The sequence below is a fragment of the Tachypleus tridentatus genome, chromosome 6 (assembly GCF_004210375.1).
Source record: "Tachypleus tridentatus isolate NWPU-2018 chromosome 6, ASM421037v1, whole genome shotgun sequence".
NCBI lineage: Eukaryota > Metazoa > Arthropoda > Merostomata > Xiphosura > Limulidae > Tachypleus > Tachypleus tridentatus.
The window spans coordinates 38,816,051-38,888,139 of NC_134830.1; the positions used below are offsets into that span (position 1 = coordinate 38,816,051).

Here is a 72,089-nt window from a genome sequence, read left to right on the forward strand (position 1 = left end):
GAAATCCGCCAAAGGGAAAATCGCACTTCACTTAAAACCGCGTAGCTTATACACAAAGGAAGATATCTGCAATCGGAAAATGGCGTCGTAATCAGCTGATCTGTGCGAACCTAGTGACACCAAGCGGATTTCCTGAACCAACTGAGCCGCGCACTAAACAGTCCGCGTATTTTTTTTGAACAGCCTTCGTGTATATCAATGTTTCACTCCCTACTTAAAAAATTATCTCATACCATATCTCAAAGTTTCATACCATCTTTAACATTGAGAGCATTTAGTTCTTCCATTCTAAATATGCAGCACAAGTCTATTGACAGCTTTCCGAATGTCTTAATTAACTATTCTTTACCTTGTCAGCGTCAGTTCTTTGTTACTAGAAGTAATTTGATCATATGACAACTTACTTTGTATGTTTAGTTGTCAATATTGTAAAACATTGCTTGTAAACATATTTTGTTATAGTTCATTACTTCCTGTTTATTTTAATAATTATTTGAGAAATCTAGATATCTAGTGATACATCAGTTCTCCCCCTCCTTAAAAGAAAAAATTCTTAATAAACATTTCATCGCCAGAGCTCTTTGTTTTCCATCCTTTCATTTAAACATCGGTCATCGTTTCCTGTTCTTCCATTAATATTATGTCTCTAACATCTGTTAAAATATCTACTCCTTAATATTGATTTATAGTAACGTAAATTTACATCTCTTAAATGAAACATTTAACTATATACTATTCCCCAATAAAGAAAGAAAATTCATAAAATTAAAAAATATCACAGTAGCTTAGTTTCAACATATAATGATTCTCGACTTTTTTCTTTTATTAATATATACTCTTGTGCCTTCCTTGAAATTCTTGTCAGAAATGTTGAAATATTGTCTCGTTGCTATTAACAACAAAATCAATATAAGGCTATTTTGCACAATGTTCACGTGGATACGCATGGTAAATACACATAGCCGGTTCATCTATTCTCATCATCTTACATGGTTTTCCAATTTATACACGTTACCCCATTACTTTAATAATTAATTTCTTTTCTAAATCCTTCGTGCACTTAATCAAAAAATTTGACACACGTCCTTATATGGAGCTATTATTTCAAAACATTATGCTCACAGTCTTTCCAAGTCAGTTCATGAAGATAGTGGCCCACCAACTACATGTCTTTCATCTTCATGGTTTTTTCCTTTGAAACTGGAGCTTTAGCAATAATTACACTGGTCAACAAAGTTTTTGTTGCATTTATATCAAAACTTGGTACATATTTCTTGCCCTGATTGCATCTGTTAGTTTTCTCTCAGTGCTCTACTTTTTTTTGCAATCAAGGTATTTAATCTAAAATTTCGTTATCATCACATTGACGTCGTAGTCTATCATGAAAATATGTGATAAAATATGTTATAAAACTTTAATATAGCTGGGTAATAAAAGGAAATGCAAGATAGTATAAATGTATTAAAGTTATTTATATAAATTCAATTTTATATCAAGTTATAATTCAATTTATTTATATAAAACTGATTAATAGATAAGACATTTGCTACTATGAGGAGGCAAAGCTCAGTTGGTCTCTACTCAGGCATGAATTTCCGCTTGTAGCTCTTGCGTTTGTGGACTGTCTCAGGGCATTCTTGTTTAATGCCCAGAGTAATCTGCCATCATGTTTGTCCCATCTCTCCTTGGTGACGCTCTTCCATGGTCTTGAGTCCCAATGGAACCGCTTGACTTGCTCGTCACTTACAGCTCCTGGGTTCTCAGGGAATCTATCAAGATGACTGTACAGGTAATGGAGTTTGACACTATGTTACATCTAAGATCGCGAAAAGCTGACAACATATTCGCTACAAGGGTTTCATAGTTTCCGCTTTTTATTACCGAGAAGGTTTGCCATCACCGCCACAAATGAAAAGCCATGCAGTCCTTTCCTTGTCGTTCATCTTTCTAGCAATTTCCTGATCACGCACAAGTGCACGAATCTGTGGTCCATCAAAAAACACTCCGCCTTGATCTTCTCGGAAGGACAAACCAGGAGCACAGAAAATATGTGTTGGAAGCATTCACCGTCAGTATTCAACGCCTTCATAATCTGTTTCATCAAGCCCAGCTTGATATGGAGAGGAGGAAATATGATCTTTTCTCGACTGACAATTGATCGTTGACAATATTTGGCATACCTGCCTTCAGAGTCTCAATGTAATGGGCCACTCCTTCTGGTTCCAGTGTTTTCGAGCTCGGCTGTCCCACATGCAAAGATAGTAGGTACTTTGTAAATCCTCTTGTTGACCTAGGAGGAAATTAACCATTTTGAGGTCCACACAAATTGTCCAGTTGTGTTTTGTTTTAGTAGGTCAATCACAGTCTTAATGTCATTATATATATTCCTCCTTGCAACAACAGTGTCCAATTGGAACATCTGCATAGACATTGCATACATGGTAGAACAACTCAAACTTTCACTTTGCTTAGAACAATCTAGAAATAATTGCCAGTCATTTGATGGTATATTGGCATCCCTAATTCCTGGAAAGAAGCACCTGAGATATTATGACAATAAACAAACATATTCTCCTCTGTAAAATGGCACACAAAGCTGCTCCCGATTTAGAAGTATGACACTTCAGTTGTATGGCTCAGCTGATTCTTTTTCTTGCATCCTGGAAGCTAACACTTCAGCTGCATTTTGGAGAGACCCAAATCACGCACAAGGTCATTCAACCTGGCTGGCTAAACTGTTGAGGAGTTAATGACTGTGGGGTCTCATAAGAAGGATCGCCAGATTCTGAAAGTAGTTCTTGAGTTTCATCAGCAGCTTGGTCACTACCCACATCTTCAGATGGAAGAAAACCTTTAAAACTGGATTGGGAGCTCACAGTGCAGAGCAGGTCGGATTGCTGAGGGAACACTAGGATATGAGATTTTGTGCTGTTTCTTCTTGCCAATGCTCTTTGTATTGACCAGAAAAAATAGCAGTCAGTTGTGTGGTCCATCGGCCTTGCCAGGTATGGGAATTCCGAAAGGTAAAACCTTACCTTTCCCTTTTGTCCAGTCACGCAGCATTTCCTCGCAGTTATGACACACAATATGAAGCCCATTTCATGTCTTGGTCACCAAGAGCAAGTCCAAAGTACGCTTTATAGCACGCCTCACAAACGATGTTATATTACGCCTTTGACGAATAAGCTGAAGCATCCACAAATACAACAGAAAGCGTCCGGCTTGTTCTCTCACATTGACGTCTCTTGTAGTTCATCAGATTCAAAACAAAATCAAAAAAACTTAATATTCTCTGTTAATAACATAAACGTGTAAGTAATTAATTTGACCACAAAATCTAAACAATATTATATATTCCTGTTGATAACATAAACGTAAGTAATTAACACGTTTCCTGCGATGATACCCACCGGTGTCCCACTATTGTCTTTACCTTTAACTAAGTTGCAGGTTGTATTGGTGTAACGACAACCCTCACGTTATCATAGCTCATGCAGCACTGAAGCTGCAGATGTACATAGCAAAAGCAGTTGCTGGTTTTGCCAATATAGGCATCGGGGAAACGTGTTAATTTGACCACAAACGGCTGTGAATGAAAACTTTAAAATTGCATTAAAACTAGAGCATGTAGAGCTGAACTGTTTCATATTTGAATATAGCAGGTCACAAGGGTAAGAATGAGTAAAATCTTATGCAACTGAGATTTTGAAAATTTGTTGACCTGTGTTATCGGTCTAAGTGGTAGAACAGTCCAAGATAGTTTTCAGGAAATATTTACCTTCTATCTCTACTATTATTGTGTTAGTTCTCCTGTAATAATTTTACTTGATTTAAGGGATATAACAGCTTTAACTATGCTACATTATAGTATATCGGGTCACTAACAATTTTGAACCATTTGGACTTCGTCCTGGACTTATGACAGTCACACACTTCAATATTTATATACATACCATACTTCTGTTTATAACCCCACGCTAGTACAGGGTAAGTCTACGGATTTGTAACGCTAAAATTAGGGCCTCGATTCCTCTCCGGCTCAACAGATAGCCCCAAAGTGGTTTTGCTGTAAGCAAACCAACACACTTTCTTTTTCACTCACTTCTGTTCACATTGTTTTTCTTGAACACCGTACTGTCGTAATGTTGGTTTCCTTTTATCTGTTACTGATTTACTTCTGTGGTGATATTTCATCACTTCTCTTGTAGATAATAATCTTCTATTCTCGAACATTGGTTCTCAAACTTTCATTTGAGTTCTCTAACATTCTCTATCACATAAATCTTATTAATTTTCCAATTTGATCTATATATTTATTTTATAATCAGCTTACCTCACCAATTGGTTAAACTAATTAAATGTTGATATCAGCTATTAAAAAATCACTACATCCTCATTAGATGGGTTTTCATTACATAAACAAGACAAAACTGATTGTTGCCTGGCTCTGTACTAATTTTATTTTTAAATATACACAGCCCATCTAACTTCCAAAATGTCATTAAAACAAATCTTTCACGTACTGTATATGACACCAAACTCACCAGTTTAAAAAACCAAGCATGATGTTATAACTGAATTAATCAACTTCTGTTTATCTAACCTACTTCTCTTCTGCTGTAGTTCTCTGGCATGTTGAAATTTTGGTATTTAACACTACTCTCCAACAGTGTAAGTTTCTGTACTTCATCCAATATATTTGACAGTCCTTTAATATCTGAATCTACGTTTATGTTCTGAATTAATTGTGACTCATGATTAGTAGCTCTTGCCAATCAGGTACTCTTATATTAAAGGAAATTCCTGTATATTTAATTTTACTTCTAAAACTAGAGTGTAATGTAATTCCTTAACGATGCAGAACAATTTCTCCCTTTGATTTAGAGCTTACTGTTAATAAGATAAGTTCATCTTGTACATGAAATAACGAAGTTCCTGGGTCTTTGTCTTTCGAACTAAAATGGTTTAGAATAATTATCTTTTAGATAATTCAGCTATCTTTAATTCCCTGCAAATATTGCATAACCCAAGCCATAATGGGAACTGAATAAGCTAAACTAGGGTCACATACTTTAATGGGTCCCTATACAATTTAGTATATTGTATGTCATTTCGACGTAAATACGTTGATTTTGATCATACATGTATATTATATTTACAGTTATAATTAATAATACCGTATCCATTAGCATTAAACATTTATTAACTCTAACTGTAGAACATAACCCATACGTAGCAACGGTATCTATAAACATTCTTAGTATATCCCTTACAGCTGGCTGGCTTTCACATCAGCTCATGTACATATAATTCTCTAATATGGCGTCAATTTTCTATCAATTTCATCTAATAGTCCTCTAATTTACTTGGTGGTATAAAGTATGAACAAATTTCTACCTGCAGTTGCGTGCAATGCTTGTACTATCTCAGTCGTACTATTTAAGAGCTGTAAATAATAATTGTTATAAGTTATTAATACTGCCATTAAGATGTTTCGAGCATGATATTTCATAAATACATAGACAGAATAAAAAATAGAATTTAATGTAGTCCTTTGGTATTTCAGTTTGTTGGCGAAATTTGTCAGATTTTATATCAGTAGTTTCCGCCACTGCATAATTTTTTGATTAAAATGTCCAATAGCAGTTTCTCCACACGCCATGACTCGTTCTAGGCGTGTTACATGATCTATAGGAGCAGAACTCAATCTGCAGAGACGTATAGCAACCCTACGTTGTGCTACCATGAAAACCAAACTCTTTGTAATGTAGAATCAGATCTCTCTTCTTCAACTCGAGTGATGAAGATGACAACAACATGCAAATCTATCTACACAACTAAGAAATTGACCCAAAAGTCACCCCTACCAAATAATCTGCAGCAGACATAATGACACCACATCCTGTCCAGTCTCCATCCACCTACCCAATAGTCCTCCAGAGATGTCGTGCAGGTGGTTTCCACAGAGTAGAACGTTTTAAACGGTTCCAGGAATGTTCGACTTCGAACGAAAACGCCTAGCTAAGGAGATATTGGATGGCCGGATGCTGTCAAATGTCCGTTAGTAAAGATCAGGCAAAAGACCATTACGATCAGGTCTACGATGTAACGTCAATTTTGACGACTGTCCATTTCACCCAGGGCAGACAAACCTATCCCAACCGATAACATCCTGACGAAGTGAAGGAATCACAACTAGCATGAAGAGGTAACCCAGGTCCCGATAAGATCACTCTTCCGTTCTTGCTCTACCCGTCTAAGTTGGGTATCGACGCCTCCTTGGCAAGTCTGTTCGATATATGGTTATTCACAGGCGGTTCCCAATGCATGAAGGTCAACAAGTCGGTGCTCCTTCCGAAAGGATCGAGTAGTCTGCACGGGGTCAAACTGGAGGCCTATCACGATATCCCCTTATCGTGCCAGGCTATACCCAGGATTATGACGCACCGCCTCGAGCAGCCGTGCAGATAAATCTCAAACAGCGGTTTTATTCCTCAAGCGAGTTCCAGAGACTTCTTTCTGCCCGTACCGTGATGAGAGAAAGTCAAGGACATGGGACTCTGGCTATGGCCTTCCTAGACATGTAAAGTCTTTGACACGGTTGGCTACCAACATCTTCTTGCCAGCCTTGCCAGATTTCATGTCCACCCACATTTCGTCCGACTTGTGGAGGACATGTATGCACAGGTTTAAGGCATGTCCATTCTTCGACAAAATTATAGCTCATATAGCTAAAATGGATAACATATTTGAAACCATCAAAGGCATTGCCTCAAGAGCGGGACCCGATCCCTAAGCCCGAACAGACGTCTGGAACGTATCATTCTAATTGGATAGGGAAGGAAGCGCTGGGAAGGTCTTGCCCTGCAAGGGTGGTGTAAGTCTCTTCAAAGGCTCAAAATCTGCCAACCATTATTGTACTAACCCAGTGGGATGAAGGCCCACCACTGGGTGAAGTGTCTTGCTCTAAGGGGCAAATGTATATCCGACGAGACAGAATCACTCACTGAGTTAATTTAAGTAAGAGCAAAGAAGCTGCCATTCCTCTGGGATGCTCGGCCCCAAGAGGGACCCCAGCCATCTTAGCGGTCAATGTCCCAAACTAAAATCAATGAGGACACGATGTCACAATAAGATATGTGACCATTTAGTAGCCGAAGCCGCATTTAAAGGTGGAAAGTGATTAAAGAGCCAACCTTTGAGAGAGGCAATGGTGAACGTCGAAGACCGATCTGATCTTCCACCGCATGATAAAGCGGTGGTAGTTGACGAGACAGTCCCTAGAATAATGTATAGCTCCCTAGAGGAAGCATAAAATTTATGGTCTCCCGCTACAAAGACCTCGCACCACAAATTAAACATCAAACTGGTGCCACTTCCGTTATTTTTCATGGCTCACCAACCGGTGCCCGTGGCGCCTGGTATACCGCACGGAAGTCCTGGCGGACCTAGGTATAAAGTCTGTACTTTGAAGAGTTCTTGTGCCGATGCACTATGCTCTCCACCATAATGTGTTGTGAAGGTGCACAATGAAGCACACATCGCCTGGTAACATTAAGTTCCGCACACAACTTTAACGTTCATATTTACGTCATCCATGCGTTCACCTGAATCTGTCGGTATTGTCGACCCTGACGTAAAAATTGTAATTTTATAATATCCATAGCGAAATGCCTCGTCATCTAATTAGTGACGCGCATGAATGGATTAACGAGATTCCCACTGTACCTATCTACCATCTAGCGAAACCACAGACAAGGAATGGGCTTGGAGAAATCAGCGAGGAAAGAAGACCCTGTTGAGCTTGACTCTAGTGTGACTCTGTGAAGAGACATGAGGTGTAGCATAAGTGGGAGGACTCTTTGCGGCCGCCGTTGAAATACCACTACTTTCTTCTTTACTAATCTCGGTGAAGCTCCACGTTTCTAGTCCCATACCGGGCCGTCGCGTCTGGCGCGATCTGCTCCAAGGATGCAGTCGTGGAGTTTGACTGGGGCGGTACATCTGTCAAAAGGTAACGTAGGTGTCTAGGCGAGCTCAGCGAGGACAGAAACCTCGCGTAGAGCAAAAAGGGCAAATGCTTACTTGATCTTGATTTTCAGTACGAATACTGCACCGCGAAAGCGATGCCTATCGATCCTTTGACATTAATGAGTTTTAAGCAAGAAGTGTCAGAAAAGTTACCACAGGGATAACTGGCTTGTGGCGGCCATGCATTCATAGCGACGTCGCTTTTGATCCTTCGATGTCGGTCTTCCTATTATTGCGAAGCAGATTCGCCAAGCGTTGGATTGTGCACCCACCAATAGGGAACGAGTCTGGGTTTAGACAGTCTTGAGACAGGTTAGTTTTATCCTACTGATGACTTTGTCGTTGCGATAGTAATCCTACTCAATACGAGAGGAACCCGCAGGTTTGGACACTTATATGTGTGCTTGGTCAAGCGACCAATGGTGCAAAGCTACCATCCGTGGATTATGACTGAATGCCTAAGTCAAATTCCGTCTAGACACTGCAATGATACCATTCGTGCCCACTACGTTCGAGAGGCGACCCCAGACGGCGGTCGAAGTCTCCTCCCAATCGACCTCGTCGAAGAAGCCCTTTGAAAGAAAGCATCCGACGGGAACGTAGATGGTACACGTTGCTTCTCGATACCGAACCCACACAGTGAAATGTAGACGCACAAAATCGTCCGCAGACGACCAAGGTATCGGTCGGGTGTGTTGCACTTAGTAGAGCAGCCACCATACTGTGATCTATTGAGACTCAGCTTCTTGACTGGAGATTTATCTGCAAGCAGTCGGACACTCTCCGAGAGCTTTCCTTCCCACTCGAAAACGTTGGGGGCTCCGTAGTCGCACACGAAGTCGGACTTTGTCAGTTTTGTCTCTGTGCCATTTGTTGGTGGGTTTACTAAAGCCCGGCGATATACTGCCAAAACACCTAAACTATATGAATGGAGCTAAGACTGATGATGATTTTTTTTAGAGTAAAAAAGATACAGACGTGTTCTCTCAATACAATGAACATATCCCTAAAGAAATAACTTTATGAAAAGAACCCATCAACTTCAATGCAAAAGGATGTTTTCAGCAGTAGGTATAAGAGTAGATAAATAAGTCTCCAAGACTTACAATACAATATATACTCTTCAAAAAAAAAAAGCAAAAGGCAAAATTTGAGACAAATTGTTAACAAGTATATTCGGGTAGTTCTGCATGACATGTGTGAAACTTTGCACATTCACTGCTGAACATGCAAAGTCTGCAAAGGCGAAGTCCACGCTCACTAGTTGAAGTTTAACGTCACTCAACGTCAATAACGAGTATGCCCCCAGTGAGCATCAATAACTGCTTGGCATCTCCTGCCCATGGAAGCAATGAGATGATGAATCACATCCTGTGGAATGGCTGTCCACTCAGCCTGCAAAGCTGCTGCAAGCTGAGGTAGAGTCTGTGGTTGAGGTTGTCGCCGTCGCAGGCGTCGGTCCAACTTGTCCCAAAGATGTTCGATGGGGTTTAAATCTGGTGATCTGGAGGGCCAGGGAAGAACGTTGATGTTGTGGTGTTTCAAGAAGACAGTGATGAGTCGGGCTGTGTGAGGACGGGCATTGTCATGTTGAAAAAAGTCGTTGACGTTCACCATGATGGGTTGCACATGGGGCCTAAGAATCTCATCGACGGTTGCGTACGGTCTGATCGAAAATCCTACGCAGCCCTGGTATGGTTGAGGCAGTAGACGTCGCAGTGGTGGTCCTATCCCGAAGGTAACGTAACAGGATGTAGCGATCTTGTGCAGGCGTGGTCAACGAGGTCTGCCAGATCGTGGACGGTCACAAATTGATCCATGTTGTTGGTGATGATTCCATAGCCTTGTGATGGTGCTTGGGTGGACATTCACAGCTCTGGCAACATCTGATCGAGATTCGCCTGCTTCCAAATGACCAATGGCGTTGTTGCATTGTGCTTCAGTCAGTCTTGGCATAACTGTATTGCGTGTCGGTGGCTTAACACTGAGCTATGGAAACCAAGAACTCGTCACTTTTATAGGGATTTTGCACATGTTGCACTTGCAGAACATGCAGATCTCTCAAACAAATTTATTGGACACGAATGCGTTTTGGCGAAAAATCCATTGTTTTCCTCCGTTTTCAAAGTGCACAACTTTTATTGTCATTTTGGTCTGACAATCAGTGCCTTAACACATGTAACATCATGTACTCTGAACTTGTAATGTTATTACATATATTTCTCTTTAAAATAAAAAAAATATCCCTTTTGTGTTTCTTTTTTTGAAGAGTATATATATCTTGAACTGTTTTGACCACAAACTCCAGATGTACCAAATATCATGTTAATAATAAATAAAACTTTGAGTTGTAAGTAATATACTCAAGAAATATAGCAGCTGGGTAAACAACTAAGTGTGATTAAGAGACTAAGTGAAAAAAAAAGATAAAAATAAGCCATCATTCACATAAAAGCAAAAGTTGATGCTGAGTGAAAAGAAGAGTGAAAGAAGAAATTCAGATAAACTTTGACTGCTCAACAGAAAACATACTGAGCCAAAGCCTGGCTGAAGGGAGGGGCAGTGATCTGGTAAAAATATAAAGTTCTACACATACAGATATTTTCATCCAGAATTTTTAATTACAAATAATTTAAAGACATACTTATACTCCTGAAATGTTTAATCATTTATAGTTTCATTTTGAGTTTACTTAGCAATTAAATATTATTTTATTACAAGTTACAAATTTTACAGTAAGGGAGATATGATGTTTCAGTCACTGGTGTAATAATTCTCATGTACACAGGGTTTAGCAGTAAAGGTTTTAGTATATAAATCAACATTCAACAATCTGATAATGTATTTAGGTTTTAGTAATTGACAGTAGTTACTTCTCTAGGTGCATATCAATTTGTGTGATTTAACAGATTATTTATATTTTGATAAAGAGAAAAAAACAAATGTAAAAAAAATGTGGAATAAGCAAATATTTTGCATAAAATATTTAACTTGATGAAAGTTCAATGAGAGATAAAAGTAGTGCAGAAAATATTCCCCTGTTGTCTACATTTATCTAATTGATAGCTTGGTAATAGTAGGATACTACAGAAAAGGAGTTAATGAAGATTATTTTTCAAGTATCCAATATACCTTATAATATGAGAAAAGTAACATGTTATCAAATATAAGTAAACTAAATATGAATTAATTAACAAGTAATGTCTTGATAACAGTGAATAAAATCCATTAACTTTCAACACAGTTATAGGAATGCTGAGAAAATATTAACCTTATAAAGAATACAACCAGATAGCAATGTGATCCAAGAAAATAACTGTTTATCAGAAGTTTAAACTTTCTGTTAAAATTACTGTAACTAGGCATAACAGTTATTACACTTCAGCAATTAGATAATATTTAATCCAGTATGCTGCCAGAATATTTACAAGAGAAACAGGAAGTCAAAAGAGTATCTGATAAGGAGTATCACATATCCTGAAAGGGTTGGTTAGAAAATAAAATCCAGTAGACACTTGAAAGAAATTAAAGCTCCTGAGGCATAATTATGATCCCAGCAAAGCATGTGCAACTATAACTGTGTAATTCCCATAGCTATTGCTACATGCCTGGGAATGAATAGAAAATTCTTAAAATTAACTGCCCCTAAATTGATGAATACTCTGTCTAAACAATTTATCAAAGAATGCCCCTAAACTGTTTTGTTCTGAATATTTCTGTAGCTTCAGCTACCATCATCAGAAGTAAAAAAATCTGTGCAAACAGTGGGTTTATATACAAAAATGGTCAGACTCACTAATTAACTAGGGTGACATGAGTACTACACAAATGAAGTCAATATATTACTGTGTAAACATTGTTTTGTCTATATTTTTAAATAAAGCCTGTAAAAAAGCTGGCTTGAAATGATCACAAGTTAATCAGTCTTCTTCCAGTCTTTCTCTAACAAGTTTCACCAAGAATTTGTTCTCAGAAAACTGCAGTCCAGCCTTACAGTCACACAAAAGTTTTTCACATGCAACTTTCATGCAAGTAAATTTGCATTATCAACTAATATCCAGAAAAACAGGTTTGTAAATGTAGAAATGTAAATTAAAACCATCTACAAAAACATACTTGTTATTCTGTTTAGCACACTGAAGTGTTTTGCTAAAAGCAATTTATTCTGTTTGTAATTATCTAATGACACACTGTTACTTTACATTATTAAGATAGTAATAAAACTGTGCATATTGTCCTATTTGAAATTTCTGCCTGAGTGCTTCATCTTTATCCAAGTTCCTTGAGTTAGTGATCTGTATGCTCACAATTGCATATTTTGGTATTTACACTAATATTATTTATAGCATGTATTGTCTTTCACCAATCAAGCCCATTATAGTATCTAAAAATTATACCAAAATAATTATTGTTGTATGCAATCCATATCAAACCAGTCTCAGTTAATTTTCAAATTATCTGTAAATTATATTTTTAAAGCTTCCTGGAAGAAATATAATGTTACTTCTCTAAATGTAAATTTGCATAGGCAGGTAACCCACATACATTTGTTTGTTGTTAGCTGCCAATACATACAATCCTGTTTCACTAAAAGCTATTGTATTAAAGTTTGTTTGTTTTTATCTCTAAAAACTCTTTAAATATGGACTTATACAGAAGGAAAATATACAGTGCTTAAAGTTTAAATATGTTGTTTTCTTAGAGTTGCATTCTAGGTAAAAATATGTTACACTATGAAAACAAACCTGTAACATATTTTGTATACAACTTAATACATATCGTGACCTTTAGGCATAACATAAATGACTACAAAACCTTTCACTATCTGGATATTATCCACCATTTTATTACCATTCTCATCTGTTGATTTAGCAGAGACTTCATTTGATCAGTAATATGAATATTAGTGAGCAACCTTCTGCCATCCACATCTGGAGAAGTACCAGTGTCTGATGGTGTTGAAGCAAGAGCTGAGCTAGGTAGTGGAAGTCTAAGAAAATAATGTCAAAAAGCTATCAAAGTGAACTGCAAAATAAGCATCTTGTTTTCTTTTACTTCTCTTATACAAAACCACAAAAAACAGACAAAAAAATTCAATTTAAACCAACAGAAAAACTTGCACAAAATATCAAATCAAACAATAAAAGAATACATACATAAATTACATATGTATCTCATACATAATACCTTTAATGAGACTTTCAACAAAATTACACAAAGATATGTGTCATCCCAAATAAATATATACAGTTTGTCCCTGAAAGAGAAAGGCCCACCTTTCAAAAGACTCAGGTTATATGGTTTTCATAATTTTATATCAAGACTTCTTAAATCTACATATTTTTCTGACATCATGAATATATATTATGCATACAAACACATGCTTTAGTTGGCAGTTTCAAGTTTTATTAGAGAAAACCATCATACACAAGAAAAAACAAGAATAAAAAGTTCTAAAATGAATGAATTACTCAGTTGTTTTAATTTAAAAATATGTACAGTAGCCTGTCAGAAACCTGAGGGTAGGTGGAGGTATTATTTCTATAAATTGAAAAGGATCTCTGTGGCTAACAGAATGAGAAAACATAAAAATAGTTAAAATCACTCTGCAGAGACATAAAAAAAGTTACCTTCAAGCCAAATTATCTTACTGAATGGTTTAGCTGAAACATTGTACATTAATGAATTTTTATTTTTTAAATTGCAGCAACTTTCATTTATTATTTGAGATAAAACTGGAAGTAAAGGTCTTTTCAGGAGACTTGCATTAAAAGGTGTGGTTATATCCATGATAAAAAGAAAAACCAAAGAAGCAAAAATACTTCCACTGTTAAAACTTACCAATACTAATTCATTTAGATCTTTTATCATTAATATTAGCAAAGTGTAAATGATTTAAAATTTTACCACCTAAAAAACAAAACACCAAATTTTATGAACCTGCTAAAAGATCATATTAAGCAATTCAAAAACAGTAACAAACAAAAAACTGTTAAGAAAATTCCTCTATGGAACTACCCAAAAATATTTCAAATTTACCAAATCAATACATTTCCAATGCATCCATATTTATGAATGCAGTAAGGCAGAAGGTTTTATTCAATCAGCAACATGTTCAACTACCATAATTTCTAGATTTGTAAATTTGAATCTTAAATCTCGGCCTTCTTGTGAAACAATCCAATAAAACATGATTTCTACCAAAGGAATGTGTACATTCTTTATAAATATTAATTCCATGAAAGTACCTGTAAAACTCACAAATGTATTGATTCTAAAGCACAACTATTTTACTTTTATACTCAGTTTCAAGTGTTTTTACTATGTTATTATACTGTGCATTATGATGAAAAACATGACCAAATTTGATGTCACAATAAACCAACTAACATTTACTGTAGATTAGAAAACAATTCTGGATATGTAAGTATAATTTGTTAGAATGTGCCAGATTTAATGATGTATTCATGATACTAACATGTGTCTGAGATAAACAGTTTAACAGAAAGATGAACAAGTTTCATCTAATTTCCTAAGTCTTTGTACTAATTTTCTACAAAAAAATTCATCATCATAACTTATTTTAGCCACAATATTTACAAAAAATTAGCCCAACCTTCTGTTTCTCTTATATTATGTAGTGCATGTCAATACACTACTATAATGCTATAAGTACTACATTTCTTGTTTTTTGTGCATATTATCATTATAAAAGTAACTAAATATGTAAAAATAAAACCTTACTGTATTAGATATAGTTTGATTAGGTAAGATATTAAAAAAAATTCTTCATAGTTTAAATAGTGATAAAACAGCATAATTAAGTACACACAGATGTATAACATTAAAAGCTTTAGGCTATTTAAAATAAACAATTGTAATTTCCTATAACAATTTGTAATCATTCTAGATACAAAAACAACAGTACTTCAGATTTCTTAATTGTTATGGTGATTATGAGGTTAGTGAAATTAACCAAATAGGTACAGGGTTAGTGTAGAGAAAATAACAGATAAAAAAGTTATACTGACATAAAATGTTCTATATTTATTAGGTCTTAGAAATTAAATAAATGAAATTTGACAATTTTAAAATGAAGAAAAACATTTTTAATATTAACATGAAAATCGCTCTGCCTCCCCGTATTCAAAGACTTCATTAAAAATCATAATTTTTATCTAAAAAAAATAGACTTGAGAGGTTTATCAAAAACATGAACATTTTTGATAAGATACACAACACACATTAAATGTTATAGCATGGAAAATATGATGGTCATTTTTGGATCACATGGTTGGTATAATCCACCAAGTCAGTGAAGAGCGAGTTAAAGAGAAAAAAATGACTTTGCAAATGTTAACTTGTAACAAAGAGGAATATATTAGTAATTATGATTTCATATAAGTCATTATTTATGTAAGTGAGATAGAAATGTGACTTTTTTTAGAGTTGTAAATGTACCAAGTTGCTATAATAGGCAAAATTCAATAGTTTCACAAGTAGCACATTTTTTTGTAAAATAAAAAATGATACACCTGTACTTTCCAAAAAGAATTTCACATGGTTTAATTCAATATTTTGCAAAAAATAAAAACAGCACACCTTAAATTGATGTAAACTCATATTTAATGTATTTATAATAAACTAATTATTAAAAACTAAATTTCCCAACTGTTTTAATAACTTACTGAAAATAATTTTATATCTTAACTAACAACACAGTTTTTGCACCTTTATCTTTATATTGATTGAAGAATACAAAATGCATTTAGTACTTTTATGAAACATAAATATATTTATGCAGATACTTATTAGTGGTCTGGAAGAAGTCCCAAAACAAAACTGTAACAAATTCACTGAACATTTTTAAAACTATCTTGGAATTCTGATTATGTTATGCAAGTAAAGAAAGCTCTTTTCAAGAAAAGAAGTAAATATTGGGATAACTAATATCAATCAAAACAAGATATGAAAGATGTCACTTACATCATCCTTACATAGAAGAACAGACACAGAATGTTAGTAAGCAAATATAGTTTAAACTCAATTGTGATCGAATAGTTATATATTAATTCCTGGCTATTATATCATGCACGAGTGATACAAATACCATCCTCACTATCTTGTTTCCATTTCACTGAAGGATTGATATTAGTTCTTAAATTAACTTTCTTTTTTGAAAAGCTTTTCTTTACTTGTTTCCTTGTTTTTATTCAGGCAATGTTTCAATAAACATGGGAAAATAGTTTTTGTAATCAAGTTCTAAATACAGTGAGGTTCCAACTGTTTATCTGTTATTGGTTGGTAATTAAGGTTTCAACCTGTATCTCTCTTTTTGAAGGAACACCAAATTTCTGTAAAAAGAGTAACTTAAACATATAATGATAACATCACTTACACTAGTTATTATTTTTTTCAAAATTACTCCTAGTTAATAATATTTATAAAAGTGGATACTCCACTTGAAACAATATCACCTCAGTGAATTTGGCTGACACCACTGATTTGATTTTTGAGTTACCAAGTAATAAGAAAAAAGGAAAAAATTCAAAAATTACTTCCCTCTACTGAAAATATATTTCCAACAGTATTTACCTCCTCTTATGTGTATAGCTATTTTCATTTGGTGCTGCTCTCTATCTACAATCATTTTCTCTCAAGCCACAAGCCTTAAATTTCCATATATTCCACAAACAACACAATTCAATTGCATCTTACATGTAAATCATTATGTAACAACCTTCCACCAACAGGAGAGTAACACACCCTCCCAATACTCGTGACTCTCTCTATTTGGTTCTACCAAACTATCATTTTGAAATTAAGTGGAAAAGAAAGGCAACAAATGTCACTGTGGAGGAAGGATGGGAAGTGTGAGAAAAGGTAAGTACCATTTGGAAATACATTTTCAGTATTGGAAAATAATTTCCAATACTGTACATCATCTCCTCTCACATCACGTTAGGATCATGCATCAAATAGGAGCAAGGGATAGAAAACAAGTATCCTTTGAAAGTGTCTGAAGACCACCCATGAAATGTGATCCACACTGAGCAAGGAACATGTAGCAAACAACATTATCTCTGTATAGCAGGTATACTATACACCAACCATATCAGAACAAAATTGGAAAAACAAGATTCCACAATAACCCCTAGTATAGCAAAGACAAAACTTACATTGAGAAACATGACAAATAGTTGAACCCCTGGTGGTAAGAACAGATAAAAAATGGGGAAAAGGAACAGGAATTTATAATTGCTCAAAACAGAAAGAGACAAATGGGCAACCAAAGATGAAAAGGTCAAGTATTGTTTCACTACTTAGACACTTGATTTCAAAAGCTCAGGAATATCCCCACAAACAGACCGATGGAGATAAGCAGTTACCCATAAGTCCCAAAGACAAATGGATGGTAAACAAATCTTGGCTTCCCATAAAGGAAAATCCCAGCAACAAAGAAAACAAGTGTGAAGAGATAAAACTGAAGAGGAGAAATCCACCAATGTGGACAAATACTGTAAGGCAACAGTGAAGGTAAGAAAAAAGGTGAGAAAACAATGCTTAAAATAAACAGAGTATTTTCCAGGTCAGCTCCAAAACAGGTAAAAGTGAATCTAACTGCTAAGAATTAATAAAAGGTTGACCAGCCTAATGATAAACAAAGGAAAAATTATTTAATGCCCATGAAAGGTGAGGTACACATTCTTAATTGAGAAATGAAATGCTCAGCATGAATCTTGATGTTAGAAGGAGGGGAGAAACAATACCATGAGAAAGGGCTATCATGTAAAAAAGGAAGGAACATGATCATAAGAAATTGGAGAAATGGATAAAATGGAACACAGCTGAAATATTATATCTAAAAAGGCTAAGCTAGGCCTAGCAGATTCCACAGGAGAGGCTTGGGAAGGCACAATATAGTTAGATGGAGAAAAAAGGCTGTCAAAATTCTCTTTGTCTTGAACATGTTCAGCAGCATCACAAAGCAGTTTAATATTAGGAAAGAAGGTCAACTCATATAAAGATCAATCTTCTGATTAACTCAAACAAAAAATTCCTCATTCAAGGTCCACTGACCTGAAACATCAATAATTGTGCTGGAAGTAGGTAGAAGAGCATCTTAAGTGATAACATGAACTTCAAAATTCATCATAAATGGTGAAGAATTACAAAAATAAACAAAGGTATGTTATTGCATCAAACTGCAGAAATAAATTGTATTAAAATACTGAAATGGTACTTCTGTTTTGCAAAAATATTAAAAAAAAACATATGAAGACAGCACAATTAAAATCATCCACATTAAATCACTGCTTAATGAGAAGTGATATTTTGGCAGAACCAAAGAGAGAGAGTCACATGCATCTGGAGGATGTGTCACACTCCAACTGGTAGAAAGTTTTCTGATGATTTACAAGATGTAGTGAACCACATTAATCATTGGTTATGCAGGAGTTCAAAGTTTGTGGCATGGAAAATGTTTAAACCTATAGAGGGCAGCACTGAACAATAGCTATAAATATGAGAAAAGGTAATAAATGTACCATATTGGAATTTTTTATTATGATATTTACAAACATTCCCAAAACATTTAATTCAGTCATTACGTAGATACTGTTATAAAAAGAAACACTGTATAGTATTGTAAAGTTCTAATGATCTATTGAGGATATATCTAAAATATCACTTCAATAAACAATCCAAGCCATCTCTACATAGGCAATGCTATTACCTGCCTGATAAGTATTAGAAGTGTTTCCACTTTAAAACTAGACTGCTGAAAAATTTTAGAACTAAGTTAATTAAGACAACCTAAAAATTTAACACATTATCTCATGGCATAACTAAAAATATATACTTACCAGGGTCAAAATTCACAAAAATCTAATCGCTATGCATATCTCTTAAATAGCTTATACTAGCCTTGGTATGTTATTTGTATTCCTATCCTCTTCCTCTTCCCCATCAGCTAAATCTTGCTGAGTCGTCTGTAAAATCTCTGCCATCAGTTCCTGAACTTCTCTTTCTGTAAAGAATTTTCTTAGATATAACAGTTTTTGAATAATTATAATATATAACTTTTGGTTCATGTTTGTGTGACTATTTTACTTGTTTACTTGCAACTTTTAACTGTAAATTGGTTTGTACAGTAATTACACTCAATACTTTTCTGCTTAACTCTCTCACTACAAGGTCAGTCAAATCAACCAACCTCGTAATTACGTTATACTCATGATTTCTATACTATAATTTTTAATATACTGTGTACCTTCATAATATTATGCAGACCTTTTAAAAGCATAAATCTTTTGGAAAAAAAAAATCAGATTTCTCAAATGAGTTTTTTTACTAAAGATTTGTTCATGAATGTATATAGTGTTTCTAAATACTAGTCCAAACACAAAGTGAATTCCTTAATGAGATTAAAGTATTTTTCTTGAGATCAAAAATCTCAAACTTGCACAATCTTTGAAATCTCCTGAAGAAATTAACCTTTCTGTTCACTAAAGCTTTATAATTTATCTTTTATATTTGCTAACCTACAAGACTAAGCAATTTAACTATATTAGTAACCACCAGAAAAAAAAAATGTAAATAACCCTTTTTACTTTCTAGGATGACTTCAAATTGTAATATGATATTACAATTGTTTATCCTAGATAACTTTAAAATCATAATAATATACATTTATTTATACTTCAATTTTATTGTTCACTTACCCTTTGAACAACGTTTAACTATTTTTGCAACTAAGTCATAAACAAGCAGCTCACATTATGCTATCGCATCACATCACACACGAACTACTCACAAGTTGCTTCTGAGCATACCTAGTGAAAACTTTTATTAAATTATTACTATTTGACTATTTATTTATAAGAATTTTAGTAGCTTATAAAGGTAACTACCTTCCCACAGCTGGTTGCAAATCAGAAGCATAAATAAATGCAATATTTTTCAACAATAACAGTTGATCAAAATATAAAAAAAAATAATTTGCTTATGACACTAGTTAAGGAGCTTCTAAACACAAAAAAATAGAAAAAGAGGGAAAAAATCATACTTGGTATTTTCACTGCTCTATCAAATCGAAGATCCCATTTGTCCAAAATGTCATCATCTTCCAAAAAGTTGTATTCTGGATCCTCTCCTTCATCTTCACGTCCATCAGTATTCACACAGGTTTCTAAAAATCACAAACCTTATTCTTAAAGTAATGACTTATAAGTGAAACTGATAACAATTACACTTACATAACATAGCTCACATAAAAACAAGTGTTGTTCGATTAATTGATGAAACACGGACACAAATATAAAATATTGACATCTACTATGTATGTCATATCCCAGCAGGCCTGATAAGCCTTGGTATTGGATAAAATGACTTATAAGCACCAGATATAGTGTAAATGACATTATTATACTATTCCTTACTCCTTTTGCTCACAAGTTCTTATAATTACATGTAAAGAAAATTTTTAAATTAAATAGATGATTTTTTTAATCTTTCTTTAACACTGAGTTTGTTTAAATATAATTTGCCAAAAATTATTCTTTTCACCTATTAATCAAAAAAATTAATTATCATATCAATTGTTTCATTAACCTTATGCATAAAAATGGACCACTGTGAATTTTATAACGTTTTTTACAGTTACTTTCAAAATTTAATCCAATGACTTTGTTTTCAATGTATGGCATCAAAATGTAGTTTATACTTTAAATTTTTACATGTATTAAATTTTTAATTTATTAATTTCAAAAGAAAATATTTAAATAAATTATCTATCTTCACTACTCTGTCAAATGATGCATTTGGTGCTCTGATTTTTGTTTTAGGTTTTTAATCTCTTTTAACAGCCTTTAAACCATACATCCAATTAAAAAAACAAAATACTAATAATGAAAGGCCAATCTACAAACCATGTTCCTTCCATCTTTTCATAGTTTAGGCATATTTTGTAACCCACGAAACATATTAAATAATTATGTTTACAATGAGTAAAAACAGCAAAATTCAGTGTCCCACTCTCTTATTTTCATTTGTTTATATTTTTGCAGTCAGAGACAATAAGTTTTAAAATAAAAATTGTTGTGTTGAATAAAGTGAATGTTGTAAGCAGTGATGGAATTTTTATATTTTCTACCCTATTCATAGTTTAGTTAGAAAGCCCAATATATTATACTATTGCTAGGTATATTCTGTTTTAGTGCATGAAATATTTAGTGTTGTAAAATAAATATTCAAATATTTACTTTTTGTGCATAAGTATCTCATAATTTTTACTATAAGCATGCCACATTTTGTGAAGATGTATTTAGTACATTTAGAATTACAATACATAGTTCTACAGTTATGGTTTTCAAACAAGACCCAAAACTTGAGCACTTTCAAATAGTCAACTATTTATGAGCACACAAGTTTTGGGTCTCAATTCAAAATCATTACAACTGTGTATGTGATCTTGTGTGCTAATTTCTTTATCAGACAAGACTGACCAAACTGATCAGCTCACATGCCAAAGGTCAATATGTGCTGTTAGAAAACCATAATATCTGGAATTCAACATTATTTAATTTTATAATTTAAAACCTGCAAGTACAAAAATCACTATTAAGACTAAGTGATCTATGAAAAATAATTTTTTCTTTTCTATTTTAAAAAAACACTGAAAATTTCCCACTCCAAAAATTTTACGTGGTTTAAAGTTGACACCAAATACCTAAAGGCTTTCTAAAATCATTCAAGAAATTTCTCCATTCCTCATCATCACAATCAGAGTCATACATATCAGGAGTAATGTCTGGAGCAACAAAAGCAGCTTCAATAGCCTCCAAAGGTGTATCAATGAGGGGCAACTTGGACCTTGTACGCAAAGCTATTCTGTCCTCCTACAATTAAAAATTATAATGTTTCCAAAAATCAGACTTAAAATTGAATTTTACTGTCAGTTTAGTGAATAACTAATAACATTTAGTAAAACTTATAACACAGAAAACATTTTATAAGATGCCTTACAAAAGACTTGTTACAAAAATGAAAGCTGTGGGTATGGGGAATACTTCATTAAATTGGATAGAAAAGAAAACTGGTTAGAAAGTACAAAAAAAGACATTAGTAATATACTGAGTCAGATCTTACTGGATCACAGTTACAAGTGGAGTGTCTCAAAGCTCTGTGCTGGTCCTCTGTTGTTTGACTCTGGAATGACTAAAGTATTGATGTTTGCAGATGACATTAAGACTTTCAGGATGGCTAACTGTACCAAAGATGCTGCAAACTTACAGGGCAATTTAGATCATTTGATACATTGGGTCAATGTGTGGAAGATGATATTTAACTATCCAAAATGTTAAGTGATGCATGTTGGTTTTCACATCTCACATTAGCATGATTTAAATAGTAACACATTAAATACTATAACTGAAAAAAAAAATCATGACTTTGTGATTGAAAAATCACTTAAGTCATCTAAACAGTGTAATAGAGCTAGAAGCATTTTAAGTAGCATCTATAGAAATATCAAATACTAGATAAGGGATATTATTGTTTCACTGTACAGATCACTTGTAAAGCCTTGTTTAGAGAACTATGTACAGTTTTGGACTCCCTTACTCAAGAAAGACATTGAACTGTAGCAGAATCTTTAGAGAAGAGCCACTAAGAAGATACCTGGGATGATAGGATTGTCCAAAGGAAAGACTAAAATCTCTAAATTTATGTTATCTAAAGAGAAGAATGGTCAGAGTTGATTTGATTGAGGTGTGTACAGTTATTAAAGGTATTTCTAGTATAGATTTTTTTTTTTTTTATTTTGCAGTGAAAGCAACAAAACCAGAGGTCATAAATTCAAACTTTGGTAATATAGGGGTCGTCTGCAATTTAGACAGTATTACTCTTCAAACATGATAGTTGGATTTTGGAATTAACTGCATTCAAGGGTAGTGGAGGCAGAAAACTTAACCAAGTTCAAGAAAAGACTGGATGAATAAATCACTAATAAGGGATGGTTATAGTTGGAAGCTGTGACATCCTTGATGAACTAATAAGCTCCTTTTGCCCCTTTATAATTTTATGAATTTAGATTCAAGCAAGTTTCACATACAAGTAATTACAATCAAATTTACTATCCTTTTTTTTTCCCAAAATGTAACCCGTTTTTATCAGTGTCATAAAACCACCACTAAATTTTCTGTGACATGTACATATATTCGATAAAGTTCTAGTTGCTAAAGTCTTAAAAATAATCATGGTATAATAGGGAAAAAAAAGGTTCTCCTAAAACATGCTATATTCAAACTAAAAAGATATTCTATGTGTTAAAACAATAAAATAATTAATTACAAACCATATATTGGTAATTAAGGCTAAAAATCAGTAGTGTTTCTATTGCATAAAAGTTTGTTCAATTTTTGAAATATTTTCAGAAATTGGTATTGCTCGCTACTCCTGTTTCTATTATTTTGCTTTTGATTTTATCATAACTAAGACTTACTGCTTTAATAATAGATATATTACAAGAATTTAGAGAATTTGTAAAACAAAAACTGTATATGCAGTATGCTCTTTAAAATGATCTTTTTTTCAAAGTTTCTGTAAAAAAAAACCTTACTGATCCATAAAAATGTGAAGTTTTCTTTTCATAGTTCTGAGATTTTGTGTGATGAAAGAAACTTAGTACTAAATGAGGAAAAAAAAACAGACAATTTTGAAATCATCATACTTTCTAACTATTCATTCAATAAAAAACTACAAGACAGATAAAACCATACACTGCATGGTGTTCTTCACAAAAATTCTGAAAACCTTAAAGAAAGTAGACTTCTCTAAAAATTACTATCTCTTACAGTCAACAATGTCACTATCACTTGAGTCATAGGAACTTTACAGTTTTACAATAACCAAATTTGAATACACACTTGTAGTAAACAAAAGGCATTACTAGGACACTGTAAAGGTCAATTGACATGAGGTACTACTGAAATATAGTAATTATTTTTTAAGTTTTTAAATGTATTTCATGTATTAACAGCATAAGTCAACTATATGACTATCAAAATATTAAATATGTTTTTGTTACTTTTAATTTTACTTGTAATAAGAATAGAAATTGTGGAAAATAGTTTGGTCTTTAACTTTATTCATAAAATGAGCATGTTATAACATTTCACTGGATTATATTCAAAATTTAATAACATAACTTTAATATCAATGCACATCAATAAATTTGACATCAAAACTTATTATACATAATATTTAAATAAATTCTCATCTCCACTTTTCTTTATCACACAACAGTTCTTTGGTTAAAATCTTAGATTTTTTTTCCATACCTATAAGATTTTTTTATCAGTTTCTGTAAAATTACATACTTATAGGTCATACATCCCCTAGTTATATTGTTAATTTAAATCATCTAAAATGTTTGGTTTATCGAGATATCAGCAACAAATTGAAAGCCACATTATACCCTTCACAGAACACACTGCTTTCATAAAATGTCAAGTATTCTCTCTGAAACTTCCTGTTGGATTATTTGTATCTCAAAATGGCTGGTATGGGTGCTAACACTTTTAATGATAAACAGAGAACAACATTTCGACCTTCCTAGGTCATCTTAAGGTTAACAAAGAAAGAGTTTGCAACTGACTGCTGGTGGGCAAATCTTGGGGGGATAAGAGTATAAATGGGTATGGGAGTGTAGGGGCCATGGTCTGGATTATTTATTATCAAATTAAAGTGAAGACTTTAATCCACTGATATTTACATGAGATCAAACCACCAAAATAATCATAATTAAACATTTTGGCAACATTTTCATTTTTTGCCACTGTTGCTTTATTTTGTTTTACCTTCTCTTGTTCCTTTGTTGTTTTCTACAGATACCTGCTCTAACCACAGAGATATTGCTGTAATGTTGCATACTGTGGAAGGTCAACGGCAACCACGTCCTTCACTCGCAAAGCTGATTATATCTAGACACTACAATCTTCCTCACATATTATGAGCATGACCATGGATATCAACAGACACTCTTGATTAAAATTAATGTTCCCTGTTAATTAAGGATTATTGGATTCACACAGTTCTGTCCAGTACTTCAAGTAATAAAAAATAAAAGATATCTTGAGGGAGGTACAGTCACTGTCCAACACAAGTTCATACATAAAATTGTCAAGTTTTCATTCCATATAATGATCAGTCTATTGTTCAGCTGAAAACTCAATCACTTTAATTAAATTTAAAATTACTTCATGATTTATCCTTCCAATCTTCCCATTATAAAGATAATCTACCAGTTACATTTTGTAGAAACCAATTAGCATGGAAAATATGACTTAAATGTAACTAGTCACACAAAATACATTTTGACCAATACAGCAAACCACTACTCTACTCTGTGTACTGTAAATCAAATTCCTGAATAATACTCAACCCTTTACAAACTAATGCAATTTTTAAATACCCTTCTGGCATGTCACAAATGTTACCAAGTTGCAATCAAAATTTAATTCAACCAATGTAGTAAAAATGTAGTTTAATAAAATTAGCATTACAAATACTTTATAATTCAAAATTTCATATTATACAAGTTTTGATTCCTTTATTATAAAATAAACATCTGATCCAACAATGAAAAAACTGAAGTTTTTACACTCGACATTAAGAGTTGATAGAAAAGTAATAATTTATGTATGAACACTGCAGATGCTTCCTTCAGATGTCCAAAGTTCATTATATGTGTTTTACATTACTGTCTCAAGCTCATTCTAAGAATATCTCCCTCACCAAGGAAACTACTGTAAATATTTCCTTAATTTAAGATTAGCTATACCCACTTGCAAAGTCAAAGCCATAATAATGTGCAACAATTCTTAAGTTGAACAGCACACTTATATAGTCAATAGAAAGAGCAAATTTTGCTCTTGAAGATTAATACTTTAATAAGAAACAATAAAGTCCACTGTTCTCTCGAAATGTCTGTACAGTTTTTTCTCATCTTATACAAATTAGTTTCATAGACAGTGTTTTAAAATGCATACTTCAAACATCTAATAATTTTTATAAATTTAGCTTGTTGTCCCCTGGATTGCAAAAGCTTATAAACACAGTTTGTGTACAAGAGCCATCTTGCTTTGTCAACAAATCTCTGTGCAGACTCTGCTGAGATAACTTCATAAAGCCCAGTGACCATCAGTTGACGTATCAGCATTAATAACAAAAGATAAGGAATTGGAAATTAAAATTAAACTGTAAATGAAAAGATGGCATGAAATAATGCACATTAAAAAATAAGTTTCAAAAGACTTATAATAAAAGCTAAAAGGTATGTATATATTTCCATTTCGTAATTTTAAACATTTCCTAGCACTGGACATTGATGATAACAAATATTGTTATTGATATAGTAGAGAAAATGGAAAATAAAATATGACCATTTGCCTTATAAAAAACTTCTGATATTCATTTGGAACATTTAGAGATTACACAAATGAAACATGAAAAATGTAATATAAAAATAGTCTTTTAAATACTTCATATAAAAATCATCTTGCAGGTGAACTGTTCAGAGTCCAAGTGCAAATAACTACATTAATTAAATAACAAATTCTTTATTTGAAATAGTAAAAACAAACCAAAATAAAAACATTTTATTTTTCTGAAACTATATACTTTTAGGAACATTCTTGTCAAATTCCAAACAATTTAATCCATTAGTTTAATTTTGGAAGAAAATATAACAATAGCAATGTTGGGTGCTACAAGCCTGAGCACATAATTGCCAAAGGGATAAAAGGAGGAGAAAAAGTAATAACACAATTACCAGAAGTATCAGTATCAATTTGTTCCAATGCATGAATTAGAAAAAAAAAAACATTTGCATAAGGTCCAGACAACCCTCATCTAACCAACTTCTCTAACATCTACCACTGTTTGGTTTAATGGCAAAAACAATTAACTCTCTCAACACAGACTCAGTCAACATGACCTACCACATGACCTCTGAACTCCTTTAATGAATTTATAATTTAGTACTTCTAACTTTCAATATAGTGTGTATATTTTCTTAACATTCGGCAGTCTTTCAGTTAACATTATAAGTCTTTCACATAGCAGAAGTCATTTTTTGTGCAGTATTTTAATCAACTAAAATAAAGATTTGTCTGTGAATATAAAGTATTTGTTTTGAATAGTCCGTGTGCAAAATAATTTTCATGTTAATATTAAAAATACTTTTCCTTATCTTAAAAATCCCAAATTCCATCTGTGTATTCCAAAGAAACCTCCAAATACATTTAAAACATTTTTTTTCAGTAAACCTTTATATTTTATCTGTTATTTTTCTATCCTACCTCAAAATTGGATCAGTCAATTTGACCAATCTTGTAACCACCAAAAGCAAAATTCAAAATAAATTTAAATTACCCATTTTTCTTTTTTAGAATGACTTTAAATTACAACACATAACTACAATCATCTATCATCAAGTAGCTTTAACTCATAACAGTATAAATCTATTTATGATTAAATGTTATTGTTCTATTGCCCTTTGAATTCTGTTCTACTACTATCTGTGTCATCATAAGAACTAACTCACTCAGGTTACATGCAGTTCATGTTACACTACCAAACAACATTACTCACTCGCTACTACTAGCTGCTCCAGCATGCATACCTCAAGTACATTATTATGTACTTTACCTAATCTAAATTAATCCTAAAAGATCTTTACTTTTACATTTAAGTCACTTTTATACTAATAAATAAAGAATAAACATGATAAATAAAGTATTTACTCAATCTTCATTTTTCTTGATGTTAGTTATTTAAACCTACATTTTTATTCTAAGGATAGTAGTGCATTAAATAATTTTTATGTATTTAAATAATTCACAAGTAACATAGACTAATAAACATACAAAAAGAAGACAATTTCCTTAAACAATCACAATTTTTCTGGCTCTCTAACTACAAAACAAAAATATTACAAATACATCCAAGCTAGCTGTTGTGATTCCCTTGGGAACCAAAGCTGTATTATAAGTGAATTTGATATTTATCTGTTCAAACATTTTATGCAATATGTCATTTGATAGATAAAAACCTTAAGTTCCTATGGTTATATGTAATGTATAATCAAACATATGAGAGAAATATTAATAAAGCCTGAAAAACATGTGACAAGTCGGTGTGGCAAGAGAGATCTGATTTTCTATTTGATAGCTCTGTTACCAAACAAATTTGAAAACTATAAAAATTTATGGGTTTTATGAGGAATGACAATTTTACAGTGAATATTTTACACTTACTTTCATACTTTTTGAAGGGGTGGTGGATAAACTAGAGAAGATGCCTAGAGAAAATGTGTCACACAAGGGGAAATTAAGGTATCTTTTTTTAAATTTTGTCTTTCATAATTAATAACTTAAATCTTATATACTATTAAAATATGGATTATGAGTTAAGATTTTATGCTATACTAATTAGTATAACATAAACAAAAAACAGTACAACAAAATTCTGACTATAAAACACAAACTTTGTGTTGTGCAGTAAAGGATGCCCTGGAGTGTTAATTATATATTTATATGTATGACAAAATTTTAAAAAATACCTCTGTTTTTAAATCTGTTGTACTATCTGGTAGTTGCACTCTAGTTGAATCTTCATCCACATTTTCCTGTGAATGTACAGCTGATGCATTATGAACAGGTAAAGGGGAACCAAGTTCACTTGCTTGAGAAGACAATACACTTTCAGTGTCATCATCATCGTCACTATTGTGCTTAAAATAAAAAAAAATGCATGATGGTTTTTAGTTAAGTAAGTACAAACAGCATTAACTATTAATATACCTTAATGATTCAATAACCAATAAACGTTTTAATGAAATTGCAGAAATAGATATAACATTAGATTTCATTCTGTCAAATGGCCATGTAACTAAAGCACAATTTAATGTTTACCCACAGATAATATACAGAAGTAGACGATAAAATAAATTATCATTAATAAATATGGCTGAATAAAATTTCTTAATCCTATTAACACAGGTAACCCTTCATACACTTTTCTGTGCAACTCACTATATTACATTCAAAATTTAAATAAACACTTTCACAATCAATCCATGTGATTTAAATTACCATTATAATGTATGTTGTGATTCAAAACTTTACTTTGTCTAAGTTTTAAGTCCTTTATATAAAAAAAAATTAAAAAATCTACTTAAAACTTCAGATATATTGTCACATGATTAACAAGCTATGAAAATTCTCTACTTTGGTACTATCTTCCATAATACTAATGGTACTTTTGTAAATGTACATCAATACTCTAAGTTGCTCACACAAACTTTTGACTCATACCTTTCAAAGTTCTTTAAATGAATGCACTTGAAACAAATGACAGAGATGCCAACTATTTCAAATAACTGAGCGTAATGATTGTAGACAGAGCCCTTTATCATTTGTGGCTACTAGGCCTGACCAATGTCTCTAAGCTGTTTATTATTATATTATTATTATAACTATTATTATTTTTCACTGCTATACAATGCTCACTTATGACTTGTTTTGTGTATTTAATAAATAAATTTTAAAAAATTCTTTTGAAATTATGTCTTTTATTTAGTTCAGAGTAACAAACATACTGGTAAAACAACATTGAGCATGTACAAACAGTAAGCAGAAAAAGCCTTTGTGTAAGGACTAGTTTACATGTTTATGACACTTATTGTAATAGTTTTGCAGCTGTTGTGCCCTTTGCTTTCATGAGAATGTCTCTGGATGGTTGGGAGTTATAACAACATTGTCCATTTGACTACATACACATCTTGTGTGTTATAATGCTGCTCAAAACTGAGGTGCTCAAGTTTGGTCTGAACTTGCTTTTGTTTTCAGTCACTAAACTAAATATCCTTTCACTGTCAGCATTAGAATGGGAGATTGTAAGAATTCCAAGCATAACCCTAGACAGAATGTCATACTTCTGGTTGCCATTTCCATTCTTGACTGTAAATAGCTGAACCCAAAACTTGTCAACATTCAACCGAAGGAAAGTTTCTGAGAAAGTATCAATTTGATAGTTCAAATATTGCCCTTCCAACTTGTCAATAGTGTCATGCTCATGTGTACTGACAAGGACAGGATACCTGTCTGTGAAGAAGTGTGAAAAAGAGAAATCTTTGCTGACTTTCAGTTTTGGATCAGCAACCTCTGCATGAATCAGAAGTTCATCATTTAGAAGGAAATGTTTCATCATGTAATTTGTAGCTGCAACATAGTGTTTCTTGGCACTGGTGTAGAAGCTGATCAGGTCCAGGTCCTTTTCATATTTAACAATGTATTCCTTGGCAGCATTTCCAATAGAAACTACCTCATCAGGTTTGTGTAAGGATTCAGTGTTGTAGTCAAGTTCAGTGATGTTGTCTTCAATATATTCTGGCTTGATGTATCTGACAAGTATATTTTTAACTTGTGTAATCAGAGTTCTATGCATAATGTGTATACAAGGTTCTTCTCTTTGCAATATCAAATTGGTTTGCTCAAATAGAGGAATTGCAGACTGAAGAAAAAGACAAAATAACAAGTTCATTTTGTTGCCCAAGAAAACTGTGAACTTATCTAACTTGCTCTGTGCATAACTTTTCCTGGTTACTTCCTTGCTAGCTTTCATTTTCTTCTCTTTTTTCATTGATTGTCTCTTCTTTAGTTCAAGATCAGACTGCCTAAACATATATTGAGTTATATCAAATGTTTCTTTGTCTGCTTTTGGAGACTGTTGTCTTGTGTCCCTGTGTGGCTGAGAGGATGTTTTGACTGTGTCCCTGTGTGGCTGGGAGGATATCCTGACTGTAAAGTCTTTTTGCCTGAATGAGCTGCAAGTTTAGATCCTTTTGAATCTATTTTTTCCTTTTCACAGTGAAAATACTTCTTCAATGGCTTCCACATGTCCAATATTCTGTTGAGGCACACCCTCAAGTGATAGCCATCTTGTGTTAACAAGTTGTAGAATTTTTCTTGTTTCTTTGTCATACAATCCTTGAAACTCTTTGAAATGTTGTTTTCTGCAAGCACTTTTGTCCGGAAAGTAGTAGATATATCTATCAATATATCAGAAACTGTGCAGGACATTCTCTGGAAGCTGTCTGGGCAGTAATATTCATGAGGTGACAGGCACAGCCCATGAAGTAAATGCTAGGCTGTAGTCTTGAGATTTCTCCCATCACACCTTTACCTATACTAGACATAACTGAGGCATTGTCTGAAGAAAAAGTAAGACAGTTTTCCCATGGAATTTTCCTCTTTGTCAGTTCATGGTCCAAAAGCTTGAAATTATTCTCTCCCATTGAAGCTTCTTTCCATTCCACCATTGTCAAAAGAGAACAAACAATTTTTCCAAGTAAAGGGTCAAGATATCGTACAACCACTGGATTCAGTTTTGAGTCATCCATGTCTGTGGATCATCTGTGGATAAACTGTAAACACTGTTAGTAAATATGCTTGAAATCATTTTGTCATCTTCACAACCAACATTTGTACAATGGCTGTAGTTTTGGTTCTAGGACAGCCATATTTTTTTGCTATATCAGAGTCTGGGAACATTTTTCTGAATAAATGTCCTGCATGATCGGCTACAGCTAGGGGTAAATTATAAGCAATGACAAATTGTGTGAACATCACTTCTGCATTTATGGTTTCATATTCTGAATTCTCACTCATAAATGTCCTTATCTGCATTGTTTTTGTCTTCGTCTCAGCCTTCTGTTGGTGAGATGCCGATTTTGTATGTCTGGAACAATTGTTTATCCTGCCATGAACCACAGAAAAATCGATGTGACAAACTGTACAAAATGCATGATTGTCACCAACTTTTGATGCAATGACTGGATATTTTGCACTGTACTCTTTCCTAAATTTTTGATTCACAGTTTTAGTCCTTTTAGATTTGCCAAAAACAAGACAATCTGGTGAACGAGGCCTCTTTTTTTCCATCTTGTGAACAATCACATTGGTGTTTCTATGCTGCTTAGAAAATGATAAATACCCATCGACACGTGAGCTGATTGGCTGACAAGTACTGATGACATAACTATGGACTCCCCCACGTACCCAGTAGGAGAAGCACCGCACTCAAACTATTGGTAGACGTCGAAGATACAAATATTTTATATTATTTCAAGCACAAACATGATTATCGCAAGTAGCCATTTGGACTATGTCTTGTATTTATTATCAAAATTTATTTGTATCTCACTAGAAATTTTCTTTTCACCCCTTTCAAGCCCTGGGGGAACAATTTATCACTTTATTGTATAGGCCTATATAATATATAATAATTTGGTAGTTGCAACAAGTTGTAATATTTGTCTGTATGAGGGTACAGTCATAATGTATACACCAAAATTGTAATGGTTTGCATCTCTGACATGATACACATTTTTTAAATCCCCAGTCAAGGTGATAAAAACTGTGTCAGCCCATATTGAAAGTTTAACTTTCTCACTACAGACTTGTCTAAATCAATTGAGTTTTATGACCCAAAAGTGACTATCATAATTTTCATAATATAGCATTTAATATCTTTGGTGTATCTTTAGAAAATCTATCAAGCTTTCAGTAAACATTACACATCTTTATGATATGAAAAATCTGTTTTAATCCAGTATTTTCAATAAAAATTTGTCTGTACATATGCAGAATAGAAGAGTTGGCTGCTCTGAGTGCAAATAGAATTTAATGTTAGTGTTAAAAATTCTTTTCTTCTAAAAATAGTCAAAGTTCAGTTATATAATCTCTAAAATTTGTTAATTAAATATCAAACATACTTCTTCTTCAGTGCAACTTTATATTTTATCTATTATTTTCTCTACCCTAAATCTGCATATATTTCATCAATTTGACCAACCTAGTAATCACCATAAAAAAAAGAAATAAATCTAACTGATCCTTTTTATCCTTTTATAATGATTGCAAATTGTAATAGAATACAAGTTTCTACTTAAGTTTTATTTGATTGCCCTTTGAACCATGTCTAACTAAAAATCTTCCTACACAAACTGTACATTATTTTACAAATGTGTAGCTCAGCTTAAATAATGCAAGAGATGACAATGTAGTCATTTTAATATTATACAAGTTTCAATTTCTTAATTTTAATAAGAAATATTCAAATAAATCCTCAATTTCCCCTTGTGTGAGAAACATTACATACATAACATATAGGTCTTCCCATCCCCTAGTTTATTTACTACTCTTCTCTGAGGTACAGAGTTTAATGTAACTTACTCATAGATATCACTGTAGTGAAGTCCAATTTTTATACCCTTTTCTCCTCTTTGGTTAAGGATACAAACTAAAAAGTGACACACACACTTGCCATCTCCACCTGTTACATCCTCTTCCCTTCTTCCAATATTCCTTTCTGATGTTTTTTTAAATTATATTATTTATAACCCACACAAAAAACAAAGTTTGAATCTATCAAATGATGTATTATATTATGTTACTTTAAGTACAGAGTACTGTTTACGTCTACTTCAGTTTGAAAGCTTCGAGAATTATTTTATGGTACTAATTTATGATTAAAAAGCCAATTAAATTATAATAGCTTTGGGACATTACCTGCTTTGGGCTTGCTGTTATTTTATGTTCTTAGATGAATTATTTAAATAAACATGTTTAGTGTGGTAGTATCACCAATATTCAAAAAGTAAATTTAAATTTCATCATCAACTGATAGCAAACAATAAAAAAATGGAAGATCAAAGTTAATTAATACATTTGTTGTTTTTCATATACATTTTTTATTTATTGTGACACAAATAACTGATACAAAAAATCAGAAACTTGTTGGATGAGAAGTTTAGATTAGGTAGGATAGAGAAAAAATAATAATTGTAATAAAAATTCTTATGAGGTGTGCTCATGACCAACTTGTACATTACATTATTCAATATGGTACTATGAAATATGCATTTATTAAGTGGTTTACCATTAGGTAGACATGGTTCAAAGGGCAATAAAACAATAAACAGTGATACTCTTTTATGAGTTTTGAGTCATTTAAGATAAAGACTTGTAATTTCCTGTTACAATCTGCAGTCATTCTAGAAAATAATAATTTAGGTTTATTTCACACTTTTCTTTGAGGTAGCTATAAGGTCAATTAACTTGATTCAGTCCATATAGAGTTATGGAAGATAAAACAATAGTTCTGCTGAGAAAACTAAAACATTTGACATTTATTTAGGAAGTTTTAGAGGTTATGCAAATGAAATTTGAAAATTTTCAGATAAAAAAAACTGTTCTGAATATGAAACATGAAAATCACTTTTCTCTCGGAGTAAGTTAAGTCAACAATCTAACTCCACATATTCACAAATAAATCTTTAGTAAAAATTCTTAATTATAAAAACTTATTATGTTTCCAAAAAAACTGTAATGTTTACTGAAAGTTTGCCATATTTTGTGATGATACACAAAACATATTAAAAGTTATAGTATGAAAACTCTGAAGGTTACTTTGTGGTTACAATTTCAATCACATCAATGAACACCATATGGAAAGAGTTAAAAAAATAAAATTCAACTAAATGTGAGGTTTATTTTGTAGAATTTCTTTAGATATTCAATACCAAATATGAGTTAATATTAACATTGTTCTACATCCCTCAGTTTGTCATATGTCAAGAACTATTTTCAGTGAAGTCAGAAAAGTGTGAAATAAAATATTCTAGTTCAAGCAAGTATATGTCTGTAAATTATATTTCATTTCTATGATGGATTTATTAGTAATGGTAACTTTACACATTCCCATACTACAATAGAAAAGTTTAATAATAAAAAAGAAAAATTAAATAAAATGAAATTTTACAGCAACTTGGCAGCAATAGAAAAAATACGAGCATTTTATTGGAATATCTGTGGTACTTTGGGCTACTATACAAGTATTTCAACAATGCAAGAAAAGTAACTCACGATTTCCATTCCAGGGTTATATTCATCATCTAATGATGAATCATCATCAGAAAAATCATCTTCCAGAAGTTTCTTGGACATTGAAGAGGTTTTCATTGGAGAGAAAGCCCATGAAAGCTAAAATACATTTGTAATATAAGTTTCTTAATGTAAAATCAAAAATTTGTGAAATATATGCCCCATCTGAAACTCACAAGAACAAATGTTCAGATAATATTAACATGTGATTAAACATCCTCATAAAAAAAAATAAACTAATACATATAAACAATAGCAGCTGAGCAATTAACTTGATGAAGAGATTCCCTATTTCTCATAAAAAAATAAGCAATTAGTTAAACGTAATCAGTTAATGAGTCCAACAATCACAATCAATCAATTAGCAAATACCAATAATTGACCAGTTCTACATTAAACACAGCCATCATACTTAACATAATGAAGTACAAATATCTGTTATTACTCACTTTTCACTTTTTGTCATTTTAACCTTTTCTTTTCATTTTACAATAAATGAAAATTACAGTATAATGCAGAATCAGGAAAACTTAAGGTTCACAAAATAATAGATAACCTAAAATCTTAGAAAGATGGAACACTGCTTTCCACAGACAAATTTAGAAGTTTTCCACTTTGTTATAGTGTTTTTGTATAACTTATACCTAATAATCATCTAAAATAATACTTAATTCAAAAGTTTTATGGCACTATCATTTAGCATTTTAAAATAAATACACAGTCAAGAATAAGTACTCACATTTCCTTGTTTCTCTCTCAATTCCTTAACTTTTGAGCGTGTCAATTTTGGTTCATACACAGCCTCTTCTATTTCACTGTCAACTCCTTCTTCAGATCGCATGGTATTTCTAACCATACTCAAAACATGTTCATTTGTAATCACATGCTGCAAATAAAATGAAAATGCAATATTGTTTAAAACTGCTAAGTATTTAATGCAAAGAAGCATAAATGTTTAAGTTTTTAATGTAATAACTATTAAGAAAAGCTTATGCAGATAAAGCTTGCATGAATATTTTTAATAACATCTTAATTTCATAACACGTTACAAAGTTCTAAAATATTAATAGAAAAATAATTCAAGTGTTTATAATAGTACTATCTTTTTTGGAAAATATATAAACCTCTTTTTACCTTGTCACTATGCACATTTAGTAGAACACCACTTCAATACATACTTCAAAAAACTGTGTGTAAATATACATACTAGAGAATGTAAAATTTTTACATATATCAAGTAAACAAAAAAATATTAAAACAATTCACTTTTTAGTCCTAAACTTTTACCTAATCCATACCACAATACATAGTTATTTTGTCCAAAGTATTTCAAATAATATTTTATGCAGTTTCCTCCACAGTAGTCAAAATTTTAACCATGAATGCTTCTTCGAAACAACTTAAATGTTCAAACATAACGACAACTTTAAGTAATATGTATGGTTCTGAAATCCTTTTTTAGGTATAGAATCAGGATGCATATTATAACCAAAACACTAGGTATTGTCAAACTTCAGAATCAGACTTTCAAACCTTTACACCATCCTTGAATGTAAGGTAAGTGCACATTTAATTTCTTTTCTTTGTTAATAATGTTTGTAAAAATATACTGAATGTATTCACATGGCAATTATTTTTATAAAAAAATTTCTCTAAACATAAAGCCATAGGTATTATGGGTAGCTACAGTAAGTTTGAAATTTATACGCATGTATTTGTTTGGTTATTAGTTTTTAAAAAGAGATTATTTTACAACTGAAGTACAGTTTGAACACTAGTAGTAATTATATATTATTGAAAATGGATGTGACCTGAATAATAGTTATGTTAATAAAACTGTTTCTCGTCTATTGCTGAATTATGCATTTGAAAATGTGTGAAATTAAATAGTTTGGAAAAGAAATTTTTTATTTCAAACTAAAAGATTATGACTGTGTTTATTAAGATTAAACATCTTAGCTTCAGTTTAAATTCATTTAAAAATTAGGTATTGTGATGGCATTATATTCATCAATAAGGGCCCCATTTCTTTCAGCATTGTCAATTACCACATTCAAGTGTTGAACTGTTAATACATTCCTCTTATGGTACTCTTGAGTTCCTGTGAAAGTCATTCTCGTGGTCAGGCACAGAGAGAATGTGCTTCTGATTTAGGAACAGGGAGATGTGACAAGAAATACAAAGAATCTCTAACTGTCACAGAAAAGGCAGTAGCAGTGTTAGCAACATTACCAGACCTTAAAGAGGAGGTAGTTGTTGCTGTCACTTGAAAATTCACGATTATTCTTACATATTTTCTATATTATTTCTTTACATAATTTCATAAAATAAACTGAAAGAAAACAACCAAAGTTAATATCAGAGAAAAGGGCTAACAAATCTCACATAACTGAATCACAAGACAACTACCATGGTCACTGAAAATTCCAACCCAAAGATGAAGACTTGAAATAACAGAAAAATAATTAGAAATCATAATAAAAATATTTCCGATTACTTAGATAAGTAAAACAACTTAAAACAGTAACACTTTGTAATGCTGATTTGATTTAGATCAGTCAATTAGTTTGTTTGCATCAAACAATTTAATTGTAATTTTAATTAATCAATAAGGTTATCTGAAACTAAATAAGGGTAATAGGTAAATAAGTTTGTCAATTAATCAATAAGATCTACTAAATATCAGGTTTGTTTTAAAATATTTTCATTTACAAAGTATGCAAGACTGTACAGCATATACAACCATTTATAAGTTATATTTGAGTTGGAGTTCAGTTCTCTTTGAAGCACAATAGCTTGTTACTTAACTATTTAACACAGTATCCTAATATTGTGAAATAGTATTTACCTTTGTAAAATTTATACTTTGATTATAGAGACCTTAAAGAAACTAGATAAAGCCTGAGTATCTATATTTTGCAACATCACCTCTACAAACTACTAGTACTCCACTAAATACAAGCAAACTGAAAAACTTACCTTCAGTATATTTTTAACATTTGCAGCTGTGAGTCTGTTCCTTTTAGCTCTTTCTTCTAGCACTCTATCTATTTCTCCATCAATACCTTCAAGAAGTTCTTCATATTCTTTAGTGTCTATAGTTTGTCGTTTCCTTTTCTTCTTTTTTTGCACCTTTTCGCATGTTTCATTTTTCTCTTCTCTATCTTTTCTTTTTAAACTTATCTTTGGTTCTTTTTGATTAACTTCTTTTTCTGGTGTTCCAAAACAAACAGAAGAATATTCTGGCCTCAATTTTCCTGCTTCATTTAGAATATCAATTTCTTTTCTAAGGTTACTCAAGTGCCGTTGACCTTCCGGCGAAGATAAGTTCAGTACCCCTGTAACTTTTGACAATTCATTATTTCCTTCTAACTTTTCCTCTATTTTATCTTTTTTGGAATCTGCTTCTTCAAGTATTTCTTCATTAATTTTATTTTTACTGCTAAGCCCTTCTGAACACAATACATCAGACACTTCACAATAATAGCCTTTTTTTTCTAGCATACAAGTATCAGTGACACATTTAACATAAGAATCATGCTCTTTCTGCTTTAATACATTAGAACTATCACATTTATCATGCTCCAAATTTTCTTCACATTCTCTTTTACTTTTAATAGTTATATCAAGATCTTGAGAGCTTACTTTAGATATATCACTATTTTGAATTTTCACCCCCACACACTGCACACTGAATGAATCTTTGCTTTCAACAACCTTCTCCATACTCTTCTTATAACAATCATTTTTTTTACTACTATCCTGATTAATTTTTCTACAGTCTCCTATAACTTTGCTTTTTTTCAAATCATCTTTCCTTGAGCAATCCACAGATGTATCACAAGATATCAACTTTTGTGTATCAGATCCATCACATTTATTCTCAGGATATTCCATTTTGGAGGAGTGGGGGAACAAAATATGCAAGTTACAAAATTACTCACATGCAGTTCAAGACATCAGAAGTACATTGCAAATAATTCACAGACACATATTGTAGCAATAAGTAAAAAATTCCAAGTAAATATTACCTTCTTTTTTTCAAATACCTTGCAAGATATTTTTATTAACATACTAAATCAAGTAATCTCCATGTAAGCAGTTTCACATTTCATTAATTTCTTCACAAAGCCTATAAAGTTTACTGCTTCCTCTTTGCAGCTCTAGCTTTCAACAAATTTTAAAAGTCACACTATCCCAATATGATACTTTATGTTTCTGTAACTGGTCTGACCTCTGAACACCTGTACACCTGATGTGTGACTTCTTTGTAAGTCTTGAAAATTATCCTGCTATTGTTTTTCTATTTACTTTCCTAAAAAGAATTTTCAAAAAAATCAAACTTTATTCAATTTCTCTTACTGTACTAAAACATATATGTATACACACACACACACACACATATATATATATATATATAAAATAAAAAAAAAACAGTACACTAAATAGTGCGTGTATGGAAGAGACCTTACATTCATTCATTCACACACTCCAGAAGAAAAACAAACCTATTCAACTGCTTATTTTTACTTCCAAGCAAAATTAAAGAGCAATTAGTAGCTAGTAGTGCATACACTGCAAGGTATTACATCTTGTTCTCCAGTCCTATGTAAAGATCTTGAATTTTAAGGTTAAATAACACTTTGTAACAAAATTTTTACTTTTTTCTTGTTCCTGGGCAGAAAGTGTTGTTTCCCAATTGCTTATGCCTGTAGTAAAAAGACCTATTTTTCTCTTCAAACTTTGCTTTTGTGACCTGGGTAATGAAATTTTGCAATTTACCATTTTCCAGAACATTCCAGATAGATTCACTGCTGAGTAGCTGATAGAGAATTTTCTTGAACGTACATGAATTTTCAAGAACTTCCTAGAATGTTGTAGAACTTACGAGAATTTTCTAGAACTTTCCATAGTAATACATATACAGGGGCTCACCACTTCAGCTGCCTAAGTAAACACAAAGACCTGTCTGATTTTATCAGAGATGGGATCAAGAAGCTGCAAGCGTTCTCCATACATTCTGCTATGTATGTGGCCAATTTATCAAGAGAGAAAAAGTACTCTGTGACAGCATTTGCTAAATGTGTGAAGCCTACAAGGCATATTTCGGCATGCCTGTCGGGGATCAAGACAAACCCTGGGCACCTCATTTTACTTGGGAGCACTGTAAAAAAAGTTCCAGAAGGTAAGAAAGACAATTTTTGCTTGCTTAAATAGTAAGATTTTATATTATACAAATTTTAGACCTTTTAAAATTTAAATATCTTTTATTTTTTTAGTTTCCAATAGTACAGAAAAAATATCACATATAAATACTTTTGCATGAACCCCTTCCACATTAGTCATGGATAAAATAAATTTATTCTTCATAATAATTTTATTTTGCTCTTTTGCAGGATGGTACAGAGGGGAAAAGAGAGCCATAAGTTCGCTATTCTAAGAATTTGGCATGAACCCACTGACCACTCAAACAATTGTTACTTCTGCATGGTGTACCTTTCCAAATGTTGGGCTAGCAAGAATGAATCTGCTATCATGCATCCAGACCATCTATCATCCATTGCCCAAGTGCCACACTGCCCTGAGCTCCCAATACCCACCCTGCCAGAGAGAAAGCAGCCATCCTCAAAAGAAAGTAGCAAATCAGAAGAGGAAGTAGACATTGAAAATCCAGTTACAATTTCAGAGGTATAGCTGGTGAGAGAAACCCATACTACCCCAACCAAAGAGACCTTAATGACTTGATCAGAGATCTTGGTCTAACAAAGTCAAATGCTGAGCTTTTGATATCTAGACTCAAGAAGGAGGATTTGTCAGATGAAAGTGTGCAAGTCACATGTCAGAGGAAGCATCACCAACATTTTTCAAGCTTCTTCACTCGTCAAGATGGGCTTTGCTTCTGCCACAATATATCCGAGATGCACGAGGCAATTAAAATTGCCTGTAACCCGAACAAGGAGCATATAATGAAAACATGATAGCAGACTATATTTAGGGGCTGATAAGTGAAAGTGATTTACATTACTCACAAATCTCAAAAGCTACTCACTTCTAAAAATTTTTGTTCATTTTTGTATAAATTTAGTATTAATACATGTAAATCTTGATTGATATGTTGTTTTATTCAGACCTTATGTAAATGAAAATGTGCAATTTTGCCCATTTTTACACAGAAAATAGGTTAATTTCTAAATTTCATTATCCAGGTCACAAATGCAAAGTTTGCCATTTTCTGTACTTTTACAACATAAGCAATTGAGAAAACACATACTATCCAAGAACAAAATTTGTGTTACATAGTGATAATGGACTACTTTTAAAATGTGTATCTGCACAAATGTTGTTGTCATTAAATTTTGATTGCCATATCTCTTTGGCTTATTCTCTGCATAGAGTAAGTAATGCCATGAGGCAGTATAGTCTGTGTTTTAGGACTAATGCTGGGTATTTCACTTGGTAAAATCTATTATGCATGAGTATCACTTATGTTGATATTATCATATAATAATCAGTGAATAAGAATTATAAATACATAAAACACAATAAATTAATACACTGAAATTAACGTCTCCAGTTTGATTATACTAACTATCCAAGTCCCATGTGTGAATCAGTTAATGAACCCAATGGCTAATCTATTATCAAGTATCACTAACTGTCCAGCTCTTTTTTTTTTTTAACAGCTTTCTTAAATCTCAGGGTTGTGATTGGGTTATGAATTTCATTTCACTGTGTATAGGTTGTTAGGTTTTGAACTGTATGGAAACCAGAATAAAGATTTCAAAAATCAGTTTCAAATATTTAGACTTTCATCATAACTCACAACAGAGTTAGAAAAGTAAGAATGGAAGTGTACAAAATGCTCACACCCAAACCAATGATTCAAATATACATTCAAGCATTAAATGCAGTTCCCATTTGAAATTAACCTACATTCTTTTTAACTTATTACATTCATTCAAAAATTTCTTTGTAATGACATATTTTATTTATTTTATGCCTAACTAAAATGCACCTTTAAAATACAAAGCATGATATACATTTGACAAATACAAAAAGTGTGGAAACATTTATTATGGAATTACAAACATGTTATAATTCCTAATATATCTACACTGTTCATATAAAACAGTTTGTGAAAATCAATAACAACTTACTTTCAGTTATGTTATAAAAGCATTCACCCTGTAAAGATTATTAAACTTATTATGAATCAGGACAAGAAATTTACCAAGATCAAAAATCAAATTTAAATAATCAATAAGCATATCCAATTAATTATACTGCTTTACATTCTTATTTACAAATTACAATGCATTAATTAGTTGAGTAGCCTTGTTGTTAATAATATTTGTAACCATATATTAGAAAAATGTTCCTGAAGTAAATTATCAAAGAAACAAGTCTTTCAATTTAGTAGTAACATTTCAACACTACACAGTTTATCCATCTTATGCTAGTTTTATTCACCAGTCAGATTTGTGAAAAGTACATAGAAAATTCATAGAGTCTCACACTTTAGTGTTATTACAGCAGTAAAATTAAACTACAAATAAGATTTTAATTAGTGCATTGTTCATAGTGTATGGTTACCTTTATGGTATAATTATAAATTCAATTATCAACCATTAGCTAGAAGATGCATGGTTAAATGAAAGTCAAACAACTGGGATATTATGTTCACTGTAAATCATATCAAATGTCTAACCATGTTCAAAGTTATTCAATGAATTTGCAGTTAAGTGTTAAATGAAGTGAACCTTCAGTGTCTTTCACCCTGTAAAGACTACTAAACTTAATCATAATTCCACAAGTATGCATGTTGTCATTTTAAGTTGACCACTTAACCAAGATCCACATCAGTGAATAATGTCACATTGCACAAGGAAATCCATTTCTTGCCAGTATTATAAATATCGTTCAAAGCTTTTATTTTACTCATGATATACTATATACAAGAGTTTTTGAGTGGATAAAGAAATGTTTATCAGTATGCTTTAATTCAAGCACTGTACAGAGTTCCTACAAACTACTCTTTCTTGAGCTATGTTTAAATTATAAATTATTGTACAATTTTAAATAAACATTAACAAACAAGAAGTATCAAGTAGTTTACCATAAAGATTTTGACTGTATATCTAAAGCAAAGACACAATATCAAGCATTCAATACTAAATTAAGACTTCCAGGCCAAATTTAAGGTAGAATATTAAACTTATCTCCAAAATAACTTTGTACATAAGGGTAGTTTCTTTAGTTGAGAATGCAAATACTCTGTGATACTTTCTTTTTTTGTACTTCATATACAATAAATGTATCACAGAACAATGACAGAGTTGATATTCAACAAGCTGAAGACTACTTCATGTAAGGCTAATACACTAGAGTTATGATTTTACACTGACCAAACCTTTGAATGCAAAATGAATAATGGAGTTACATTATGTAAAAATAAATTCAATTCTTATCATGTCAACAAATAAAAATAAAGTTGTTTGTCACAAAAAAACTGTTTACTGAATGCATTATATGTGGGTCAGATTTTTTACAGTAAGTGTCTGTGACATGTTAAAAATAAATTTTAACAATACCCAAACAGCAAACAGTACACTTGTTTTAAAATAATATATTAAAACAAGTCAAATGTAAATATGAATGTTCATCTCACTGTTTATTACCACTCTTGTACTCAGAGCTTTAAATAATTATCTATTTTTGTCAAAGTCCACACACGTTGGTTGAATTACTTTAGAACAATGAGCAGGATGTCTTATTCTTCTCAACTGTGTTATTACAATACAATCTGCAATAATTTTACTTTAAAAAAAAGAGCACCATCATATGTTCTTTATAGCTAAATGTATAATCATGCAGTCTGGATCTGCTGTCTAACTCATTGTCTTTGTTACTTTCTATATAACTCAACTACATTTTGTACATGTATAGCCTGATGTAGACCTAGAACTTTCTATACATAGCAAGATATTATGATGTACTCACACTTGACCAAAAGGAGAAAAACTTAGAAAGGTTCTAGTAACATGAAACAATAATATAAGAAATGCCAATTCATAACAACTGAATGACACAACGTATGAATTGTAAACAATTACATAAACAAACCAGTAATAATTTAGTTATTAGAAGCAACAGCTTAACATTATACTTAAATCATAACACTTGTATTAAACTGTCATATACATCTAATATGAATTTCCTTATCAACAATATTTACAATATTTTATATACCACATATAAAAACTATTTTCAGTTCATGCACAGAATCTCCTGATGAAATTTGCATCAACATTTACAGTCTTCTCAATAGCCTCAATACGAAGTGGTAGTTCTGGAGATACAATCCCCACCTCACAATCCTTGAACTTTTGATTTTGCACCCTCAAATGTATGCAAGGGCCTGATGGTCAATCTCCTTCCCATAAAGATAGTTCTGAAACAAATATCATGGCCATACACTCTCATTCAATTACAAAGTAATTCTTCTGACTCTTTAACAGCTTTTTACTGACATTGCAGGAAACAGTACATTTTACTTTCTCTTAGAAGTACTGCTCCAATTCTAACATTTAACATCTGATGCACTGGCCTGATCAATGAACAGTTTGTTGACATCAAGCATTCAGGGATTTACAAACTTCCCAACATGTTCTTTTACTTCTGAAATGCTATCATTTGTAGCTGTTCTCACTTCACATTGTTGGTTTGGCCTTTCTTGGCCAGATTATTCAGTAATGCAGCAACTTAAGCACAGTTTAGGATGAGCTTCCTAGTGTTCCACAAACTCTGTAAAAGATCTAACTTGCTACTTAGTTGTCTGAACTGATGTATCTTGTATGCAGGTTAACTTCTCATTCACAACTATCTGTCAGTCTCCCACCTTGTGTCCAACAAAATCCAGCACAGAATAGCCAATGTAACATTTAAATGGTCTACAGATCAAATCTCCTTCCCCTACTTATCTTAACAACTCTTCAAATTTCTTCAAGTGGTCTTCCCATCTGGCTATGTGGGTCAAAATGTCTTCCACATAATGCTTGATGTTGGTTGTTTTGTGTAATGTCTTTCTCATGCAGCTAAATGTCATTGCTGAATCAACTGGTCCAACTGACATCCTCTTGAACTGGTATCATCCATTTGGTATCACAAAAGCTGTCTTCTCGTTAGATCCTGTCTTCATCAGGATCTTCCAATAACCTCCACTGAAGTTCATTTTGGAAAATAATTTGTCCTCATCTAATTAGAGGTAGGCATTCCTGCAGATACTGAAGAAGCAGAAACTATGCTTGAGCTAGCTAATAAAGTGAAACCAAGAGAAATCAACAGAGAGTAGAACAAACCATAGTCAGAACCCAGAGAAATAGCCAAATCATGGTAAAGGCAAACAAGTGTAAATCTGTGAGTGATGATGAGAAAACCCACTTGTAGTGAAAAAGATACATGTAAAAACAGCTGGTTTGGGTTGAGAACAACATTTTGCCCTTCTTTGGTCATCATCAGGTTCACAAAGAAAGAAAGAAAGGTAACTGACAGACAGCTGACCACATGTTTGAAGGGAGTTGTGTAACTAAGTGTAGGAATGTAGAGGGTGTGCTTAGATGTTTGATTATATTTATTAATATAGGTATAAAGGTGTTCTTTTGTGTTGGTTTATTTTGGGCTTGAGTTGTTGTATAAATAAGGCTTCTTTAATTTGCATTTGTTTATGTTTGTTTCTTCACTTAGTATTTGGGTGTTTTCTATGGTTATGCTGTGTTTACTTGATTTGCAGTGTTTGAAAACATGGGAAGGTGACTTTTTGTGTTCTTTGAATCTGGTTTCCATTTTTCTACTTGTTTCTCCAATATAGAAGTCATGGCAGTTATCACATTGTATTTTATAAATAATGTTGGTGTGGTGTTTATCAGTGTAGTTTTTACATTCTATAGACCTTAGTTTTGTGCCTGGTTTTGAATAAATTTGGTATTAACTGTATTGTCATGTTTTTTGTTACTAATTTTTGCCAAATGTTTGTTATTTTTCTGCTGATGTCAGGAATATATGGTATGCAGCAGTATATAGTTTTGTGATTTTTTAATTCGTGGGATACATTTACTTTTGTTAGTTGATTTTGCTTTTTGTTTAGGTGTGTGCATATAATGTTTTTTATGGTTTGTGGAGGAAACTTATCAATGTTGATGAAGTATTGTTTCATTTTGTCTAATTCATCATTAATTTTATCTGGTGAGCATATTTTTATGGCTATGTTTATTTGGTTTCTCAGTATGTTGAGTTTTTGTTTTGTTTAATGTGCTGAGTCCCAAGGAATGTATAGTCCAGTATAGGCAATTTTTCAGCAGATTTCTGTTTTAAATTGTGTATCGGTTCTTGTAATTTTGAGATTAAGAAATGATATTTGATTGCTTTTTTCCTGTTCACATGTGAAGTTAATGTTGGGATGTATAGAGTTAATGTGGTTGAAAAAATTAAGTGTGTATTTTGTAGATATGAATCCACAATCATGTCATCTACATATCTGTAGCAATATAGTGGTGGATGTAATGCTGTGTTAACTGCTTGTGTTTCAATTTGTGTCATAAAAATATTGGCTAGAACTGGTGATACTGGGTTGCCCATGCTCAGACCATTTGTTTGTATATAATTGTGGTTGTTGAACATGAAGTTTGTCTTCATCGTGATGAATTCTATGAGAGTTGCTAATTGGTTGCTGGGAATGTCTATTGAGGAGTTAGTGTCTCGGATATAGAGTTCTTAGGCTATCTTGCTGGCTTCAGTGGTTGGGACCTCTGTGGTCAGCTATCGTGTATATACTGCCAATGCTTGAAGAAGAGGTATTAGAAACCAAAGCAATTGTAGTTGAAAATTCCAATAAGCCACAAAGGCAGTGATTATTAAAGACCTGAGAGCAAAGCCATTGAAAAACTGTGATGTAGCATCCATTCTATTGAATGAACCTGGTTAAATCAAGACAAGTGATCTGCACTTAAATTAATCACTGCTGAAACATAATATGCTAAAAGACCAATATGATGGGAATGAGCACAGTAGAAATGATCCAAGGTGCAAAAAACGTACTTGAAAATGAGTGCCTCCTTGATGTGAAATCTGAGATACAACCATGGAAGTATTGGAATGTATCATGACAATTTTTTCCTAAAAAAAAGAAAGATCTTACACCACTGACCAATGTACTGCAAGGACATTGATATGGAGAGTATTCTTGTCTCATTTCAAAGAACTCTGTAACTCCTGATTGAGAAGAGAAGTTCCCCATCTCTGAAGAGATGCGTCTGTGGATAAATAGATCTCAGGACAAGGTGGTGGAATGGGTACTTCATTAGTAGTGTTGCTCTGATCCGTCCACCACCATTTGCAATGGATGCTGCTGCTCCTGGATAATGAGACAGAAAGATCCACAGGACTGAAATGCATAATCCAGTGTTCAAACAGTGAACATTGAAGGGACCTCATATGTGCTCATCCTAAAGAAATGAGAGGCTTGTCCACATCCCCCAAAGAGAGAGAACCATCCCTGTGGTAGCAGAATGAGACAGAGATAAAAGTCTGATGGTTCATTGCAAGGCTTGAAGCCTGTTAGAGGTTGGTTTAGCTTGACTTAAGTAAGTACTGAAAGATGCCCAAATGGACAATATATAGCATCAGTAACAAAACAGACTTCTCCAATCTGATAAGGAAGCCTGCTTTTGTGGCTTATGAAAGGAGAATCTAAGAGTATTGTTCTGCTAATTGGTGAGATGCAGTCAGAAGGAGCCAGTCATCCATATAATTATGTGTGCAAGGCCCAAAGAATACAGGTGACTACAAAAAGCTTGAACAACTCTGCAGAAGACAGAAGGTGGTGGTGTAAGACTAAAAGGAAAAGCCTGGAACTGTGACACCTGCCACTTGTGCATAAACCTGAGAAACCTCTGGAAAGATTCTGCTATTGGAATATAGTGATAAGTGTCTGTAACATTGAACTTGGTCATTCAAAACCATGGTGTAAAGTGCCATCACAGGGTGAGAAAATATTTTATAATGAAGTGAGGTGGATCTAAAAATTGGTTTGGTCAAGATAGATCAACAATTTGACCCTAATATCCTGGATATCATGAATAAATGGGAATAACATCCTGAAAGAATGAGATTGACCCTTTCTACTGCCATTTTGACTAACAACAACACTTTGGAATAAAGCTCCACTCAACATGGATAGTTGGAGGTGAAAAGGCAACATGTTGTGCAGATGATGGTGAAGGTGATGTAAAGTGAATAACCAGCCCTGAAGCCAAAACATGTATCCCTGAAAAAAGATCTCCAGATGTCCTAAAAGTGATATAATCATGTTTCGCTGCTCCCCTATTCCTGAGGTAGTCACCAATTCTATTGTCTTCAGCCTGCCTAAGCAGAAAATTTTCAATAATACATATGGACCCAATTATGGGAACCAATAGACCTTGTAACTAATGGAAGGAGTCAGGAAATGCTGCAGGCCAGTACTAACAATCTGCCAAAATTACAGTAAGAAAGACAAAAATCAAAGACAATAAATAAGAATGCTAATGGAAGATATCAATCTGGGACTATCATGTCTCTAGAACTACAGAAAATAATATTGGACAGAGAGAAGGAAATTCCCATAAACCTCTAAGGGTAGAAGATAGTAAACAGACCCTATCTAACAAAGCATCTCTACTCAACAAACCTCAAGAACCAAATCATGTACGAAACCAAAGAAAGAATGGAAGACTATCAGACAAAGGAAGATATCAGCAAAACTCCAAACTTATCCTAAAATTGCTGTGGAACATTGATAAGCTTCAGATAAAAGTAGGATTGACATACTTCAGGACAGTTGTGAAAATGAGACAAAAATGAGAAACTGTGATCTGTTTAAAGTGATCACTAATTTCATCCTAGACCCCCACAGGTAACAAAAGGGGTTCATTTCTGGACAATCTAGATAGGCCTCCTCATGGTGGTTGTAAGTCAAAGTATGCTGATTCAATAAATGTGGAGGAAAAAGCAAAGCTAACCCAATGCATATCTGAGTGTCAAATCTCCCAGCACAAACAGCAATATCAGGAGAAAGAGAAGAAAAAATCAAATAGTCATCACTTGCATTCTTTCTGCTAACAAGGAAGGAGTACAGTCAAATGCAATAGAAGAGGCTCACAAACCTGAGTGACCACTTTAAGAAGAGGTTGGAGATGGCTGATTAAAATGATCCTCTGTAGAGGTTGACTTAGTAAAAGAAGCAGCAAAAAAAATGAGTCTAAATTCTCACCAGTCATTTGTCACCAGTCTCAGGTCATTTGCAAAAGCTACCTCAGAATTTTCCAGAGACACACCTTTGGTATGCAAGTATGTCTTCACATCACAACATATCATATCATGCACAGTTTCAATTGACAATAACACCTTCCTAGCTGTTAACAAACACTAGATAGCAGAGGTGGAAGAGAAGAGGTCTGATTGACCACTGTAGTAGAAACATTACATTGGGTATTTGTACCTGTTGAAAAGTTGTTTTTTGTTCAATAGTGTAGAATTATAAACAAAAATATTACTGTAGAAATGCCAACTATGTTCAAATTCACAACATCAACAGTAAATAATCAAAACACTCCTGTTGGTAGAAACCTGTACCAAATGGTTTGTCAAGAACAAAGGAGAAGCATATGTACAATACCTTAATAGAGGGTGCAATGACATTTGCAAATTAGAATCTGCCTGAGGCATTTTACTGGGGTATAAGACTGGAGCAAGCTTTCTCAGTGCTTAGACTGGCAAAGAATGGAACTCCATAAAGATCAAGAAATAGCTATAGTGTCATCAGATGGTCAATATGTTTTGGAATGTCAAGCTTTTATATATGTATGCGCCATATTTTTTACAGCAGGTGTCTGTGACTTGTTGACAATAAATTTCAGCAATAAACAATGAACAAACAGCATATAGTCCACTTGTTTTATAATACTATATTAAAACAAACCAAATGTGTATACATATATTTATCTCACTACTGGTACCACAGTTTTATCCATATTTTTAAATAATTGTCATTTCTCTACCAAAGTCCACACAAATTGGTTCAATTACTTTAGAACACAACTTATAAGAAAAATTAATTTTCTTTGCTCTGTTATTACAATAGAATCAGTGATAATTTTACTTTAATAAAAGAAAAGCACCACTATTGTTCTTTGTGGCTAAACTAGCAATCTAGGTCAAGATTTACCTCTATCTGAATAACCATAAATTAACTCAAACTACATTTTGTACATATATCTGTAGCCTGACTGAGACGTAGAACTTTCTACAGATATGATGTAATAATACATACAAAAAACTTAAAAGGTTCTAGTAATATGATGCAGTAATACAAGTGACAATTCATAACAACTGAAATACAAAATGTACGATTCATACACACTTGTTTACAAATACCTGCAATAACTATCACTTTCTAAAGATAAAACTAAACCTAACACTTGCACTACACTTAAACCATTTGTTCATAACACTCACATTAACTTAAACAGTTGTGTGTGTGTGTAACAAGTTACAATCCAGAAAACTCCCTATTGGAAACACTGGTATATTTTTTATGTACTTGCTGCATCAGCATGTACTAGTTGTGACTATCAATAAACTTTAGTATCCTAGTAGTCACAAGTACACAAAAATGCACTCCATAAACCATAATACTTCTCGACAAATATATATTTTGAAGTGCAGCAGTGTCTGCCAAAACAGAACTTACATTCTCATATATTTTTCCAGCTACTGTAGTGTCTTGTATTTCATCAAAAAGGCATAAACAAGACACATTGTAATGCAAAAATTATCCATTAATTGCCTGAATATTCAAAGCTTTGAAGTAATTCTAAAAGGCTCTTGAATCCTGCAACAAATGCACAACTATATATACATGAAGACAACATAAAGCAATGCTGGTGTCATATATATGCAAAAACGGTTCATTTGGGTTGACAAAATATTTTACGTAGAAGAGCGAACAACGTTTCGACCTTCTTTGGTCATCTTCAGGTTCTATGTAAAATATTTTCTCAACCCAAACGAGCCGTTTTTGCATATATATTTCTCTACAAGTGGGTTTTCTTGACATCACTGAATGCTGGTGTCACTTAAGAATGAAAAAAAAAAAAGGAGTTACACTGTTGGATACACAAGTCTATATACTTTGCTATGGTCTGGTGTCTTTTCGTATAATGAATACCTACCCCAATTTTAAAACATAAACAGTACTTGTTTACATACTCAGTGTGATATAAAAATTTGTATGTGTTTTGTATAACAATAAAAAGGTAGAGAAACCTCTGGTGTACTGTCTAGACACTTGATGTAATGGTATTGTAGTAATCTTCATGAATCACAAATTTTAGTAATGGTTACATTTTGTACACAAGCTTTTATTTGCATAATGTTTTGTTGTTGTTTTTGTCTAAGAAGGTAGAGATTTGATTTTTAATATGAATCAATGTATTTTCACTTTTAAGTACCAGTCTGTAACATATTTTAAATCTTCAACTATTTGTAATAAGAAACAAAATGATCAAGAGGTTTACATAGTGTAAGCTTCTATTATTAAGCATAACGGTAAAGCAACTTAATAGTGGGTAACACAGAAAAACTTAGATTTAATGGTGATATGTGTATGTATGTGCAGGCACAGAGAATTAAATTTAAAAGTATGGGATTTTAGTAATTTTTAAATAATGAAAATAAAAAATTCACACACCATTAGATTTCACAATTCAGTCACCAATTAGTGGGTTTTTATTGTAAGTTCAATTCTGTATTTAATAATTAAAAATTATACCCATGAATTGACCTTTCTACACCACACAACCTTCCCAATGTTAATAAAACATTTGATTGATACATTTTATATGATATCCTGAGACTACACGAAACCCGTTGTGGCAACGTCGACAACCAAATGTTCAAATTAAATATGAGTTCACCTATGTACTTTTAACATTATAAAAGAACATAAATATATGGCATGGTAAAAAAATTACATAATGAATGATAGGCCAGACATAGATTTCTGCACTACTTTTAATTATAGGGTTGGTATCTCTAAGATTATAATAGTTTACTTCATATACAATTTCTGTGCTTTGTTGTTATTTTATAAATAAAACTCTTTAGCTGTATTTATACCACTTATAGTTTTATTATTTTACTTTTTGTGTCTTCTTTTACACCTGACTTGTATCATAACTCACCTAATTATAAGGGCTGGCATTAAATTTTTTAAACCTTATTAATAGTTTCAGTTTAGCTTAAAGTATGGAATGGCCGAGATGGACAAACAGGTACCATGCCATCCCAAAACAATATTATAACTCACCTACTTTTATTTATAATTATTTTATGTAGTGGCTAGATACAAGACAACTAGAATTATCTTTCAAACACTCAATAACCAGCAGTTCAAGAATTTAAATATGTGCGAGCTGTGACAACCTCTCACTTGACTGAGCAAATGAGTAAATTTTAAAACTGGTTTGTCCTAAAACTCAATGTAACAATCTCAAAATTTTTACTCTGGAAAAATAAATATCAATCCCCATTCTTGTTAATTATTGATCACTGAGCATGTCTGCTACAAATGCCCAGAATGAGCCTCAACACACTAAATACCTAGTAGCCTCTAATTTCAAGATCGTAAGCACTGACAAGTTTCTTATAATATATATATAATGTGTTATTGTTTTGAAATTATATACAGTAATATTATCCTAATTATTATATATGTGTGTGTCAGTGTGTGTATTAGTTTTTGAAATTACATGCAGTGATACTATTCTTATAATTATTATTATTGTAACTTGTAGCTCATCAGTATTCAAACCTATGTACTTTGGTATTTACTATATAATACTCATACAGTAATAGTATAATTCAGTAATATTCTTCCTAGCTACCGAGTATAATTCTTGTCACTGCCATTATTTTAACTTATGATCCAAAAATACTTTACCTCACGTGTAAAGTCTTAACATTAACATTTTTAACACTGCTTAAACAATTAATAACACTTTTTCTCAAACTGTTCATCAGTAATCACACAAGCTTTAGGCCTACTCATGAAATAGAAACCATTACGTTGAAACACAGCCACTCTAAAACTATAGTCTAATAATAACATACGAAAAAACTGTATCAGAATATCATTGCATATTAATTATTATAACTATTAGTTGATATGTCAATGTTGTCATAAATTACATTTTAATTCCATGATACAGTGATAAACTACATATATCTTAGTGGTTTTGTCGTTTTTTTCTTAAAAATTAAATATAAGACGTAAAATACGATTCAATACTTCACCTAAAGTTCAACACCAAGCCTAACTCTTAGATTTTGGTGTTGAGAATTCACGATATCCAACTATCATAGATTTTCCAAATAATTATACCGATAACCTCGAAATTCGACACAAATTGTTTTCAGAAATTACCTGGCACCCTGTAAAACACTGACGGGTATATTATGAGAGTAGTATCATCAAAGCTACCGACATTCTCATAACACAACAGATATTAACAACAAATATTTTATTTTCCTTTCATTGTCAAATTGAAAATTTCATTATCACAAGATAACAGTTTTCATGGAAAAAAAACTAGAAGGAAAAAATAAAATCTTAAATTTATCATAAAAACAATTTTAAAGAAGAACAAGCAAAAACAGAAAAAAACTCGTTTTAGTTAAATCCACGTTCAATTTTATCACATTTTCAAACATTCTTAGTGATCCCAAAAAAAATCATATACAGAGGCATTTATGAACGTATAGAAACATTTTTATCACATTTTCAAACATTCTTAGTGATCCCCAAAAAAATCATATACAAAGGCATTTATGAACGTATAGAAACAAGACCACTTGCGAATTTTCAGACACCTTATCACAAAACTTAACATACCTATAATAAATAGTTCTTATTTTGATTTGGTAACTATATTTGAATCATGTGAAATTCGCCGAGAATACAAAAAAAACAGATACATCCAGGAACACTTAACGATTTTCAGCAACCTCGTAACAAACGTTCATCTGAAAATACAAAAGAATTCCGCACAAGTTCAATTTTAATGAGGCCTGGCATGGCCAGGTGGCAAAGGTAATCGACTCGTAATCTGAGGGTCGCAGTTCGAATCACCGTTACACCAAACATGCTCGCCCTCTCAGCCGTGTGGGTGTTATAATTCTACGATCAATCTCATTGTTCATTGGTAAAAGAGTAGCCCAAGAGTCGGCGGTGGGTGGTGATGACTAGCTGCTTTTCCATCTAGTCTTTCACTGCTAATTTAGGGACGGCTAGCTCAAATAGCCCTTGAGTAGCTTTGCGCGAAATTCAAACCAAACAAACCAATTTTAATGTTGTAACTACATTTGGAATATACAACATCCGTCAATGGCCAAGTGGCTAGGGAGCATGACTCGCAAACTAAGGGTTGCGGTGTGAAATTCATGTCACACCAAGTATTTTCGCCCTTTTAACCGTTGAGTCATTATATTTAGGTCAATCTCACTATTCGTTGTTAAAAGAATAGCCCAAACGTTGGCAATGAGTGCTGATGACTAGCTGCCCTCCCTCTAGTCTTACACTGCTAAATTAATAACGGGTAGCGCAGATAGCTTTCGTGTAGCTTTGCGCGAAATACAAAAACAAACAATATCCGTGATGTAAACAATATCCGTCATTTTCTATCATAATTGTGGAAATTTCACATATACAAGAAAGCGTCATATAATATAAGTTCTTGTGGATTTTAAGAAACCTCGTTACACAATATAACATATTCGTACGAAGGTATTTAATGTAGTAACAATATCTGAAAATGCAAACTTCATTATTTTCTACAGGCATTTTACAAAGCTCATAATCAGAACACAAACAGTCATATCGAAGACCACTTATGATTTTCAATAATTACTTTCCACAACTTAATGTATTCACACCAAATTATTCTGCAGTCGATTTTTATGTAATAACAATATTTGAAATGATTGAATTACATCAGTACCTGTTGACCTTTTTGAAAGTTTGCAATTAACCAAAATCGACCATATTCAGAACTGCTTATGGATTTTTAGAACATCGTAACATATTCAGTTAGACAATTTTGAACATTGCCATTTTTAAAATTGTAACTATAATTCAAACATCTGAAATCTGACATTTTCTATCAACATTTTTTGAAAGATCACAACGATACCAATCAATCTTGGTTGTTTTTTAATTTCGCGCAAAGCTACTCGAGGGCTATCTGCGCTAGCCGTCCCTAATTTAGCAGTGTAAGACTAGAGGGAAGGCAGCTAGTCATCAGCACTCATCTGCCAACTCTCGGGCTACTCTTTAACCAACGAATAGTAAGATTGCCCGTAAATTATAACGCCCCCACGGCTGAAAAGGCAAGCATGTTTGGTGCGATGGAGAAGGGACCCCACGACTCTCAGTTTACGAGTCGCACGCCTTAACCCACGTGGCCATGCCGGGCCACCAATCAATCTCACTCTTAAATAAAATTCTCGTCACACACTTTAACAAATATGTTTGGTTTGTTTTTGGAATTTCGCACAAAGCTACTCGACGGCTATCTGTGCTAGCCGTCCCTAATTTTGCAGTGTAAGACTAGAGGGAAGGCAGCTAGTCATCACCACCCACCGCCAACTCTTGGGCTACTCTTTTACCAACGAATAGTGGGATTGAGCGAAACATTATAACGCCCCCACGGCTGGGAGGGCGAGCATGTTTGGCGCGACTCGGGCGCGAACCCGCGACCCTTAGATTACAAAGCGCACGCCTTAACGCGCTAGGCCATGCCGGGCCAACAAATATGTACTAAACAATTCTATACGCAGATGTTTACAAACGTAGCAACAATGTTTCAAACATAAATTTGCCATTTCCTATCGGCAAATGTGAAAGGTCTAAAGGACACCATAAAAGGCCTACGCAGAAAAACTTATTAATTTTTTATAAACGTCGCCACACCTTTTCACAAACATTTATGTAAGCATGTGTTTTTAATCTAATAAAAATATTTCAAAAATATAAAATCAATTATATTCTGCCGACATTTTTTAAAACTCGCAATTACGCTGAAAACGCCTATTTTCACGAGCACTTATGGGTTTTCAGAAACCTTGCCACACACTTTAATTGATAAAGTTACACCACCGCCATTTTTAATGTAGTAACTATAATAAACATATCTCAAATTCTCCAACAATAACCAGGATAACTTATGAATTAATAGAATTTTCGTTAGGCACCTTAATATCTTCATACCAAACGATTTTAGATGTCAACGTTTTCAAACATCCCTCGTTAGTACAGCCGTAAGTCTACGGATTTACAACTTTAAAAGCATCGGTTTGATTCCCCTCGGTGAGTTCGGCAGATAGCCCGATGTGGCTTTGCTATAAGAAACAATACACATAAATACACGTTTTCAAACCCAAAGATAATATTTGAAAAATAAGAAATTAGTCATTTTTATCAAAATCTTTGGCACCTCGTAACTCTACCATGAACTTTCAAAAAAGCTCTTCATATCCCTCAACGTAGTCTCACTTATTGTTCTGGATACCAAGAGTTTTAGAGTAGAAATTATAACTGAACACAGAAACCCGTCATTTTTTAAAGTTCCCAAAAAATCCAAAATCACACAGTCTATAAGCGTTATTTTTACACACCTCTTTACACAACTTAACATTTTTATACTAAATGATTCCGGACACGTCCAATTGTTTATAGTAACTATGATTGAAACATTTGATAATTACCTTTTTATATTGGTATATTTGAAACATAGCGATTAAACCAATAACAGCCATGTCAAGGAGTACTTTAAAATTTTCAAAAACTTCGTGACAAACCTTAACAAACTTATACTGAAGAATTTCGAACACGGCTGTTTGTAAAGTAGTTACAATATTTTAGCAGTCAGGAATCGACCATTTTCCATGGATGTATTTGAAAGCTCGCAATCATATATATATAAAGAATTATATATAAAAACTTTCAGAAACCTCGTTGCACAAAATAATTGCATTAAATGATTCGGGGGCGAGTCTATTTTAGTCTAATAGAAGTATTTCGAATAACATAAATCCGGGGCCCGGCATGGCCAGGTGAGTTAAGGCGTTTAACTCGTAATCTGAGGGTCGTGGGTTCGCATCCCCGTCGCGCCAAACGTGCTTGCCCTTTCAGCCGTAGGGGCATTATAATGGTACGGTCAATCCCACTATTCGTTGGTAAAAGAGTAGCCCAAGAGTTATCGGTGGGTGGTGAAGACTAGCTGCCTTTCCTCTAGTCTTACACTGCTAAATCAGGGACGGATAGCACAGATAGCCCTCGAGTAGCTTTGTGCAAAATTCAAAACAAACAAACAATTAATATATGGAACAAGAAAAATAGAAATTATAACGGGAAAGGGATAAAATTTGGCACACAATGGTGTCAGAATGGAAAGGATTCAACAGAAGAACGGTATTAATGTGTTCTAGAGACGCCTTAACCAGTTATCCAGAAACAGTTACCGTGTTTAAACAAACAGGTCGTAGGCGCGGAAACACTTCTAGATTTAGAGTATATTCATACACCAATTATATTTCTTTCACGATTAATTCTTCTACAGCCACTCTGCCTGGATATCTGCAGATGTGATATCTCTTTTATCAAAAGAATTTAACACAATTTTTTTGTAAACTAGTTATAATATGATGGAGAATGCTTTGAATTGTTCGAAATTTCGCGTAAAACTACACGAGGGCTATCTGCGCTAGCCGTCCATAATTTAGCAGTATAAGACTAGAGGGAAGGCAGCTAGTCAACACTACCCACAGCTATCACTTGGGCTACTCTTTTACCAACGAATAGTGGCGGCGTTGCAAAGTTACGTCAATCCCAATATTCGTTGGGTAGCTATGACTAACTAGCAGCCTTCCCTCTAGTCTTATACTGCTAAATTAGGGACGGCTAGCGCGGATGGCCCTCGTGTAGCTTTGCGCGAAGTTCAAAACAAACCAAAATCTATACTGGATAAACAAGCAGAAACATGGAAATCAGATTCAAAGAACACACACACAAAAAATCACCTTCACACATTTTTTAACACTGCAAATCAAATAAACACATATAACCATAGAAAACAACCAGATACCAAGTAGAGAAATAAATATATACAAACGCAAAATCAAAGGAGCCTTACTTATACAACAACTCAAACCAAAATTAAACTAATATAAAGGAACACCATTATACCTGTACCAATTAATAACCTAACATCCAACTGCAGCGTCACCTACACTCTCATCCCTAAGACAATGACCCGACAACGGTCAGTTGCAAACTCTCTCTTTTGTAACAAGGTCGAAATGTTGTTCTCTACTTTATTTCGATAAAAATTTTAATACCAATACCAGCTGTTTTGAGATACATTTTTACTTCAAATGGGTTCTTTGTCATAACGAAAAAATACCATTTTATTTCAGAAACAAGAATTAATTACTTTGGAATGAGAATGTAATGCTTTTAATATTATTACATTTCAGTATTGTTTGTATTTCAATATTCATCGTTTCTGATGCGTGTTGCTACATGTCAAAACTGTTTCTTTTTCAGTAATAATTGGTTCTATTGTATCGGAAATGAAATTTTAGTTCGTACACCACAGATAAAACGAATGGATATAGGTGCTGAAATTGAGAGAAATAAAACTCACAGAATATTTTGTCAGTAGTGACCCACAACAAACAGATGGTTAAAACTCCCCTGCAGGAGATCATTAAGACTTGGAGTACAATGCTAAAGACAGGGCTTCAATTCCCGTTGGTAGACACAATGCAACCTGACGTGGCTTTGCTATAAGAAAACATATACAAGTAGTAATAACGCTAATAATGTGTATATATTTGTGAATTTATTTTCTTGACGAAAACGCGTATTTCATTTTCAGTAAAGAAAATATATAACCAAGCGATATGTTCTTACTCAAAAAAAATTGTGGGTGTGATTTGTTATAACAAAGCCACATCGGGCTATCTGCTTTGTCCACCAAAGGGGATAGAACTATTGATATTAACCTTGTAAAATCAGAAGACCTACTGTTGTCTTACCGGGGTACACCGGGGCAAGCAGAGTGATGCGTTTATAACATTTTAAATACGAATTTTTCATTCATTGTTTATAGTACAAATAAATTACTTTATTTTCATAAACATGCTCCTAAGTAAAATAATTAAGTGGAGATTTTTTTAATTCGGTTTTAAGAGCAACAAAAAATCTAGATTTTGATGCAAAATAAAAGAGCTCCAATTGTTCCGTAAATTGTCGGTATTGTTGTGATTTACACTTATCACAAGTTATTAAAATTAGGCCTATTAAAAAGTTGGCATCATTTCAGGTGTTATGATTTGTTGTTAATTCTCTAAAAGCGGTTGATTTTTACTTAGTTATAAGAAAAAGTTCCAGCCCACAGCAACGGAAAAGTTTTAGGTTAATCTGCCAGCTTGAATTCTCTCCTGGACTGTGAAGAATTTAAGTGTGTTGCACTCTTGGTTTCACTTAGAATCAAAGCTATCAGCTACTTGTACTGCTATTCACTTGTTTAATATTAAGCAGTGTTTATAGCTTTGATTCTACAGAGGAAAACTACTCTTAGCTTGTATTACTTTTACAGTTTTATAAAACTCTTATTACATTACATTGCAGGTTCTTAAAAGTGTAAAAATCACAGTAATAGGTTATTAAATTAATTTTTACCACCATATATAAAATACAAATCTTAGAATGCGCTTATTCTCGCTAATTTTCAGCACGCGTATTGAATTTTATTCTTTTCAAGTTTTTGTATACTTACGTGGTTTATTTGCTTTTCAATCTTACTTTGCTATTTGCGGTTCACTTTTACTTTTGTTTTTTTTTGTTGTGATCTACACAGGAATGCTAAGAAATGAAACATTCTCGATTTTAGTTATTTTTATGCAGAAAACACGTTATTCATAAGAAGAGATTGTAAATTTCGAGCTGTGCCTGTAAGAAAAACTTTAAATGCTAACCTATTCATTCAGTATTATACGTTTTAAAACACATGTTTAGAAAAGGTCATATGATGTTTTCAATAAAAATTGTTTATTATCCATTATTCAAGTTTTACAATATAAAATTTTACCATCATATACTGCATTTTATTAACATTATTATTTTATTAGATATTACAGTGCATTATGGCTCGGCATGGTCAGCTGGTTAGGGCGCTTGACTCATAAGCTGAGGGTCGCGGATTCTAATCCCCGTCACATCAAATGTGCTCGCCCTTTCAGCCGTGGGGGCGTTATAATGTGACGGTCAATCCTACTATTCGTTGGTAAAAGAGTAGCCCAAGAGTTGGCAGTGGGTAGTGATGACTGGCTACCTTCCCTTTAGTCTTACACTGCTAAATTAGGGATGGCTAACGCAGATAACTCTCGTGTAGCTTTGCGCGAAATTCTAAAACAAGCAAACAAAAAAACCTTTCTGCCATGAAGGCGTTATCAGTTAAGGTAAATTCTACTATTTGTTAATAAACGGGCAGCCCAAGAGTTAGTCTTACATTACTAAATTAGGGATGACTAACATAACCCTGGTATAACTTTGTGTGGAAACTAAAATCAAACAGTACAGTACATCATTGTTTAATTATCTTTTTTTTTATCCTTTGCTAGAGGATACCACTGACAAATTTGTCATTTTCTACAAAATACTTACTGTGAGTTTTCATCCATGTTTTCAGATTCTTAAAACTAAGTCAATCTTACAAAATCAAAAGTAAATTGTAAGATTTAATAATCACAAATATGTATTTATCAATAATTTTGAAAAATTTTACGTTTTCTACCCTCTCTATCTCTCCCACACACACTTACATATGTACACTGCTGGCCAAAATCTTTAGGCCAATGAACATAAAGCAACAACATGCATTTTGCGTTGTTAGACTCAACTACTTATTTGAGTAGAGCTTCGAAACATGAAAATAAGAAAAGGGAAAATAAAAATAAAAAACTTTTTAGCATTTATTAGGGAAAATGTAAACACTATGAAATTAGCCTAAATACTAGCTAGTCAAAAGTTTAAGACCACGCTCTTGGGCTCTTCACCTTAAGAATGGCATTAAATTGTTTATAAGAGTTCATAAGAGGGATACTAGGATGATACATGGACTGAAAATATTCTTATACTAAGAAACGCTAAGATATTTGAAATTGTTTTATCTTGGAAAACAAGAATTAGAGAGTGTCTGATTGAGGTGTTAAAGGAGTTGATACATCATCTTTTTCACACTTAGTGATGAAAATAGTAGGGCTAGGAGCACAAATATAAATTTTGGTAATTAAGTAAGGAATCATTCTCATCTAAGATATTTTTTTAATTTTTCTAGTGGAGCCGTTGGCCTATGGATGTGGTAAGGACAGTGAATTTAAGGGAAGGTTTTATAAATGTCTGAATGATGAAGGCTGGTTGTGAATTGTTGTTGTTTTTATAAATTTTAGTTAAGTGGCTTGGAATGCTTAAAAGAACCAGTAGACACTCCTTGTTGTCTCTAAATATTATGTTGCCTTGCATTTCTAAACGTATAGATACTACACAAATCTAAAATATATAGGTTAGGAAATGGTAGATCATATGATCAAAGTTTTATTTCTTAAACACTCCTTCTCAGTTTGTAAAATATTATGAATGTTTTATGTTTTATAAAAAGTAAAAAAAAAGTTGCGTATGGTTTTCATTGTTTTATTTAAAATAGTAGGAACTTTGAAAATATCATCAGATTTCTGTTAAAAGTCTACAATACATATCTTTTTATTAATTCAGACTATTCATACACATATTTATGTGTAACATGGAACAATAAACATTAGATTTGTTGTGTAGAAGTTTTTAATACATACTTTAAAATGATAATTTTAATTTACATAACAATATGTAATTTTCGTTAATGTTCTGTGTGTAGATGTTCTGTACCATTGTTCCTAAATCACACAATTTATCTTTTATAAATAAATGTGCATCATTAATGTTTTGTCTTATACTTTGAATCTATTTTTGTTTATTGGTACATGTTTTTAGACATGGATAAAACCTATGAAGACTGCGGAAAATGAGTTAAAGGAGAGATATAACCTAAAAACCACAAAACCTACCTGAAAAAATTAGAGGCATTGGTAAGTGAAATATTGGAATGATTTAATAAACCAATAGAAACTCTTGCACTTAAGCACATAGGAGCTGATAAGTGCCTGATAAATATCTTTGTTATGTTCAACAAACTTGAGAAGTTCTATTAGAATTTGGGGGCCAATTCTTTAATATAACTTGTTATAGTAAGGAATCCTATGTGGACAGGGATGGTCCATTGAACTGTGCCCCTATTGTAGAATTAATATTTACTTTATACGCCATTGTTCCAAATTACTTAACATATCTTTAGTAAACATACTGTATACAAAACATTTAGAATTTTTTGGCAAAGTATTTGTACTAAATATTTTCTTGAATTTATTTAGTCAGCCTGATACAACGTCCAGTTGGACTGAGTACAAGTTGATTTTTATATTCCATTTACATAACTTGTGGTACCTTCTAAATGACTGTAAGTTTTTATCTCTAAAACTATAACTTATCTGTTATTTTCTCAACCCTAATACTGTATGAGCTTGGTCTTTTTGACCAACCTTGTAACCACCACAGAAAATGAAATGAATTTAAATTATCTTTTATCTTTATAGAACACTTGTAGATTGTGACAAAAAATTATAATTATTTGTCTTAAATAGTCTCAGGCTTATATACTAACACTTGTTATAAATTTATTTTATTATTTTGTTTGTCTTTGAATATTGTGTGACTACTAACCCTACTTAAGAAAATGAGAAACCTGGGAAATACTATTTGTGAAAAGTGTTTTGAGTGTGTTGTTTTGAACTGTAATGTTTTTCTGTGTTAAAAGTGATATCTTTAATAAATAAAATATGAGTTTTTTTTAAAGAACATTATTGTTAAAGTACTATATTTACAAATTACTTTAGTAAAAATATAATTGACCCTCTCATACAGTCCTAGTGAAAGTTATTTTCTTCTTCTGAGGAGAATACTTTTATTTAAAATTGTCTTGTGTGATATAGAAATAGCTGTTGCACATAACACAGTTATTTTTCTAATTCTATGAACCCTGAATATCTGAAATGTGAATTTTTTGTGTATTTTTGTTTATGGTGCTAATCAAAAGATGGCGCAACATTGTATTTATTATTTTGGTCACATATACGGATACACACACACTCATACAAACATACAACATCCATTCTAGTGAGATTTAAACAGTATACTGTTCTGACAGCAAACTAATATGATATAAATAATATGCTTATATATTCTCAGCTTATTTGGGAAGATAAATACACATACTGCAAGTATAAATATTGCATTGGACTGAGAAAAATATTTACAGTAGTTTTAAAACTTGTAAGAATTTAAGTTTAGACATTTAAAGTAGAAGATTGTTTTCTCGGGTTCTACTAAAGGTACATTACCATACAAACACTCTTATTACATATAAATTATCATGCATACTAGGTCTTGCCAGATCAAAAATTATCACATACTCATTACTACTGAATATACTGAATGTAAATTATTTTCTATACTTAGCCATACTGATTGTAAATTATCATTAATAGTTAATCATATTAAACATAAAAAATTACTCACATGCATTCCTGTTAAATCTATGTTATAATTCTTACTTAGTCCTACTTAAAAATTATTCTATAAATTCAATCCTACTGAATATAACTGATCTTACGTTAACTAAAGTTAACTAATCTTACTAAATATAAGTTATCATGTTTAATCAGTCTTACTAAAATTATTTTGCATGCTCAATTATACTAAATATAAATTATTATACTAAATATAAATTATTATACTAAATATAGGTTATTATAATACTCAGTTGTACTCAATATAAATCATTATACTAAATATAGGTTATTATACATACTCAGTCATACTAAACATAAGTTATTATACATACTCGGTCATACTAAATTTGGGTTATTATACATACTCGGTCATACTAAATTTGGGTTATTATACATACTCGGTCATACTAAATATACGTTACTATACATACTCTGTCATACTATATATAGGTTATTATACATATTCTGTCATACTAAATTTAAATTATTATACTAAATGTAGGTTATAATACATACTCTGTCATACTAAGTGTAATTGATCAAGGATGTATAATCATACTAATTATTAATTATCAGTGATTCTTAGTTCTGCTAAATGATGGTAATGCATATTCAGTTTAACTATATACACTGCTGGTCAAAACCTTAAGACCAATGAACATAAAGAAATAATATGCATTTTGCGTTGTTAGACTCAACAACTTATTTGAGTAGAATTTTTATTAATTTTCCCTTTTCTTACTTTCATCTTTCGAAGCTCTACTCAAATAAGTGGTTGAGTCGAACAACGCAAAATGCACATTTTTTCCTTATGTGCATTGGCCTTAAAATTTTGGCTAGCAGTGTATAAATTATCACATATATTATTGTATTACATGCTCTCCAGTGGCTAAGCAGTAATTCTAAAGTAATCTGGTTGCAGTATTTGCAATCACGTAACAAAATGTTCATTATGTATTAAACTTTGTGTTTAACAACAAACATTCTAAACGTAAGTTACCATACACACTCAATCTTACTAACTGTACTGTTATATATACTAAGGAATCAATGAGTCTTTTGTTATTTTAAATTACCTTAATTATACTAGTGTGATGGAGGCATAAAGACATTTTCTGCAGTTCATTTTTGAAATATCATAACAATTGTGTTAAATCTAAAGAACTAAATATAAGATGCTAATGATAGCATTTAATTGGTGTGATAGTAAATTATGAACTAACATTATCTTTCTTCATGTTTTGATTAATTAAATTTAATGTGAACAATTCAAGTTCAGTTATCCAAACTGCTTTTATCTTTTAAAATGATAATCCCATCTGTAAAACTTTAATGTTCTTCCATTTTTATGTAGGTTTTGGAACTAATGCTAATTCAAGTAACACAATACTCCAGTATTAAGCAAAGATTGAGGTGAGTTCCACTTAAAGTTTCCAAATATATCAAACATATTAAAGGCAGAAATATTTAAAAGCTTTATTTGATTTATACCTTATTAAGTCTAACAGTCATCCCTGATCCATAAACAATTAAATTAGAAATTCATGGATGAATGTAATAACGTTTTAATGTATCAGTGAATAAAAGTATAAAAGGCATATATACATATATAACTATGAACAACTATATCTTTACAAATACCTACCAAGAGATCTGACTAGATCTTTTAAAAGGTGCAGAAAGATACAAATGCCAAAATAACAGGTGGAAAATACAAGTTCAATAAGGTTTCAACATCCTAATCATAGTGTAATTTCAGCCTTTTATTCATCATACTTTTGGCTAAGCTTGAATTATCCAATTAGATGATCAATTTTCTTTTACTGAAATAGTTTAGATCTCATGCACTCTGTATTCAGGAACAAAATTAAAAACAACCCAACCCAATGTCATTTCACTTAATGAATGCTGCTGTTTACTTTATGTTCGAGTTCATAGCTTTACCTAGTTATTATGTCAGGACAATGGAAAAACAGAGAAGTTGACTCTGAATATCGTGTTTTATAGAACAGTTGAGTGTAGACTACTTCGTTGTTGAATCATGTAATAAAACGTTGTGCTTAATATGCAATGAGACAATGGCAGTGCTAAAGGAATACAACATCAAACTCTTCTCAGTTCACGGAAAGTTAAGTTCAGACAAATTCGAAACCTTTAAACATAACTTATTGTCACAACAGTTTGTATTTAATAAGAAGAAAGCTGCAGAAAGAAAAGAATGAAGCTGCAAGAAGAGCAAGTTCCTGAGTGACACACCTATTAGCCAAGCGAAGAAACGATTTACCGATGGTGAGCTAATTAGATTATGTATGATTGAAGCAACCGAAGAAATATGCCCAGAAAAAGTAGACTTATTTAAGATTATTAGCCTTTGGGCAAATACAGTTGTTTGTAGAGTCAAGGACATTGGAAGCAATATTGTGTCTAAGCTGAAAAAAAAGAACAGAGAGTTTGAGGGCTTTTCCATTGCGCTTGAAGAGTCAACAGAAGTGTCCAACACTTCACAGTTACTGTTGCTTATTCACGAAGTCAATATTAATTTTGAAGTGACTGAAGAATTAGCTTCTGTGCACACTATACATGGAACAATCACAGATGAGAACATTTTCAAAGAGTTAAAAAAATCACTAACTCAGTACAACGTGGAATGAATTTGACTGGAATGTGTTACAACAGATAGTGGTAAAAATATGTGTGGTGCAGGAAAAGGTTTAGTTGGGCAAGTTTACAAAGCTGTTGAAAGTGTGGGTTGTTCCAAGCCTATGGTTTTTCACTGCATTATTCATAGTAGGTACTGTGTGTAAAATATGTGGATCTGTCATGTGTCATGGAATAAGTAGTTTCAACAGTAAACTTCATTCACTCTAGAACTAACATATCCCGACTTGCCCTACCACACTTCAGTTCGATGGCTTAATTGTGGGAAGGCTATTTCGTGATTGTATTGGTTTGGAACTGAGACTGAAATTTCCTTAAATGAAAATAACTGCCCTCAACTGTCACACACAAACAGTAAATGGCTTTGGAAATTCGTTTTTTCTGTAGACTTGATCATGTATCTGAATGAATTCAGTCTCAGACTCTGCGATACGTTCACCGCGGTAAAAGCATTTCAGAAAAAAACTAATTCTTTTTGAGTTCCAATTGATTAGTGGTTGCTTAAATATGTTCATTTAAAAATTTGCAGGTGGATTCATTTCAGTTTTTGGTATTATCTATTTCTGTGAAAAGACATTTTCAAAGATGGAGTACATGAAATTTAGTTATAGATCAATCTTATCTGATGAGCATTTACAATCACTTTTGATGATATGGAGCACTAACTTTGAACCTCAGTTAAGAGTAATTTTGTCAGAAAAGTACCAGTTTCATTCTTCTCACTAATTATAAAAAAGACGATTGTGCATCTTAAATATTTTCAATATATGCTCTTGTGAGAAGTAAATTAGTGATGTATTCTGATCATGTATGCATCTCTACTTAATATTACCATGAATCCTCCGACCAGCGAAGCCTAAAAAGATCTACTTCCTGATGTTTGTCAGAAAAGATTTGAAGACCCCTGGATTAGGTCATTGACATTTGTTAGAAAAACTCTTTCAAGAGGAGTTTCTCAGTCACATCAAACATGCTCGCCCTTTCAGTCGTGGGGGCGTTATAATATGACGGTGCAAACTTGAGTTGGCGGTGGGTGGTGATGACTAGCTGCCTTCCCTGTTAATGACTTAATTAAATAACAAGTTACATCTTTAATTATTCATTCTTTAAATAGCAACCATTTTGTATTTGATGGAGAAAACTTAAAACGTTTGTCAAGATTATGTGAATATTATATTATATTACATTAAATTATTAATTTAGTTATTTAAGTCTTTTAACTTGAACCGAAGTCAGCAACCGCTTGCTTTTAAAATCTAAGGCACAGTTTACCGGCTAATTCCTTCTAGAGAATTTTGTAAAATAAAAAAATCAATTTGCTTTATTTTGTTTTATTTGCACGAAGAATTCTGAATCAGATTTGTTTTGTGTTTACTTCCACTTAATTTAATATCGTTATTTCCTTTCACTAACACTTTAAGTTGTATTTCAAACTTTACTCGCGATTCGAATTATTGTTCTTTTTCGAATTACCGTTCAAGATGCTATTATACAATGACGCTTATCAATATTTCTTGAGACTATCAGTTATTGCACGAGCACGCGTGGTAATTGTGGAATTAGACGTGTTTATTAACCAATGGTTCAGTTGTTGTAAGAAATTTAAAATAACCTTAATTTATTACCTTTAAAATGTTTTTATTATTTCTTTCATTGGTATGTAAATCTTCTTATATACAATTAAAATTGTTATTACTTTTTTCAATCACTTGGAGACATTCCGAGTAACCGCTCTGTTTACAGACAGAAACATGCCTATTACTTAACGACAAACCTCAAAGAACGTTTTGAAATGAAATAATATATAGAAACAGATGTAACGTAGGTAGAGCAATAAGAATTAAACAATGCCGTAGCTTGCACTTTTGTGTATTATATTTTATTTCGACGACTCTTCGATTTATTGTTAGGTACGTTTCGTATTACTTCATCAAACAGGAAGTTCGAATTGGAACCTAGTAGTTTATACAATCAAATGTATGTTATTTGCCAACAAGATTGATACACATACTTGTTTTTTCTAACATAGATATATTTTAATATACAAACACCAAAACAATACAATTTATGATTACGGTTATTACTAGCAGTTATTACAAATGATGGTTTATATACAAGTGTTACAAACTTACAGACAATACCGAGTCGTATGTCTGGTCTAAAACTAAATATTTTATCGACGATCCAAATCCACGCCGAAAAAAATAATTCTAAGTTGATATTGTTGCACCTTGCTTAAGCTAACGCCGTCTTTCATAGCTGGTCCCACACCCTTTCTAACTCATTTCTTTATGCGAAGATGTTTAATATACCCGTAGGAATAATAACGTCTGAAGTTATTCATTGAAGTTGAACGGTTGGTAATACTCGAAATCAATTAACGTTCCTGGTCCAATTCCGTAACTCTCCTATTAATAGACGTTATCACCGTTAGGGATTTCCTGGCCTATACCACAGTGACTGAAGCTCAATAACAATAGTTTGACATCTCTCGGTTTTTTATAAGAATCACGCGAGTTTGTAGAAATTTCTAGACTGTTCTTTGAAAAAATATTGTTGCTTTACACTTTCGAGAATCCGTTACAAGTTTCAAGAACAGGTAGGACCTGCGCAATACATGGTTAACAATATACGTCACATGCAAAAAAGAAAATTACACAGAAACAAGCCTAGGTCACTAATTAATTGGGGGTTAAGTGCTCATCAACCACCAATAAAGTAACATAAAATAATTTAGGTATTTGAATAATGTTAGAGCTCGTGCCTAAGTCACCATTCCATATTATACATCGAACAAAGTATTTGAAACTTTTTCGTTTATGAATTTACTGTTCCGCTTAAGATACCAGAAGGGCATTGCCTGAAACGTTGTATCTACAGCATTGCATATTATATATATATTAACAGTGGGCACTAGTGTAACAATGTATAATATATACCTTTAAACCCAGTTTGTAGGAACAAATTTCTAAATGCATATATTACAACTGATTTTACAGGTATTTTAATAGGTATGCTATTAAATTTTATGTATGCAGTTGGTCTTTGTGGTTACACCATTTGAACAGTTTTTCTACATTTAATAGCTAATTTTAAATAGAGGTCTATATATATCTTCTTCTAATATGGTGTTTTCAGCCACAGCATAGCAGCTCACATAATAGCTTTGAATTTTTTTGTTTTATCAAGTAAAGCATTTTAACTCATATCTCCATTATATCTCTTAACCGATTTGATATTTAGTTACAGTTTTGGCTTTAGGAGGGCAATCCCTTTCAATCAATGTATTTAACCATGTCCAAGGTCTTGTAAATTAATTTATTGTAATCCTACCAATAAGAATTTCAGTTTGAGGGTAGACTAGTAGAGATGAGTAAAAAAATTGAATTGAGAATATATGTGCTCCATACTTGATATTGTTGGTGCAGAAAAATATAGGTAATAGAAAGGTGAAAAATGGCTTCTAAGATTAATTTATTTTGTCTGAAAGACTTTCAAGTGCCAATTCTACTAGGATACCCTCTTGTTATTGGTTACTAAAGTTTACTTATCTGTAACAAAAAAGTAATATTTCAAGTAAAATCCTTCGTAAAACATTTGTTGTAAACATTGATCTTGGATTTAATGAACTTTCAACTATTAATTTTCTTTATGCAGATCACATGAAGATTACAAGCATTATCAAAGAGTTTTGTTATGTGGACTGTATTGAGCCACTGACTGGGCAGAAACAGTGGGATAAAAACCTATTAATTTTGAGAGGGAAGAAGGTATGTAACTTCTATATTATGACACTTACAAGAAGGTATGTAACTTGTGTAACTATGACACTTACAAGAATGTATGTAACTTGCCACTTACAGTTAGTAATATTGATCTTTTGTCTTAGTTCTAACTTTTTCATTAGGTGTTTGACATACAATAAAAATAGTCTTTCTGACATCAACGGAAGTTAGCGAACCTTACTGATTTTTAACTGGCATCTGTATTGTGCAGTTACTTACATAAGCATGACTTTGATAACTTTGTAAAATTTTTTAAATAGCCGCTACATAAATTAATATATATATACATTACAAATACATTTTATATATAGAATGATACAAATACTATCTATTTGTATGATATTTGGTGCCTTATATAATGTTTTTTACTAAACTGTTTCTTTTAACAAAGTGGCCTACAATTTGGTCCATAGCCTAACTATTTTATATGCATGAAAACCATTATTTAATATTGCCATTTACTGAGATTGGTTGGTTGGTTTGTTTTGTGTTTTATGGTGCAAAGCAACTAGGGCATCTAAACCAAACATATGGCGAAAAGTTAAAATTAAATTAAAATTGTTAAAATTCATGAAAGGAAATTGAGGTAAAACAAGGCAAAGTTTAATTTTTAAATTAAAAAAATAAACAGCATAAAATCAATTTTTACTTCTAGTCTACAGCGGTAAGAGACAAACTACGGTAATACAAGTTGTAAAGGACTTTCTGTAGCATAAATGTAATTGTCATAGCTCGCCAGGAGGACTAACAGGTAAGTTCAAAAAACCACTGTTAGTCATCTGAAGTTGGCCTTTCCAGTCCTGGTTTTGAGTTATTTGACGTTATGGTCATTTTATAATCTCAAAATGAACTAGATGTACTTTATTTCTTAAAAGAAGATCACATTAAACAAGTCTAATGTATAAATTAAAAACCTTAAATAGCATTAATAAGATTAATGGCATTTAGAAAACTAAAAACATTACCAAGGTGGACAGTGTCACCATCACCAATAACACTGTCTAATGTTACGGACAAACCTTGGGACAGAACATGTTTAAAATGGTGCCGTCATTGAGAGTCGTAATGACAGCAAGACAGTAAAATGTGGCTTATTGTGACCTGAGTGTTACACGGACAACACATTAGTGCATCAATCCCAGATAACAGAAAATAATGAGTTAAAAATTGTGACCAATGCGTAATTTAGTTAGAACAACTTCCTCTTTCCGAGCCTTACGGAAGCAAGATGGCCAAAGCCCAATAGAGGGTTTTATTTGGAAAAGCTTGTTTTCACGTTGCTCACTCCAAGTCGACTACCAACTGGCACGGAGCCGAGCCTTGAATACAAGACTATAGTCCATGTATGAAACAGGCACAGCAGTGACAGTGCCAGAGCAGACAGTTTTAGCTGCAGTGTCGGCGAGCTCGTTCCCGCGAATACCAACGTGGCCTGGTATCCAGAAAAACTGGATAGAAATATATGTTAAAGAGAAATGGGTCAGTCGGTTTTGAATATCGGCGAGAACAGGGCGTGAACTAACGTGAAGATTCCAGGGCCAGTTGAGAGCTAAGCAAGTCTGTATAAATAGTGCAATTTGAGTACTACTTAGCTTCTATGTGATCCAGGGCAAGAGAAATGGCATACAGTTCAGCAGTGAACACAGAAGCTGTAGAGGGGATTCTGCACACAACCACCAAACCATAACAAACCATGGCAGAGCCCACACAGTTACCTGTTTTCAAACCATCTATATAAATAGGAATGGAAGGACGGTTCAAAAGATATTCAACAAATAACAGACAGTATTTT

The 72,089-nt window shown here is 32.6% G+C and overlaps 1 protein-coding gene across 2 annotated transcripts; it reads right to left on the reverse strand.

Moving 5' to 3' along the window:
- Window positions 1–12,837: 12,837 nt before the first annotated feature.
- On the reverse strand, window positions 12,838–53,694 carry LOC143252283 (uncharacterized). Of its 2 annotated transcripts, none has more exons than XM_076504175.1 (9): window positions 53,557–53,694; window positions 38,019–39,354; window positions 35,779–35,925; window positions 35,022–35,138; window positions 28,655–28,825; window positions 21,761–21,929; window positions 20,099–20,221; window positions 18,958–19,060; window positions 12,838–13,021 (listed from the first exon to the last, which is right to left on the reverse strand). In XM_076504175.1, the coding sequence occupies exons 2-9, from the start codon at window positions 38,934–38,936 to the stop codon at window positions 12,853–12,855; spliced, it is 1,917 nt and encodes a 638-aa protein (XP_076360290.1). In that variant the 5' UTR covers window positions 38,937–39,354; window positions 53,557–53,694; the 3' UTR covers window positions 12,838–12,852. The 2 variants fall into 2 exon arrangements, with proteins under 2 accessions (XP_076360290.1, XP_076360289.1); XM_076504174.1 differs by having other exon boundaries at window positions 53,427–53,646.
- Between the last annotated feature and the right edge of the window lie 18,395 nt (window positions 53,695–72,089).

Coding starts and splice junctions, on each gene's coding strand:
- LOC143252283 (XM_076504175.1), bottom strand. CDS start 38,936: ATGGAATATCCTGAGAATAAATGTGATGGATCTGATACACAAAAGTTG. Junction 21,930..28,654: donor CAACAGATTTAAAAACAGAG/GTATTTTTTAAA, acceptor TTTTAATTGTAG/GAGGACAGAATAGCTTTGCG. Junction 20,222..21,760: donor TGATTTTAGAAAGCCTTTAG/GTATTTGGTGTC, acceptor TGTGATTTTTAG/AAACCTGTGTGAATACTGAT.